The 72,089-nt window shown below is 38.4% G+C and overlaps 2 protein-coding genes and 1 non-coding gene across 3 annotated transcripts; all 3 read left to right on the top strand.

Annotated features, from left to right (window-relative positions):
• The first annotated feature begins 1,207 nt into the window (after positions 1-1,207).
• LOC107801217 (heavy metal-associated isoprenylated plant protein 35-like) lies at positions 1,208-3,532 on the top strand. Its single transcript, XM_016624500.2, has 3 exons — positions 1,208-1,639; positions 2,023-2,098; positions 3,106-3,532. The coding sequence occupies exons 1-3, from the start codon at positions 1,421-1,423 to the stop codon at positions 3,252-3,254; spliced, it is 444 nt and encodes a 147-aa protein (XP_016479986.1). The 5' UTR covers positions 1,208-1,420; the 3' UTR covers positions 3,255-3,532.
• A 15,342-nt stretch (positions 3,533-18,874) lies between these two features.
• LOC107801219 (uncharacterized) lies at positions 18,875-25,469 on the top strand. The gene is made up of 2 exons (XR_012694428.1): positions 18,875-19,427; positions 25,261-25,469. It is a non-coding gene; the product is annotated as an uncharacterized LOC107801219 (transcript).
• A 2,343-nt stretch (positions 25,470-27,812) lies between these two features.
• LOC107801220 (fe-S cluster assembly factor HCF101, chloroplastic) lies at positions 27,813-35,045 on the top strand. Its single transcript, XM_016624505.2, has 16 exons — positions 27,813-28,043; positions 28,125-28,244; positions 29,368-29,510; positions 29,590-29,640; positions 30,080-30,235; positions 30,535-30,678; positions 30,748-30,890; positions 31,360-31,429; positions 31,549-31,644; positions 31,774-31,863; positions 32,237-32,290; positions 32,612-32,735; positions 32,984-33,108; positions 33,323-33,445; positions 34,024-34,092; positions 34,737-35,045. Exons 1-15 carry the CDS (start codon positions 27,971-27,973, stop codon positions 34,090-34,092), a joined length of 1,581 nt encoding a protein of 526 aa, XP_016479991.1. The 5' UTR covers positions 27,813-27,970; the 3' UTR covers positions 34,737-35,045.
• The last annotated feature ends 37,044 nt before the right edge of the window (positions 35,046-72,089 follow it).

Below are 72,089 nucleotides of genomic sequence, written 5' to 3'. Positions count from 1 at the left end.
AATATTATATTTTGTGTTCTACGAGTGAATAACGAATAACCCTCCTAACTAAAAGAGTGAGTAATTTTGAATCAAGCGAGTGAGTGGAAGGCATGACACTCGCGAACGACCAGCGAGTGAAGGATCGGTCCTTTTGCGCCAATACTATTGCTAGACTGGTACTTGGCGGCTTACAAGAAACATATTAAATTTTCTTTCTAATATGGCTCTTCCAAACTATATATTAGTGTACATAAATTTTGTGCGAGCAATGTTGATTTATTATCGGTGAAGGTTTCCACTCCCAAAATCCGCCCCTGGTGACGATTATCTTAAAAAATACAACTTGGTGCACAAAGTATTCTGCATTCACGCAAGGTCCGGTAAAAGATCACACTTCAAAGGGTTTCCTATAGACAATTTACCCTAATATAAGCGTTAATTAGTAGCTTCCATGACTCGAACCTATGACCTGTAGATCACACGAAAACAACTTATTTTATTGTTTTATAACTATATATTAGTGTACATAAATTTTGTGCGAGCAATGTCAATTTATTATCACTACTCATACGAGATCGATATTATAAGTATAAGTTTTTCTCTGAAGAATATTCACATCCCATGAAGCTCGTGGATATTCTTTTTAAAGTCTCCTATTTATTAGCTATTTCTCTCTTATTATTCACTTTGATCTGAATTAATTCACACTTTTTATATGGTCACATGAAATAGATGCTCTCACTGTACCTAACAACTAATATCACATGAAGTCTCTTAAATATGTTGGAGATTTTGTTTCTCTAATTGTACATACTTTTTAGTTCCACATCACATGTCAAATTCCCTACTTAGACAGTTAGACTGCTTTCCTTGTGTCTTCGCCTTTTGCTTTGTCCCAAGAGACCAATGGAGTTTCCAACCATATGTTTAAATTGAATCCAGTATTTTCGACACACAGTATATAAACAAAGAATAGGTTGTCTCCGTGTAATTTATAAGTAAGCTTGTATTAGGGTAGACTATCTGTATTACATCTCTTAAGGTGCGATCTTTTTCCGAATCCTGCGTGAATACGAAATACTTTATACACCGGACTACCCCTTCTTTTAGAATATAACTAAAGAATATAATAAATATATACGTGAAAATTCCTAGAATTCAATAAATATTAAATTTTGTACCCATAATTTTTAAAGTATAACAAGTCCATTATTAGAATTATTAAATATTAAATCCTTCAAATTTAAATTGTGGATCCGTCGCTATTTGTTCCTCCATCTTAACTACTACCTTCTACTTTATCCTCCCTACAAAAATGGTTTAGTAGTCCAGACTCTCTTCTCTTCCTCACTAGCTTCATTGGTCTTTGTTAAACTTTTTCTTTCCCGTAGAAAGAGAAGAGGTGATATATATATGGGCAAAAATTTGTTATTCTAGAATGGGGAAGCTAAGTTTTGGCAAAGTTTTAGACTGTTTTAGTACTCTTTCTTCTTCTGGATCAGGATCTTGTTTTTGCATCAATGATTTTGGAAATCATGATGATTTGTTAGAAAGGAAGCCATTGATGAATAGTTCCCAAGAAGATGAACATTTGGTGAGATCGAAAGATGTCATTAATGTGGGACCTCCAACTCTAGCTTTCCATTTGAAGCCTAAGGTATGTTTTCAAATTCCAAATTAATCTTCATGTTTCTCCAATAAGTGTAAGATCATCCCCCTTTGGTAGTCAAGCTCAACAACGAGTTCAAACTTGAAAGAAGTGGGAAAAAAATTCGAGAAAGGGTGTTCAATATATGTTGTATACCTTTAAAACCTAATATTTTTGACCTATATACACAATGTAATTATTCGATGAAGGGTGGTCAATTGACCATAAATATCGAACAATCTAATTGAAAAAATGTTTGTTGATTTTCTTTTAAGTTAGTTTGGACAACATTTGTGTATATGTTTTGATTGAGATTAAAGGGAATTTTCATTTTAAGAAAGTGAATATGAATGTGAAGCCTTATTATTGAACTTTGTAAAAATATGGTGTAGGTGGTGGTGCTAAGAGTGTCCATACATTGCAATGGTTGTGCAAGGAAAGTTGAGAAACATATCTCCAAAATGGAAGGTATTGTCAAGTCACTTGCTCATAATTGACCTCATAATTGATTTATGGAAAAAAAGGTCATTATCTTAACAGTAATAGCTTCTATGATTTAACTTATTTATTTATGTATACTGATTTGACGATACATATATATTTTTATCCGAGTTTAAACTAAACCACTACAAAAAAAAAATGGAATTAACTACGAACTTTGTCACTAATATGTCGCTAAATTGCTTGTAGCTAACAGAATCTTTTGATAATTTGTTGTCGCTTAATAGAATTAACAATGATTTTTTCTATTTAGCTACAAAATTTCGCAGTCACTAATTCCTATATTTTTAGTAGTGAATGAGTGGCATGGTCGGTGAGAATTTATATATATAGTCAACACCAACTTGCTCGGTGTTGAAACACAATAGTTGAACCGTAGAATGTAGATTATATATCTTGTCTTTAGATTACCAATTTAGGTGTACTATAGACAGCTATTTGTTGCTATACGTCATTTTAATTTGAAGATATAAAGAACTTTCACACTATAGAAAGTAAGCTCTAACTTCTCAGTCACTTCTTATTTATTCTCAATGAACAAATTAAAGTTAATATGGTCAATTTTATTGTTAATTAATGCTAATAGATGGATTCATTAATATGTGTGAAAACATCCAAAAAATCAATTAAAGTGGATCAGAGGGAATATATAAGATGTTGTCCGTAAGGCGAGCCTTAGAGCAGAATGAGAGCCTTGGAGCAACGATAAAGTTGTCTCCGTGTGAGGTATAGGTCATTGGTTCGAGCTGTAAAAGCAACCACTAATAGTTGCATTCATGTAGGCTATTTGTGTCACACTTTTTATGGTGTATGCCTTTCCCGAATCCTATATGAATGCGAAGTGCCTTATACACCGGACTGTTTTTTTTCTTCCAATAAGGTGACATATATAGCAATTTTGTTGTACTTAATGAAGTAAGGTTGTACCTAGTAGTAATTCTAAATGATGTTCTAATCAAATTCATGTCAAACAGGGGTAACAATGTATCAAGTAGACCTTGAAACCAAGAAGGTGGTTGTTATTGGAGATGTATTACCTTTCCAAGTTTTGGAGAGCGTTTCAAAAGTCGTCAAAAATGCCGAGCTTTCAAGTTGGAACACTCCACATGATGACTCGTTATAATGTGGAACCTACCCAAGATGACTTCTTAAAGTCATCGCTATTTTCTTTTTCAAACTTGCTTTGAAATGTTGTGACGTAGTCGAGGATCATTCAGAGATAACCTCTTTATTTTCATGAGATAGGGGTAAAGTCTGCGCACATATTATATCCATTGCATTCACGTAAGGTCCGATGAAAATACATGGTATATGTTGTTTGTCGTGGTATTAATGGAAAAGAAGAAGGAGATGAAATTGTATCTTCAGCTTAAAAATGAAGCATGTGTACATTTGGATTGATTTGTACAGATAAATTGTACTCCAATAAGATGTCATGATAAACTTCACTTGATGAGAAATACTTTTCAAACAAATTTTTTATTCTAAATTCTCTGTTTCAATGTTCGAAGTATAAATAACGAACCAAAAATTAATACATACATTATTTTGCAAATAATATTTCAAGTTGAAGTTGACAAATTACATGTCCAAATTAACCAAACTTTTAAATATTATTTTGCAACTTCAAGTAAATATTGTCCAAATGCATACTAATAATTACAATGTTTATTATATTATGTAATTGAAAAACAAAGTCAGCACACAAAATGACATGAAGTTACATTAGAATATCAAGATAGTAATTCGTCAAATCAACATTATTAGATAAATAAATGACGCTAACATGAAATTATAAGTAACTTTAGTAGGTCAATATTTTTTGTAGGAAGGCGACAAATTATAGCCTGGACAAATGAAGTCTAGGTAAACAATTTTATTATTAAATTACATAGAGATAAACCTTTTAATGAAACTTTTTTTCCCCCTAAAATATCGAGTTTTCTGAGTAAAAGTTTCCTAACATAGCGATTCTGAAGAAAATATCGTTTTAAATCGGGTCTGTTTAACCAAAAAGTGGAATTCGGTTAAAGCCTTAATTTAGAAGAACTCGGATTACTGATAATCAAAGAATGAATAAAGGAAAGTGATTTTGCCAACAATAAGATAAACAGAAGAAAACAAAGTAAACTAATGTATTCAGATAGTATTTCGTGTCCTTACAAATGATCCATTCTCTTTCTTTTATAGCTATCTCCAAGTTATACGTTATGCCTTTGTCATAATAAGGTCATTATAGAGAATTAAAGGCATTAAATGCTATGTTACATAATCATTGGGATTCAACATAGATTCCCTAATGTTTTTAGTATTTAATGCTTATTAAATACTGTATCTATACTCTCTTGTGCTTTCAGATTCATTCTCCTTGATTTTTGGATTAAATAGGTACGAGCATTGAGTCTTCGGAATAACCGCTCGTGTCTCTTCATGTGCCTCTACTCGTATCTGTTGCAACTCGTGCCTCTTTGCCAATCATAACTCTTTGACCAGTCTACGTGACATGGCACGTCATCTTCCAATTACTTTAATATGTAAACTCAATTTTTCCCAATATAGATAGTCCCCCCACTTGCCATTTATTCATCAATTGATTATTTGGGAAGTGAAATTCATTAAAACGGGAATTATTGTCACCACTAATGCTATAGGAGAATCAACGTTTCATTTGTCACTTCCATTTAATGCTCTTCACGCGTGCCACCCCTTTTATTGGTTCTGCAACTTTGCAGCGCTTTTTAGGGCTTTTTCACGGCTTCACTAACCACGAAGCGTCAGTTCTCATTATGACTTTTACATCATTACACCTTTTCCTTTGACGGTTGCTTCGCAGTATAAATATAGTTTTCTTCTTTGTCTTTATTACATAAAGTTCACAAAATATTCATTTCTTGAATCTTTGTTTACTTCTTCCTCGTACTATCATGTCTTCAAACCCTAACCCTAGAAAGGTCACCATAGTTGATAACTTCCCTAATGCCCCCAGTAGGAGCAGAAGAGGAGGTAGGCTTCGTAATTTAGGATTTTCATCTTTGCGTAGTTCTTCTCTTCCATCACCTAGTTCTGGCCCTTCTTCTAGAACTAGAGGTTCTCTTTCACACAGATTTTCTTCTAGAGGTAAGGAATCTTCTGAACCTCTTCGTGAACCTCTAGTAGAGGAGATAATTCCTGCGGAACTATCTTTCTATAATGACAGAGAATCTCTTAGAAATCAAGTATCTTCCTTAGATTGTGCTAATATCTATCCCACTCAAATCACTGAAGGTTTCATTTCTTTAGTTCGTAGAGACTGCCATTGGAGTCATGACTTTCCTATCATTATTCCCAATCCGAATCAAAGAATTACCTCTTAGGATTCAAACCTGCTATTGATCCTGTTATTCTCGAGTTCTGTCGTTTCTTTGATGTTTGCTTAGGTCAAATTAGCCCAATAATATGGAGGGTTGTTGCTTGTTTGAGGCATTTGACCAACATAGCCAGTGTGTCTTTTACTTTCCCACATCTAATTCATCTTTATTCTCCTAGACTCTTTCGCAATGGTGTTTTTACACTAGTAGACAGGAGCAAAAGAGTTCTAGTTAGCCCTGAAGATGACAAAGATCGTGGCTGGTATGCCAGGTTTGTTGCTGCCTCCACTATTGGTTTAGTGGGTGATGAGAACATTCCCTTCCCCGAGAGGTGGAATTTTGCACGTGAGTCTTCTAACTTTCTCGTACATTTTTCTTTAATTTTGTTGATTTTTCTAATTTTATTTTTCTTTTCTAGCAACCATGGGAGTTGTGGAAGATGTTCCCAATTTCCGTGATTGGGTAGGAAAGCTGTTGAGTATTGCACCAATGGATGGTAGATCTTGGAAGACTCTTTCCCAACGTTTTGGTTGGAAAGTAAGAACTCATGGTAAGAGCTTTTATTTTATTTTACATATTGTTTTTTCCTGAACTTATCTCAATCCTTCTTTCTATTAGGATTTGATATTCGAGGAGTTACTGCTGAGGTGGTTGCGGCTTCTCATATCTCTTTGGAAAGGGCTCAAGAAATAATTTTGGGCTCTTCATCGGAAAAAAAAATAGTTGATGACCAAGATTCCGAAGAAGAGGAAGACGAGGGTTTCTTGGTAACAAGGCCACGGGCTCGTAGACGCATTATTTCCGATGATGAAGCAGAAGCGTCCCCCCGCCGTTTTACCGAATCTGTTGAAGCCCTGGTAGTGATCCCTAATAATGTTGATGATGCTCCCGCTACTACTCATGATTCTGTTGATCAGCTTTTTGACCGCGGGTTTGGTAGTGAAAGTTTAGGTCCCGTTTCTGATGAAGCTCCCTTGGCTTCTTTTTCTCCTCCCGTGCATGTGACTCCTACTTTGCCGATTACGGCTGCTTTCGTTCCTCCCCGGGCTGTTTTTACTACTTCTATTGTTCCCCCTTAGTCAATTCCTCCCCCACCTGCTCACCGTGCTGAGGTTGGCTCCTCAAGTAGGAGTGGTGCTATGAGGCAAGTGATTATTGAAGTCCCCGCTGAGGGCAACCTTTTAAGGAAATCAGGTCAAGCAGATGTGTGGCTAAAACCTTTAATTGGTCCTATTGAGAGGGCCAAGCTGGAGAGCCATAGCTCTTTGACTTTGATGAATGACATTGTGCATGCTTCTTTAAAGGTATTCCATTTTTCTAACTTTTACTTTGTCATTTTTCTATCTTTGGGATTCTCATTTCCTTCCATTTCCCCCTTTTTAGTCCAATCTCATCAGCACGGAGATAATGAAAAGGGTTACCCTCAGAGCAGTTAGTGACCATTTCTATTTCATCCATGGGAGGTTTTACCCTTGATGCTTGCTCGCGCCATTTAATAGCATATTCTCTGAAGCTTTCTGAGGGTTTCTTCTTCAAGTTTGACAAAGAATTCCTGTCTGGTGCGATGTCAATATTATACTGAAACTGCCTTACAAAATCTCTGGCAAGATCGTCCCAAATGTATCATCGAGATATGTCCTGATCCATATACCACTCTGAGGCTATGCCCACCAAACTTTCTCCGAAGTATGCCATCAACAATTCTTCTTTGCCGCCAGCCCCACGCAATTGGTTGCAATACTTTTTGAGGTGAGCAATGGGATCGCCATGCCCATCATATTTCTCAAACTTCGGTGTTTTGAACCCTACGGGCAGGTGCACGTGAGGGAACATGCACAGATCAGTATAGGAGACACTCTTCTGCCCGCTTAAGCCTTGCATATTTTTTAAGCTCTGCTCGAGGCTCCTCATTCTTCTCGCCATTTCACCTTGTTCAGGAGCTTCGGGATTTCGGTCTTGCCCAGGTGCAAACTCGCATTGAGGCTGCTGAGGGTGAGCGCTGGTGGTAAACCGAGTCGGTTCCAGCGAGAAGGATGGTGCTTGAAATGTGAATGAGGAAAAGTCAAAATTAGGCCTATGTATAGCGGGTTGTGCCGCAATTGGACAGGGCAGTGCAGTGAATATGTTTGTAGCCACATTTGTCGTTGACATCCGGGGGTAAGAATCGGAGGGTGATCCAGCGGAGTGGGCTGAAATGGTAGGATACTCGAATGGGGTAGTCGGATAACTTATGGGGACGTTGGAAGTCCCACTTGTCCTAGAGAACAGCTCGGGGAATCCAGGGATTACATTCGGTGGCTCTTTTCCATTGTTCCAGTCATCTAACATTTCCAACATGCGAAGCCGCAAGATTTTGTTTTCTTCAGCAGTTGCTGATTCGGAAGTTGGGATGGCCGAGATTGAACTCTCTTCGAAAATAGGAATCGTTGGCAAAGGAATTTCTGAAGACATCTCTACACTTCCCTTTGATCTTGTGAAGTAGGTGTGAATACTTCCTCTTGACTTAGTGACGGGCAGATGAACACTTCCTTTCGACCTCGTAAAGTATGAATGTGAGGCCAGACCTCCACAAAACCAAACCACCTTTCTAAAAACCTGAACTTAGCAACAAGAAAACGGTTAGTTTGAAACAAATAACAAACAGGTAATCTCACGTTGGGGTGTGATGCACCTATACAGTTAAGTGAATTTCTACATGTTTGTATCGATGGCATGCGTCATTCCGGCTTCTCTTTATGCTCCCCTTTATATATATATATATATATATATATATATATATATATATATATATATATATATATATATTATTTGAATGTTGTATGAAGTGACCGGATTCGATGAGGATTGCCTACGTATCATGACGCCGCGTGAATCAGATCATTACGTAGTTCAAAGACAAACAAGTGTAAAAATAAAGAAATATTTTTTTTATTACTAAAACAATCTATTACAAACTAACATTTTTTGAAAAAGGGAGAATAACATAATACAAAATCAACAACTACTGATACACCCTGATGCGAAAAGACAAACAAAAGACGCCAAGATGGAAAATACAGACTCGACCTATAAATACATTAAAGTTTTAAGAATTGGCGCCCGCAGGGCATCGTTCGTCCTCGCCGCGGGCTTAGGTACGAGGTCCCTTTCAAATTGTTCCAGCTCATACATGGTTTGCTTGACATAAATCATCACTGCCGAGAAAAAGGTAACGCGGGTCATATCTTCGCATCGTAGACACCTCCTAATGATGGCATGGGTAATAGTCTTAATCTTATCCCTGGTTTGCCTCTTTTCTATGAGTAGGCGCTCTATTTGATCATTACGAGCCTTCAAAACCCGAGAATCCTGGAGATGTTGATTCTGCCACTGCTGAATTTCTACTTCCATTTGGGTCAGTAAATCATAGCAATGTCTATTTTCAACTTCGAAGGTTCGGGATTGCTCAACCGCTCTGTCCTCAAGGGTGGCCACCTTTCTCTTCAAATTGGCAATGGTTTGCTTGTGATCCCTTTTCAACTGCTGCAGGTACCGGTTGTGCTCTTCTGTTCTTTTTGCCCAGTGTGTCTCGAGTCCTGCTATGGTATTCTCAAAATTCTCTAACTCACTCCGGCACTCACCAATTTCCATTTTTAAACCTTTTATCAGTCGCTCATCCGACCGGCTCCTTTGTTGGTTATCAGCGGCTATCCTTATCTGCCGGATTTGGGCCCTAAGTGTCTCATTTTCCTGGGTCAACCTGTTCTTTTCTCCCAAATCAGTAGCAACTTGCACGTTGTGCTCAAATTTTAGACCTTCAATTTGTTGTTTCAGCTTGCTAATTTCAAACCGATAGCCTTTTTCTTTTGCTAACCAATCTCATTGCTCCTGTGATGACTCGGCAAAATTCAGGATGTGGGGTCTTTTAGCCGGCCTTTTGTGCTCAATTTCTCTTCTGTACCACACAAGGTACCCTGGTGCTACTTCACCTTTGGCCCGATCCTGCACGCAAGTATCTGCTTTTAAACATTGGCATTCATTCCAGATCTGGCGGACTTTTGCTTCAGGAAATTGTCCGTCAAGGCTAATCTCAATTGCTTGAGCACTAAGATCCTCCTCGTGTGGCACTATCTGGCATCTCCCGAGTTGTCTCAAAACTCGATAGGGCGCGTAAGGATGAATGCTCTTAAGTCCCATTAATAGAAAGTGGGTCCTAGCGGCCGGCATATATATGACCTCATCAACAGGCAACCATCCCAATGTCCATTGTATTTGGCTGGCGGTGAGGGTTCGAAAGAATGACGTCCATGCCGTAACTCCCTCGGGTAGACTGACCTCCTTGATTCTTGTATAAAACTCTTCTATGCAAGTCTTCTTCGAGGAACCATAACTCAAAAGCTCGGGACGGTGGCAGAGATGTTCAGTCATCCATATTTGTAGCAGCAAATTACACCCCTCGAAAAAATTCCCTCTGGCTTTGCAGGCTGTGAGAGCTCGAAAGATATCAGATACTACCATAGGCGCGAGAGTGCTTTCATTTTGAGTGAGCAAAGTACTGACGACCCCGGATATTTTCATATCAATGTTTCCGTCTTTCCTTGGAAACACCAAAAGGCCCAAAAATGTTATCATGAAAGCCACTCGTCTATGCTCATCCCACTTCTGACGGTTACCTTTGCTGCATAGCTTGTTAACCGGATTGTTGAATCCTCATACATGACCATATATATTGTATACGAAACGCGGACTACAGAAACTTGCGGCCAAATCTGGGTTATGGACCGTCCGGCCAAATCTAGAAACCGATGCATAGTGACGGCTCTTGGGGAAACCAGGTATTTTTGCCTTAATGGAACTTCAGCATTTCTGATGTACCCGGCTATTTCCTCTAGAGTCGGGGTGAGTTCAAAATCGGAGAAGTGGAAGACATTGCGTGCCGGGTCCCAGTAGGTGACCAAAGCTCTTATGATATCTCCCCAAGGCTGGATTTCCAATAAACCCGTGAGACCTTTCACATATTTCTTGACCTCATCTTGCCCTTCACCACCTAGATCATCCCACCATAGCTGCAACTTGACATGGACTTTAGTCATTATCGAAAAGTGTTCATTTTGCATTGTGCTCATCCTGCACATTTATTAAGGTGATTTAAGCAAAAATTATTTGACTCAAAAATGATTTGACTATATTTTAGAAAGAAAGATCCAATTTTCGAACACGACCTTTCAGCACTTCGGGGATGAATATTTTAAGGCTGTGAGGGTTAACCGATCAAAACTCTAAAGGATGATCGAAAGTGGCCGTTTATGCAAAGTTAGCCTTCCGCCGTCCCTTTCGGGAACATTTGGCTGTTTTTGACAAAAACAACATCACTTGATTTATTTATGACTCTTTTTTTTCGAAATAGTGGCCCTACATTGGGAACACGGTCTCACAGAGCCTCGGGGACGAGGATTCTAAGGCTGTTGGGCAAATTTGTCAAAATTCAAAAAATGACCAAAAGCGGCTGTTTATGCAAAGTCAGCCTTCCGGCGCGTCCCTTTCGGGAACATTCGGCTACATTTGACAAAAGCGGCATCACCTGACTCATTTATGATGAAATTAAAATTTTGACATTTTGGCTATTTCTGAAAAAAGAGAGGTTGGACCCGATGAGGGTTGCCTACGTATCTCACACCCTATGAGAATCAAACCGGCGTAGTTCGGTCAGATAAAACAAACTTCTTTTGAAAAACAAGACTCTTTTTCCATTGGCAAACAAAACCATTTTTCAAAACTCTTTTTTTTCTTCTTTTTTTCAAAAATTCAGCAGAGTTTCGACACTATTTGGACGTTGATTTTTTTTTTCAAAGCAGGCGATTAACTACCTCTATTTCCCTTTCCTCAAGACATTCAAAAGCCGGTCAGCATGCAAGTCCGAAATAAACAAATGCACAAGTAGCAAGTTGGATGCATCAGGATGGTCTTTTGTCATTTTGGTACATCTGTCCTAGACAGACCCAACCCCTGTGTTAAGCCTCCAAAGTCAAATGCACATGATGCAAACAAACGTTCCTACTAGGGATCCGGCATGAAGCTGAGTTATTCTAGGTTCGTAACCTGGGTATTTGTTCTAGACTGTGTACCCGAGCGGACAACTCGAGTCGAGGAGGGGGCTACGTACCGGGGACCTGCGAGATCGTCCGGCTTTGTAACTTGTCCGGCCTCTTTCTTATTTCAGAGTATGACACTAACAGAATAGGGAGTCTCGACCAGCAAACACATCCCTGAAGATGAGAAGAGGAGGGTTTCAGCACAATTTATATACAGTTCATATAATATCAAAGCGGTAAAAGACAACATTTAGCACGTTATGCCCAAACATGTAATAAAGATCAGATAATAAAACCAAATATAACAATTATTCTAAGCTCAAATTCTTGAACCCTGAACCAGAGATTCTGGGTTCGTGTCCCCAGCAGAGTCGCCAGAGCTGTCACACCTCCTTTTTGCGCGCCTACCCCGAAGGATAAATGCGTGAGGGAGTTTTTCCAATTTAAGTGACATTATTCGAAAATGGGATTATTTATTTATTTCAGAGTCGCTACTTGGGAAAGGTTTGGCTTTTGGTGTCCCAAGTCACCGGTTTATCTTGAATCCCAATTCGAGGAAAATATTCGACTTTCCAAATGAAGTCTGCGAACCAGAAATTCTAAGTAAGGAATTTTGTTGACCCGAGGGAAGGTGTTAGGCACCCACGGATCTCGTGGTTCTAGCACGGTCACTTAAATTGTTATAATGGCTAAATATCTGATTTTAATACATGTTATAACCTGTGTGCTTTTATTAAGTTTAAAACCGCTTTATTATTATTTATTTTTTATGGAATTGCAACGTCGTGAAAATGCATTTCGAACCACATCACAATCAATGCGCCCGTGGTTGCTAATACATTCTGACTCCGTTGAGATTTGGATTTGGGTCACATAAATGCGCACCCGAATTTAAGCATATAATTTAATTAAAATCACGCCTAAAAAGTCTAACGCGTTATTATCTTTGAGGAAGGCAGTGAAATTCGCTAAACGGTCCATCCCAAATTCTAAGTATTTATTATGACCGATTATTGAGGGCCCCGCAATTTGCATTTTTTATTTGGTGAGGCGCGCCTCATTTTATTTTAAAGGTCGTCCTATAATGACTATGTTTTCTATTTCGTTTGTCTCTGAAATAAATGAAGAAAAGGTCCTACTTTATTTACATACTTACGAGTTATTATAGTTAAGTTTCGAACATGATTCTTTAAATCTAACATGAACGTAGTAATAGCAGTCCGTTTGACAGTTACGGGCCCAGGCCTAATGTGCATGGCGTGAAACTAAGCCTGGGCCATCCTTATTCCAATTGGGCCTAGTTAACTTATTTTTACATATGTTTTACATTTACAAGGGGGTTGAAATGTGAACCCGTGCTATCTAATTAAACAATGTTCCTATAAGTTTTAAAACAAGCCTTTTGTTCCATGAGGTAACTATTAAATATTTAGAAATAGTCTAAGAGGCCTAACAGGTTTTTTTTTAGATATACTAATTAACAAATAATACTGAAACAACAGAACATGTTTTCTACAACATCAATCCATTTTAACTAAGCGCACGAGGGAGGAAGTTTACAACTAAACTACTACAAAACATTGTTCAGTTATACATAGCCCACATCTACATGATTCTAGTAGAAGACATAAACTATTATATGTGTACCGCTTAATGTTCAATATACAACTAAAAGTATTCAAAACAACTTCAACTCTTCATTTTTTCATTCATGCTTTAAATTTCAGCTTACATTGAACCAGTAGATCAGTTGTGTACCTGATATTGGAAAGCAAAAGAAGAAGAGGAGTGATCAGTGCAGCAACAATAGTGTAAATACACAACAACAACAGGTTCAGCAAAACAGCAAAATCCTAGGAAATCGAAGTATGACCCAAGAGAAACACTCTGAATCAATCGAGATCAGTGACAGAAAATCCGAGCAGCAGAGGCGTGCCAAACCAAATTTCAGAATGGTTTCGAGAACCAAATAAGATTGCAGAGATGACTCCAAACAAACCAATATGCTCAACAGATGAATCCAGCACCCACAAGCCAAACTCAAATGAAATAGAAACAAATCGAATGACTCGCTACTGAGATTCGAATGAGTCCAATGACTCCAAACTTCTAGTACTGGACAGGGTTTCTCCCTCGAAAAAGGAAACTATGTTCTGGTCTTTTAAAAGAGATATAGGAGCTAAACTTCCAATGGGAGATTGAAAATAAATTCAAAGAAGAGAAAGCAGTCAAGCAGTATTTTTCTTTTGCTCTCCAAAAGCTCCCTTAACTTTTTTTTTTTCCTTGAATGTCCTGAGCCCTTCCCCTTTTATAACCCAAATTGACCTCCATTCCAGCCTGTTAAAACCAATTAAAAACTGACCCCCCATGCTTCCTTATTCTAAAATTTTAAAAAGCACTCATTCTATACCCCTTTTCGGATGTAACTCTTTTCAGTTTTTTTTAAAGTCTGAAAGGCCTGTTATTCTCTGCAGACCATTAGTGGATGTTCAAATAATATTTAATTCTAATCAAGCATGGACAAATGAATTGATTAATTCAAACGCATCTGACCACACATGGCTTCCACTAACAGTTTAAAGCAGTGAATTAAATCCAATTCATCAGTTAAAACAGTCCCTAGACTGATCGATATAGGGTACATATTGACTCAATCAGAATTGAAGCAATATGAATCAAATTGTCATCAGGTTATTTTAACATTCAAAACTGCGAAACTAATCGACGACACTTATTTAACAGACTATATATTACAACATATACAATCGATAACAAATAATCGAACTCGAACAGGCGCGGGGGAGATTTCATACTGATAGACACAGTGATTTTACGAAAACTTAACTAATCGACGGAGCCTATTCGACTCGATTGCACAAACTGTAATTACACGCAACAAAACGGGCAGAAGCAAATTCGACTAAATAAAAGGTCCGGGCGAGATGGACAGAATAGTCGACACAATTGAAAACAACTCAAACTGACATTTAAACACATAAACAGACATCAACAGACAAAACATGGAACTGACAAGGAAAAGAAAATACCTTAAGAAATTGAAGGTGAGACGACCCCGTCTTGGACTCTGACTTGGACCTCTTTTGGGGTCGAACGGACTTTAATCGAAGTGTTCTCAACTGAGAACACCTCGATTAAGGTCTATTAATCTGGTGACCGGCAGCGTCGATGCCGCTGGGTTTCAGGCGATGGGGTAAGGTGGCGGCGCTAGGGTTTCATGGGGGAGTCCGTCTGTGAGTTCAAAGAGACGAGAATGGGAGATGGGGGGTCTGTCTTAGGGGGCGTGGGGTAAGGGATTGAGGTTATATAGTTAGGGGAAAATTTGATCTGGGCCGTTAGATCATTCAAGATCAATGTCCTGGATTTATCAACTTAATGGAAACGACGCCGTATGGGTTAAGTGAGACCAATGGGTCTCTGGGTGAGACGGGTCGGGTTAAGGCGTGGGTATGGAGACGTGATCTTGGCCATTGATCAATCTGAGATCAACGGCCCAGATCAAGTGTGATCAAAACGACGCCGTTTGGACGTCTCTGAGATTGGCTGATCTGGACCGGGCAAAAACACACTGCTTTGGGCCTGATTTTGGGTCCAATTTAAATGGCCCCATTCCGATTTGTCCAATTTTAACTCATTTCTTTTCTTCTTTTAATTCATTTTCTAAATACTAATCTACCAAAAATTCTAAAATAAGTTGTAAAACTACAATCATATTAAAAAGACATTAATTGACTCACACAAGATCAAACATTAATTAAACAAAATCACACCATTAAACAATAAAATGACAAAATTACCAAAAAATAATATTTTTGTGATTTTCATTCATTTAAAAACTAAATACGATTTAATTAATTCCTAATAATAGAATACGATCCTAAATTTACCCGCAACATATTTTTGTATTTTTAATTAATAAAAATAAATGATCACAGACAAAAACTACAAATAACTATCAAAAAATGCCACGCAAATTCTCAAAATTATACACAAAGACAATTTGTTTTATTTTTCGATTTCTTTTGGAGTAATTATCGTGGAAGCAAAAATCACATGCTCACACATATCATGATCAATGACAACACCTATTTTCTCTTGTTCTATGATGATTCTGACCTTAATAGTTTAAATATGTTTGTTGATTATTGATAACTGCACCATGTTTTCACTTGCAGTTGCCCCAGTGGCCACGAGTACTTATTAAAATATGGGTTTCACATTAAGTATGCAACTTTTCGTTGATGCCAATAGGGAGAAGATATTGTGCTTTACCCATTATTCTGAATAAGTGATATTTATAACCTAATTAACCTGGTCCTTGATGAGAAGTAAATTTTCTAAGTCTAGTGTTGATGGTTAAGCTGAGTTCTTACAGGTCTTTTAATCAGTAAAAAGCACAGAGTTTATCATCATCAAAAAGGAGGAATTTGTTGGCCCAAGAACAGGTGAAGTTTTGAAGAATGACAAATGAACTCAGGCATGGACCAGGTCCATCATGTGAAGCACAGTCATGATCAACCTATACATGTGAGATGCACGTAAAGGAGATAATTCCTACTAATCAAGCAGCAATATCTCCTGATCTGATAGAAAAAGTTGTATATTGGATAAGGGGAGAAAGCCTCCCTATGTGAAGAGAACACAATCCGGATAAAAGATAGTGTTGGAGTTTGTGTTGTTCAAGGACTCAACTTCGATGGAAGATCAGCAATTGAGTCTCAATCAAACTCTAATTACTAACTCATTAAATAACAGTGATTGTTCTCTTTTACAAGTATTACACTTACGCAGAAGTTAAACTAAATTGAAAGCAAAAGAGCAAGGCGATTTTGCAAGCAATTTATGTGAGATTTGAGTGTGCACTCTTGAAGCTACTTGAACGAGATAGAAGAACCAGTTCTATTGTGTTTTTTCTTATTCTAGTTCAATTGTAGTAGGTGGTTTAAAGTTGTATCTTTCCAGCTTTCATAGAAGCAATTGTATTAGGTACTTTGAGAGTTCAAGTTATAGGCTAACTTGAAGTTGTCGCAACAGTTAGAGGCTAGTTGCTACAACGGGATTAGAGGTAATCCTTAGGTTTACAAAGAGTTTTGTAAATGCTGTTTTGGCTCAGTGATTTAGTGAAGTGTTGGGAAAAATCCTACTGAGTAGTAGGTCGTAGTTTTTTCACCTTTTGAGTCGTGTGTTTTCCACGTAAAAATCTTTGTGTTCTTTATTTTATGTACTTTTAATTCCGCAAACAGTAGTAGTTAGAACACCTAGAAGAACCTGGTTCTTCTAGATCGAAAATTGGGTACCACACAAATCACCCTCTCTCTTGTATGGTATTGACACTTAAAACATCACCTCCAACCTATCGTTGACCCCGCCTCGTGTCTCATCAATCAGAACTATGTCATCAGCAAATAACATACACCATGTCACCTCCCCTTGAATATAATGAGTCAGTGCATCCATCACCAGGGCCAATAGGAATGGGCTGAGTGCAGACCCTTGGTGCAACCCCATAACAATCAGAAAATGCTTTGAATCGCCTCCTACTGTCCTAACCCGAGTCTTAGTTTCATCATACATATCTTTAATCACCATAATGTAGGCAACCAGAATCCTTTCAGCCTCCAAGCAACTCCATAGGACTTCCCTAGGAACCCTGTCGTACGCTTTCTCTAGATCAATAAACACCATGTGGAGATCCTTCTTCCTATCCCTGTACTGTTCCACCATCCTCCTAATAAGGTGGATAGCTTCTGTGGTAGAACGCCTTGGTATGAACCCAAACTGGTTGTCTGAAATAGACACCGATTTCCGCACTCTCGTTTCTACCACTCTCTCCCAAACTTTCTGGTTCTCCTAATGAAAGAACTTGGTTATTCTAAAAATTATCTATTGAAAAAAAAATATTAAAAAATTATTTCACCGGAAAGCTATTGCACAATGAGATTCTCTTTCCCATTCAAAACGTGAGAGATGTATTGTTACCCTATGTATAACAGCCTCGTTTGTTTTGATATTTTTTGGCTTTTATAGTGAGTGACTGTTATTAACCTACAACAACATTTGGCGTATAAATATTTTTTGACTAGTACAGATAAAAATTATTCAAAATTTAATTATTTTTCCTTTTTAAAGTTACATATAAAAGATCAAAAAAAATATTCAAATTGAAAATCTCAAAAGATATGCATGTTTTCCTAATTAAATATTGAATAAAGCTAATACATTTTTAGTAAATTCATAACTGAACGTATACCGATTTAAACTATAAGGTAGACATTTTAAAGCTACATAAAAAAAATAAATTCTTTCAAGATTGATGGAAGAACTTTTATAATTGTAGCTTATTTTATAGAATCCATTCTCTTACTAGCGATATAATGCTTGAATTAACGAAAATTCATGTCCAAAATTTCAGCAAAAAAGTATCTAATAGCCTTTCTTTGAAGACAATCAAAGAGCTTAATAGTTAAATTTTCTATCTAAATATTTTTTGAAAATTGTCCAATGGAAAAGATATTATGTATGACTGTACTAGTCTTTCCTTTGTTTTCAACAAAAGAAATATCGTACTATCTTTAGTTAGCATTTGGACATAAATTTGGTTGAAACTTCAAAAAAAGAGTTTTAAATTAGTGTTGAAAAATATTTTTTGGAAGTTGAAGTTGTATTTGAACATACATTTTACTAAAAAAAGTAAACCAGTTTTTAGAACTAAATAATTTTTCTTCAATTTTTTTTAAAATTAATCAAATTTTATAAACGAATAATATTTTTTTTGAAAAAAGTAAAAAAAAAATCTATATTCAAACGGAACCTTAGGACCTGTTTATCCATAGATTCTTTTTTATTTTTTTCTGGTAATTTTTAAAAAAATGTATTTGTCCATGAAAATTTATAAGTTTTTGAAGATTTTTTGAAAATGGAATTTTTAAAAATCAAAAAGTAGTTTTGACCACTTTTTCAAAAATTGGTCTTTTTTCGTACTCACAAAGCTATACATATTTTTTCAAATAAAATATATGTCCAAATATAATTTTAAATATTATTTTTTAACCTCAAATATTACTTTATTTAAAAATTATAATTTTATTAATCATAGATTTTAATTTTCGAAAATAGAATCATAACATGATAGAAAGTACAATACCAGTGTTTTCCGAAAATAATAAAGGAAAGGAAAAATAAAAAATAAAAAAGTTCTCGTCACATACAAAGGACGTGGCCTTTTCTGAGTCACATCACGAATAAAAAGGTACACGTGAATTCATATTCACGTATTACACTTTATCCACTCCTTTGGTCAAACTCTTAAATCGAAAAAATCTCTATTCCCCCTTCCCCTTTTCTTCCCAACAAATTCCTCCTTTCCCAATACTCAACACACACACACACACACTAAAAATGGCAAAAACCCTCTTATTCTTCACCATTATTCCTCTCCTTTTCACCATATCTTTATCCTCTGCAAACCCGAACCCGACACCGTCGGAGGCCCATAGAGAGCTAATCAAATACGGGTTCCCTATCGGGCTACTCCCCCAAAACGTGAACGGCTATGCCCTAAACAAAACTTCCGGCAACTTCGTTGTTTCTTTAGGTGCCACGTGTAAAATCACACTACCTCCGGACAATTACCTAGCTACGTATTCAAAGAAAATTACAGGCAAAATTGTTGAAAACCGAATTGCTGAGCTTGATGGGATTAGCGTGAGGGCATTTTTTAAGTGGTGGGGTATTACGGGTATTAGATCTAGTGGTGAGAATTTGGTGTTTGAAGTTGGAATGGTTACTGCTAAATACCCTTCTAAGAATTTTGATGAAAGTCCTTGAGTGTGAGGGGAAAAAGCATTCCTCTTCCTAAAGGTATATTATTTAATCTATTTATTTATATATTTATTCTAATAAAAGTTGTTAAGTATCTTTTAGTATATTCTTTCAAATTTTGTCATGGGGTGACGTTGTCTTGTATCAATATGATTGTGGTTTATTACTCACGGTATCTTAGTTTATGTGGTTGGTGTTTAACTAAGCATGTAGTAAAGGAAGAGTTTTGAAATTTTTGGTCTAAAATAAAGGGCCATGAACACATAATAAGAAAGGATATGATTATTGTGCTATATCTGGGGTGTTTGGTATGACTGAAAGTCATTTTTCATTGAAAATATTTGTTAGAAAATATGTTTTGGTATTTGGTTGGTGAGTAGAAAATATTTTTCAAAAAAAAAAAGAGAATAAATATTAAAGATTAATAATAATATCAACACTTTGAAGAGTGTTATGATGAAATTTTCGAGTATTAGAACAACAACAACAACCCAGTGAGTTGCAACGAATGGGGTTTAGAGAAGGTAAGATGGACGCAGCCTTACCTCTCCCCGGAAAGTCAGAAAGGCTATTTCCGATAATGTCTAAGTATTAGTTGAAATAAGTAATATTAAGTTAAAAGTTAAAATTGTTGTAAGGAAAATGACTTGCCCATTATCCACCGAGTTTCGAAGACTGCGGTTGGTCCAAAAGATCGGCCCCAGACGGATTTCTCGGTCATAAAAAAAAGACTTTCATCCAAAAGTGAGGAAAGTCATATTTCTCCTTTTGATGGAAAATATTTTCCTCCAGCGTACCAAACATACCAAACATTAGAAAATGACTTTCACATGAAAAATATTTTTCTGGAAGTCATTTTCCATCATACTAGGGACAACCCTAAAGGAAAAATAGTGAAAAAGGTGGAAGTGTGTTAAGGAGTAGAGCATTTAGCAGCAATTATGGGGTATGAGTATTAGAGGTCTATCTTCGGGAAACATTTTATGGTGTTGAATGGTCTTGTTGGTTGACCCGTCTGCAGAGGATATACCGATTTCCCAGCTCATATCAACATCAATATCCTCGTTGCATTTACCATCAGAACCGATGACTTGATTAAACAAAAATTTTCCGGTTATATTCTTAGTCGACCTTACACCATGCACAAATGTCGAAATAACAAATAACTAACTTATCATTATATCCTTTATATACTAGAGTATCCTAAACTCAACATACAGATGATAAATGATATCTAGCTTTACTGGTGAGTTTCCTAATTATCTAATTTGTCACCTTTTCAAAATCTACAATTATTTGACTAGCTGTTGGTTTGGTTTGGTGGAAGAGTGTGCAACAACGAGGCCCCTATTCTTAGGGATCTTCTCAGGTAAATTTGGGACCTTTTTTTTTGATAAGCTTGATCTTTCTATAGCATTAAAAAGTTAGTAAATGAGATGCAAGAGGTCATCATCTTTAACAAGAATTGAACTCATGACATCTTTTGACTCATATGCCACATTTAAAACACATGTCCACATATCTTTATACAATTCTTGCTCAACATTTCCGAAAAAAGATCTTATGGATTTTAGATCTTCTTTCACCAGCTCGATTTCTTCCTTTATAATACCAACTAAATAAGCATTGGAATTGAGTAAATCATCATTTAAGTTTTTGAGTGATTCATGAAGGAGTTGTCTATCACTCTTGAAAAAGGAGAGTTGAGATGAATCTAGTACTTTCAAGTAAACATGTTTGAGATCTTCCTTCAGGATTTCAATATTTTCCAGTAAGTCGAGAGTTGCACAAATATTTCATTGATACTCTCTTCATTCCTTGATTTCTCTTCCAAGTCGCTAACAAGAATTGATACCTTATTAGGTATCATTGTTGAAATAATTTGTCATGATGAATAAAGTCCTTCTGGAAACATTTTGTGGGTTTTCCTCTCCTATTCATCATCTCTGTATCCTCTGTCAAATCCGAACTCGATATAGATACCTCATTTTCAACTTATGGCTGAGAGAGTAGGACATTATGTTGTCCTTTTAGTTGATCAACTTGATGAAACAAAAACTTGACGAAATGGATGGACTTGATGAAATAGATGAATTAAAGAAATTCGTGAACTTGATGTCCCTCTACTGAATTTCAAGGTAGCTCATCCATTCTTGAAGATTATTCCTGTTAAACTAGGATTATACACATCTGTTCTACAAATTTGAAAGCATCAAAGTTAGCAAATGTCGGACGCTTCATTGAGCAACTCCTACGATCTACAAGCCTTTCCAGACATTCTCTAGAATATCTGATTCTCGAAAGATTTTATTCATCATGACAAATTGTTGGAGCACTTACCAAGGAGATATCAATTCTTGTTCGCGACTTAGAAGAAAAATCAAGGAACGAAAAGAGTACAAATGGAACAAACTGTGCAACTCTTGACTTGCTTTAATATACTGAATTTCTGAAGGGAGATCTCAAACAGGTTTACTTGGAAGCCCAGCCTCATCTCAACTCTACTTCCACATGACTAATGGATCACTCTTCATAAATCTTATACTCAAGCTTAAATAATTTGCTTAATTCTAAAGCTTATTCAATTACTCTGATAAAGAAAGAAATTGGGCCGGTTAAAGAAGACCTAGAATTTGTAAGATCCTTCTTCAGTAATGTTGAGCAAGAATTGTATAAAGATCTATGGACATGTGTTTTACATGTGATATATGAGGCAAAAGATGTCATTAATTCAATTTTTGTTAGAGATAATTGTCTCTTGCATCTTATTTACTGATTTCCCAATGCGATAGGAACGATCGAGCTTATCAAAGAAGAGATCTCTAATTTACTTGAGAATTTTCGGAAAATAGGACCTCATTGTTGTAAAATTTTCCAACAAGCCGAAAAGCAACTCATCATTAATAGTGGACCAAATAATTGTGGGTTTTAAGGGGGAGCATTGGATAATTAAGAAACTCACTAGTGGACCAGCAGTGCGAGATGTCATTTTAGTCATTTAGTACGCCGGGTCTAGGTAAAACTACTCTAGCATCAACGTATTTAATGATAAGTCAGTTACTAGTCATTTATGCATAGTGCACAATCGACCAAGAATGTAATTAGAAAAAATATGTTGCAGAAGTTTTTTAATCAAGTTGCTGGTTCGGACGGAAAATACAATATTGATTGCCAAAATCGTTATATCCTCTGCAACCAGACACCATTGGGACCCCAAAGAGCTAATCAAATAGAGGTTCCACATAGGGCTACTTGCCGAGAATATCAATGGGTATTCTCTAAACACCTGTTCCTGCGACTTTGTGGTTTCTCTGGGTGACAAGTGTCGCGTCACCCTTCCTCCGGATAACTACCTTCCCACCTACTCCAACAAAATCAGTGGTAAAATCGTTGAGAACAGTATTGTTGAGCTTGATGGGATTAGCACGAGAGCTTTCTTTAAGTGGTGGGTTATTACAGATATCAGACCCAGTGGTGAAACAATGGTTGGAATGGTTACGGCTAAATCCTCTTTTAAGAATTTTGATAAAAGCCCCGAGTGTGGAGGGAAAAAACATTCCTCTTCCTAAAGGTAATTTTATCTATTTATTTACTCTAATAAAGTTGTTACGTTTTTGTATATTTTTTGAAATTTTGTCATAGGGTGGTGTTCTCTTACGCCAAATATGATTGTCATTTATTACTTCTAGGTCAATTTTGAAAGCTATTATGCGCTTTTCCTTAAGTTGTGGATTCCTTTGTTTATCCTAAGATTGACGTTTCCTGTATTTGGAAACTCTTTAATTTTAACATCCTCATTTTGCCCTTTATATGGAAATGACATGATTGTTGAAGACCACGGGATTCTAAAGCTAATTTTGGTGTGTTATAATATTGTGTTTGTTTGAAGCAAAAGATATTTAGTTTCTGCGTCATATATTGTTATGTAAAATGAAAGAGATGAAGTATTGGGTTTCAGTTACAGAAGTTTTGGGTACTTTCGACAGGGTAGCTAGCAGTCCGTCCTCGGCTTTTAATGCTAAGTTGGTGCCCATTATCACAAAGCAGTAACCGGTGCAGTGTTTTATTTTGCATCTATTGGCATAGAATCTTGTTATCTGTCTCTCCTCTTCAATAATATGAGACATGCATTGTTTATTTAAGGACTAGTAAATTGCGTATCTGCTTTTAGGGTTCCCCATTTTTAGCTTTATAACCGGCTGATTTGTGCTTTTGGTTCTTATCAGAACCTGCAATCTCTGTTGGAGAAAGGATCAACAACATTAAAAAACAAAAGATATGATTATCGTGCTAAGGAAAAAGAGTGAAAATAGGTAGAAGTGTGTTAAGCAGTAGCATTTAGCAGTTCAGGGGTATGTGAATTGTGATTAATAGATATCTGTCTTCTGGAAACATGTGGTGTTTAGTCATGAGTGGTCTTATTAGTTGACTAGTCTTGATATGCGGGTTACATGCTTTAATCATGTCATGCACTGCATTTCGTACTCTTCGATTTTCCACGAGAATTGGTATTTTAATTTCAAGTTTTCAACTAAGCTGCTCATACTCTGCAGAAATTCCTATTGGTCTTTTGGTTTAGTTTTTTGTACTGTTTCTTGTGGTGTCATAATGAGTAAAGAAGTGAAAAGAGAATAAAGAAGGCATGTGTTTTTTTTCATTTGCCTTTGTTCTGTAGATAAAGAGTGCTATATTACGCACATAAACACTACAAATTTATGGTTGTTTCGGAGTTCCATAAGGATGTAACCTTTTCAGGTTGTATTTATCTTGATAGAAAGGATTTTTAGGGTCTGGTGAGAGGCTGAGAGCTCTTTCTTATGGAACGGCCTATGAAAAAGGTCTTATAGAATTAAATCTTCCTTGAAGTTACTCGCTTAGAGGTATATTTACTTGATACTTAAGACATTTACTAGGAATCATTTTTGAGAAAAATTGTCATATCCCTATTTGTATAGAGGATTGGGTCTCTTTTGTTAAGAACCATGTTTTTGTGTAGGTTCTCTTCTTTTTGGTACATGGCTTGTATATGGGTTTCGCCCTGTTGTTAATAAAATTATTTACCTTATCAAGAAAAAAAAAAAGAAGAGAAAAATTGTCATATTTGGCTTCTTTTGGACCACTTCCCCAAGCAGTTTTGGAGAACTTCTTCCCGTTTGATGTTTCTTTTTCTTCTTTCTAAGAGGTACCCCTTACCCCCCCCCCCCTTTTATGGAAAGTTCTTTCTGCACACTGGTATTTTGTTGAGTTTTATAAAAATTGCTTAGGATCCACATGTTCTTTTGGCACTACATTATAAAAATTGCTTAGGATCCACATGTTCTTTTGGCACTACCGGACTGCTCAAAAGCATTCCATAACACTACTGGACTGCTCAAAAGCTTAAATTCTGTTCTTCAGTATATTGGTTATGCCTTTTTGGCACCTTGACCGCCTTTTGTTCATCTGACTCTCCTGTGTTTCAACCTCCCCTATCACTTGCTATGAGTACAATTATCCTAGCTCTTTGGCAGTGTATTTTCTGTTGATGCGTCGAGCCTTTGTTTTATCATAATAAACTGGTGGGACATGGGACAAACAGTTGGACATGGAGGGATTAAATTCCTGACTTGAATTTTGGGGAACTTGATAATATATGGTTTATTAAAGCAACAAAAATTAAATTCATTGTTATATATATATATTTTTAAAATGGAAAAGTGGTTGATTGACACGGTTCATGTGAAGCGTTTCTAATTCTTTGAAAAGAAACCATTTTAAAAAAAGGTTAGCCAATATAGATAACACAAATGTTATATTGTCCGAGTTTCTACAACAAAGAAAACACGGAAGACTAACACTTTCTATTTACTGGTGTCTTCTTTTCAACCTGCAGGGCTTTTGTCAGCTGCTTCTTTTGATTGGCTTATGAAATAAGCCCAACTGAATTGGGCGTGATGGTGCTTGATATGTTAAAGTTATCTTAGCACATTATGTTATCCGATTGACGATTTTGTGAATTGTGTAAGCAGTTGCTAAGTGTATTGTATATATGATCTATGTTATTATCTGGAATATTACTAATGGCCATTGAAAGATTGTTGCTCTTTTCCTCTGTATTGTACATTTGCTGCTGTGATTTTGACAAGGGAAGATTTATAATGAAAGAAACTCAAACCCCTCTCTCAACTCTTCCCCACCCTTAATAGTAAAAGAAGAGAAAGAAAGGCAAATGACTGGTGTTTATTTAACTCAGTTCACGGGTAAATCATCGATAAGACTCTATTTTCACAGAGCCAGTGGCCATGATTACTTTTACAACAGTTTCTGTGTCTTTTTCCTCTTTCCCCAGCTGGATGGAGTTTATTCTAATGGTCTTGGAATAGTACATACCTTGTTTATATAGATTCCGTAACCCTTATTGTCCGGCCCTTCCTCGGACCCCGCGCATAGCAGGAGCTTAGTGTACCGGACTGCCCTTAATAACTGTGCCTTGTTGATACTGAGAAAGCTAATGGATGGTCTGCAAGGCTGCTACAAAGGCTGGTGAAGCTCCTAATAGTTCAGTTATCATTTCTTGTTTAGTTCTCTATAAAGCTTGCAGCAAAATGAATGCCATTGTCTGGTATTATTAAATACTCTCCAGGTACAACCCTTATAAGGTGAGGGTAAGGTTTGCGTATAGATTCCTATTCAAGGAAGTGTCATCATCTTTACTTGTGATTGTACTGATGGAACTAGGTACAATTTCTTGCTAGAGTTCACTTCCTGCAGCATGTAGATTCCTATTCAAGGAAGTGTCATCATCTTTACTTGTGATTGTACTGATGGAACTAGGTACAATTTCTTGCTAGAGTTCACTTCCTGCAGCATGTAGATTCCTATTCAAAGAAGTGACATCATCTTTACTTGTGATTGTACCGATGGAACTAGGGGTGACAAACGGCAGGTCGGTCGGATATAAGCTGGTCGAAAATGGGTAACTCAAAAAAAATGGATAAATTATTCGAATTGACCCGTATTTGAGACGGATAAAAAATGTGTTATTTCACGGATATCATTATCCATGGCTTCTTGAATATGATTACTTATGGGAGAATTCCTACTCTCCCAAACTTAAGGAACCTTCAATTTGAGGCTTTACAAATGTAAAAGTTAAACACATTAGTTATTCATTTGGTTAACCATTTTCTAAGTGGATAATATGGTTCTTATCCATATTTGACTCGTTTTTAAAAAGTTCGTTATCCAATCCATTTTTTAATGAATAATAGGGGTGGATAACTGTTTTTTTAAACCTTTTGCCACCTCTAGATGGAACTATTCTCTGCATCTTCTGAAGATGTTAAGGGGGTAACAAACCATTATTGAAAGGCCAGGTAGACACACAAAGTATTTACTTGCTTTAGCTTTGAGATCAGAGAGCAGGGGTGTTCAATCAATACTCTAATTGATGATCCAAGAAGCTTGATAGGCCAATTGGTTGATACATTTTCAGACATAGATTCCAACTGAGTTTGAGAAAATTTACATTTCTAGTAGCTTGTTTGACCGTACTTTTAAAATCAGCTTATTTTGAAAAATACTTTTAGTGAGAAACAGTTTATGTTTGACTAATCAATTTGAAAAGTACTTATAAGCATCAATTAATGTTAGGCCAAACTTTTAAAAGGTAATTCTAAGTGTGAGAAATTACTTTTTTTGGTTCTCAAAAATTATTTCTGTTTTTACTCAAAAATATTTTTTTCCTTCTAAAAGCTTGGCCAAACATTACTAACTTTGGAAAAAACCACTTTTGACAAAAAAGAACTGCTACAAACATGCTATAAGAAAAAAAATGGCTCATTTCTCAGACTCGTCCATTGTATTTTTAGGCATCAGGTCGATCAAAATTATCTAGATTTATGATGTCAACAAGAATCTTCGATTTGTTTTTTTTCAAATACTTAAATTTAAAAATTACATTACAGTACTTTAAGTCACAATAATCAATAACTCAAAACTATTTAGAAGTTTTTTAAAAAGATTTTAATTAAAGAAAAACTCTTTTGACTTTGCTCAGTAATGGTGTCATAAGAAGTAGAGCCAGACCAATAAATTTTATACTGATCATTTTTGTAATCCAAACTATGCCTAGCCAATTAAAAAAAAGAAGAAGAGGAGGTAAATAGAGCTTGTATTATAACGATTGATAGTTTGGGTAACGGTTTTATCATCGTCAATGCATAAAACTTAAGCTCTGCGAAAATAAACACTAACATTGAATATAGTATAAAATAAATCTTACAAAAATTATGGTATAAAATAATTTCAAGTTTATTTATTCTGAAGGTAAAAAATTTCAATCAAATATTAAATAAAATAATCTCATATACATATACATACATACATATACATACATACATACATATATTATTATAATATATATTTTTCCACAATGCCAAAGTTTGGGTAACGTGTGAATTGTGGCTAAGGTAAGGCGATTAGATTCTTGATGTAACATGAAAACTTGAGGCTCACATTAATGCTCTCTACCAACGAACTTTCCCTCTTTCTTCATTACTGTAAAGCTAGCAGAAAAATAGAAAAAATTCTCACTAAAAAAAATGACACAGCTTCTTCAGGCTCCATCTTCTCCTACTCTCACATTTCATCACTGTACTTCACAACCCAAATCAGGTCAGTTCAAACTCTTTGGGGTTCATTTCATTCCAAGAATAATTTGGTTTTCTGCTGAAGTTTGTGTTTTGTTCTTTACAGGATTATATGTAGCTGAGAAATCTTTTCTCCAGTCCACTCAAAGACATGTCAGGAGCTTGAATATTTCGTATACCTATTCAAGTTTGAGCTCATTTACAGCTAAAGCTGCTTCAAATGGAGGTAATTTTGATGCCTTATTCAACTGAAAACCTGTAGACTCTACTTATTGTAAAATGCCTATTTGTTAAACACTTGTATTAGGATTGAAAGGGAGCCTTGACATAACTGGCGAAGTTGTTGTCATGTGATTAGGAGAGAGCCTCTTGCAGAACTGCAGGGTAAGGTTGAGTTCAATATGTGGTCTGGCCCTTTCTCGGACCCCACGCATAGTGGAAACTTAGGGCACCGGGCGGTAAGGTTGCGTACAATAGATACTTGTAGTCGCCCCTTCCCCGGACACCGTGCATAGCGGGAGCTTAGTGCATTGGGCTGCCCTTTTACTTGTACTAGGATTGTATAGTTTTGTCTTTTTTGTACTTCTCTAGTTGTGGTGTATGCTTGTATTCTGCTGCTTAGTTTCTGTTAAGTCTTTTTTGGGTACTGTCTGAGTTGAATGTCTCCACATGTTTGCTTCATTAAGTCCAATTTTTGTTCTTCTTATGTACATCAAATAGACAAATACCCGTCCGTAGATTACAAGAAAGAAATGAACTTTTGAAACTTGTAGTTTTAAACATGCCATAACATTTGTGTGACTATAAGCATGGGCGGAGGCACACGCCATCTACGGATTCGGCTGAACAAATAGCTTTTGCTTAAACAATGTATTTGGTGTTTAAAATTCATTAAATATATACAAGTATAAAATTTAGAACCTAGTCACTAACACATGAAATCATCGTTCTAAAATTCAGAACCCATAAGATTGAAATCCTGGCTCCGCATCTGACTATAAGACTTTTTTGAAGCTTTAAATATGCCATAACATTTGTGTAACTTCTTATTTAATGGTAGAATGAAAAGTTTTAAGTTAAATTGTTTCCAAATTTAGAAATAGGTCATTCTTTTTGGAATGGACTAAAAAGAATAGGGTCACTAGAACGGGAAGGAAGGGAGTATTTAGTTCAGGACTTCACATAATGCTTGACCGGTTCTTGTTTTCTGATGCTATGCAAATTCTATTGGGCTGAAACTCTTATTATTTTACTTTCCTACCATACAACATGTTGTAATATTTCGTTCGTCCTACACTGCTGCTGTTCGAGATCATTTCTGTTATACTAACATATATAGTAGCTTGCAGCTTGTGCTTCTACAGTGTCAGGTCAAACAGCCGAGTCTGAAGTACTTAAAGCCCTGTCCCAGATTATCGATCCTGATTTTGGAACTGACATCGTCTCTTGTGGATTCGTGAAGGACCTCTTGGTTGATGAGAGCTTAGGAGAGGTCTTCCAAAAATTACTTTCTCACATTCTTAACATATGTGTGTGAATTATCGTTCTTATTCAATCTATTGGAATTTCAGGTGTCATTCCGGTTAGAGCTTACAACACCAGCATGTCCGATCAAGGACATGGTAAATGAAACACAACTACCATTATTTCATCAAGAATTGATGTGTATCAAGTGGTACATTATTTTGTTTTCTTACTTTTCCTTTTCAACGCATATACTTATCAGTATATCAGGGAACGTGAGATCAAGAGCAAAACAAATTCTTGTTATTTCGTTAATAATTCATTTTTCGGTCATCGTGTGAGCAGTGGAGGAGCCAGGATTTTCATTAGGAGGGAGTCAAAATATAAAGAAGTAAACCCACGAATAGCCAAGGGGTGTCAATATGTAGTATATATTCATTAAGAAAAATTACCTAGCTACACAGTGTAATTTTTCGACGAAGGGACGTCGGTTGACACCCCTTGAATACATGTGGCTCCGCCACTGCATGTGAGTGTGGATTTGCGATTCATGTAACTATGGTTGGACTAGAATTCTGATTTTCAATTTTCTGACAGTTTGAGCAGAAGGCAAACGAGGTGGTTGCTGCACTTCCTTGGGTTAAAAAGGTCAATGTGACAATGTCAGCCCAACCAGCAAAACCTATGTATGCCGGACAGCTTCCCGCCGGGCTACAAACAATCTCCAACATAATTGCTGTTTCTAGTTGCAAGGTGAAGAATTCCACAATCTTTCTTCTTTGATGCTTTACCCTGTTAAACATTTCTTATAGTAAGTATCAAAGGTCTCCCCATCCCCCAAGAGAAAAATACAAAGTAACGATTGAGAGGAGAAGGACAATAGCCTTCCTCTAAAAGCAACATTTTAAGACTTGTTGTTATATTGCAGCATTTAAGTATGTTAGTTGGTGCTTAATCGCTTGAGTATTTTATTATTTTGCTTTGACCTGCTTAGCATAGGCAATCTTTTGTGTCCTTTTTCCTTTATTAATGTTAACCTCTATAAACCACAGGGAGGGGTAGGTAAATCAACTGTAGCGGTCAACCTCGCTTACACTTTGGCTGATATGGGTGCTAGAGTTGGTATATTTGATGCAGATGTATATGGTCCTAGTTTGCCAACAATGGTGTCCCCAGAAAACCGGATACTTGAAATGGTAATTTTCACTTTGTGGACTGAACAATGTTTTGTCTACTGCATATAACCGCTGAGAGATTTTTTGTAGAATGCAGAGAAAAGAACCATTATTCCAACTGAATACATGGGTGTTAAGTTGGTATCTTTTGGATTTGCTGGGCAAGGGCGTGCAATTATGCGAGGTCCTATGGTCTCGGGAGTCATCAACCAACTTTTGACTACTACAGAATGGTATGATATGCTTCTCATCTGACAAGAAGTCAAGAACCATCAACCAATTAACTTAAGACATTTCTTTGAAATTTCTATACCGGAGAAATTCTTCGAAATTTATTGGAATTTCGTACTCCGGAGAAACATTAAAAAGATTTTTTATGTTAAACTCTTCACTCTACATATCATGTTTCAACCTGTAATGCGATCTTTTTTTTAATTGTAACCTGGAACTTTTAAGCAGCCTGTTGACTATATGAAAGTGAATGGCTTAATCTTGATAAAGTCCAATATGGTACCTACACTATATACTATATTGGCATTGATGTGTTGTTGTAAGATTAAAGCTAATTTAGGTAGGTTCACATATAGCATTGAAATTTTGTTTTGGAAAATCACCGTGGATGGTCTTTTCGAGGAAGATATTTATTATTTAATTTGGCGATCTTGTATTACTTCGTTGTCCTAAATATATGTGATTATGCAGGGGAGAATTGGACTACCTTGTTATTGATATGCCCCCTGGAACTGGTGATATTCAACTTACTTTATGTCAGGTTTGCTTATTGACCGTAAAACTAATGTTTCATGTTTGTGAAAGTCTTGGAGGAAGTGATTTTTTTCCTCTTGTAAGTGTTTATCTTATATATTCTTCTTCGACCTATTCAATTGTCAGGTTGTTCCTTTGACTGCTGCAGTTATAGTTACTACACCTCAAAAGCTAGCATTTATAGATGTAGCTAAGGGTGTCCGCATGTTCTCAAAGCTTAAGGTTCGTTCGAATTTTCATGTGTTATCAGCAATGTTTTCTCTTTACTGTGATTAGAATGTAAATTATCTTTATTGAGATGAAAAGATGTGTTGCTGTTTCTAATTGTACATTTCACACTTGAATGTACAGGTGCCTTGCGTTGCCGTAGTTGAGAACATGTGCCACTTCGATGCTGATGGAAAACGTTACTACCCTTTCGGCAGGGGTTCAGGGTCTCAGGTTTGCCCTTGCTCTTAGGTCCTATTGATGTTTTCTTGTCCTTTCTCAAAGTTTAGCAAATTTCGCTTTCCTTTGCTTGAGTAATTCAGATATTTTTAGAATGTTAGTACAATGTCCTCAATTCACACAGATAGTCTAGCAGATGAATTTGGTCTGGATATATTATTCTCAATGCATACTAACCAACCTAACCGTGGAGATTCAAACACCAAATCTGAAATTTTAATACAATCCTCTAATCCAAATCTGCATGCAGAATCTTCAGTGTCGTGAGATCAATTTTGTTTGGGATCGTTATTGAGACATGATCATTAAAACATGCAATTCATCGTTGAAGAGTATGTTTATATAAATTTCATCTGTATCTCTGCAGGTTGTCCAGCAGTTCGGAATCCCCCATCTATTTGATCTCCCTATCCAACCAACTGTAAGTTGCAACATTTTAAACTCTGAACTGGTTCAAATGTTTGAATATTCACATTTACATCACTTATGCCCGCACTAAATATTGTAAACATCTGAACTACCGAAGGCTTTCTTTAGATTTCTCTGTCAATGAGTCAGAATTCCTGCATTATCTTTTCCCTTAAAATAGTGCACATCATCTTTCGTAGATTCACTTCATCGGTCTGTTTTTAAATATAATTAAGCTTTTTCTTCTGAATTATGAGCATTTATTAAGTACTTGTATAGTAGTAAATTGTCACTTGGGGCATTTCTGAACAATACGCTGACTTTGTGTTAAAAGCTATCTGCTTCTGGAGATAGTGGAATGCCTGAAGTGGTGGCTGATCCTCAAGGTGAAGTTTCCAGAACATTCCAAGAGCTAGGCGTGTGCGTAGTACAACAGTGTGCCAAGATTCGTCAACAAGGTACGTTTTGTTTATTTGTTTGTTTCTCTTTTCAATTGCTTATTCAAGCCAAATTCATTGGAAGGAAAAAAACAGATTTCAGTTCTATTCAAGAATTCCTGTTAATTATTCACGCGATACAAGCTTCATTCTAGTGGGAATATATTTAAGAATATTTTTAAAATCTATTGTCAGTACTTCACTTGAACTAGATATAATGGTTACTCATTGTCTCTTTTTTGTTTTGTTTATTGTTTATTTTGTTACAGTATCGACTGCAGTGAGTTATGATAGATCTATCAAGGCGATAAAGGTCAAAGTACCTGATTCCGATGAAGAGTTTTATTTGCACCCTGCAACTGTAAGGAGAAATGATCGATCTGCCCAAAGTGTGGTATGCATTCAAGTCTTTTAAGTTATTTTTCCAGCCTGACAGATACGTCGCATTGCACGATTAATGACATGCTAAGACATTGTTATCAATATCATTGTTGTCCGCCCTGCTTTTTCTTGGACGAATACTCAGCTTGTTCTACTCATTTAATACTACAAATTTCAAGTATTTCATATTTTGAATTTTTTTTTTCTCTTCAACGACTTTGGTATAGGATGAATGGACGGGTGAACAGAAACTGCAATATTCTGATATCCCAGACGACATTGAACCTGAAGAGATCCGGCCTTTAGGAAACTATGCTGTGGAAATAACATGGCCAGACGGATTTAACCAGGTATTATCGACACACCTATTTGACCGTATATGATCGTTCGCGCTCTCAATTAAGTTGCCTTTGCTATCTAAAGGAAACCTAACACCTATGACTGAATTTCAAAACTGCTACAACGAAAACATGCTGTAAAAAGCTTGACCAATTAACTATTTGGACTGATTTGGTTTATGTCTATCGGAAACAGCCTCTCTACCTTCACAAGGTAGGGGTAAGGTTTGCGTACATACTACCCTCCCCAGACCCCATTAGTGGGACTGCACTGGGTATGTTGTTGTTGTTGTTGTTGTTTACTGATTTGGTTTATACAAGTCAAATAAAGTGGAAGTCAGTATTTTAGGACTGTTGTAAAGTGGAGCCAAGATTAAAGATCGCGCTAATCTATGTTGTTCAAACTCTCTGGTTAATTAGTAAGCTAGAGCCAAGTTTTCCTTAGATCTTTTTGATGCATACTTTTTTCAGGACTATCCTCCATTATGAAACACAACAAAGAAAGTCGCCGTGTCTAATTTATGATATACGTGTTTCAGTTGGACTATAGCAGTTTGAAGCAGTTTTTTTGGTTTATTTTTGTGCTGCAGATAGCTCCTTATGACCAGCTGCAAATGATGGAGCGCTTGGTTGAAGTTCCTCAACTTACTCCTGCATAGGTAATGAGAAAGTCGCATTAAATTTCTTAGGACCGAACTCATTGTACTTCTGAAATTACGGGTTCAGAATTTAGTATATGATAAAACACTTAAAGAGTGTTTTCACATGTATATATATATATATCTATGTTTGGCTTTGAATATACTGGTTCAGTTGAACCCTGTGTTCTCGGGGTCTATCGGAAACAGTCTCTCTGCCCTCCCAGGGTAGGGGCGTAAGGCTGCGTACATCTTACCCCGGACCCCACTTGTGAGAATCCACTTAGTTTGTTGTTGTTGTAGTTAAACCCCGTGTTGAAAGGCTCCATCCGCCTGTGCTCCCACGTAGGTGCGGGCTGATGGAGGGGCTGGCTTAAATGCTTCAATCTTTTCCTATTTTCTTAGTTAGCCTAATTAGTTTCATAAATCTTCACATGACTGAAGGGGAGACTTGGAGCAATGTTAAGGTTGTTTCCATGCGACCTATACGTTACGGGTTCAAGCCGTGGAAACAGCCACTAATGCTTGCATTAGGGTAAGCTGTCTACATCACATCCCTTGGGGTGTGGCCCCTTCCCCGGACCCTGTGTGAATGCGAGATTTCTTGTGCACTGGACTGCCTTTTAAATCTTCACATGACTCAAACTTTCATGCTTTATTTCTAGGGATGAATTAGAAGTCCAAAATGAGATACAAATACAGTTGGAAGATTTTTGCTCCTCTACCTGGCTTAAGTCACAAGAAAGTCAACAGCTAGCTGAAGCTACAAGGATCTCAGTGATGTTTCATTTTTTTAACTTTTTGTAGATAGTAATCTTCACTACCATTTGTTCAATATATTATTTTTATAGCAATCTTCACTAGTCTATGCTCATCATGTTGTACATCATGCTACGGTGCTTGTACCGTGCTCGGTCAACAAAAAAAAGGAGATAAATTGAATTATCATAATTCGAGATTTGAGTTCAAATCAACGTAGAGTCGATATGAATAACCTATATATAAGTTGAGTTTATGTTTATAACGTAAATTTTTGTACTATCAGGTCAAATTCAGCAACATGTAATTTTACATACCAGGTCTCGTATAGTAACTAGAAAAATAAAGTATTAACTTGCTATAAATGGTTAAGTTACATTGATGCTACTTTACGTCGTAATTATATATAGCTTGAATTATTATATATTTGACCTCCTGCGTCATCATCTTAGAAGCTCAAAAAAAGAAAACAAACAAAACAAATGAAAGAAGTCAAGAAAAACATGAATTTAACCACAAAATTCATTTTTAAAAAGAGGGAATTAGTCAAAATGTTGGGCTAGTTTTTGACTCTCTAGAATTATTATTATTATTAGGTTCATCTAGAAGCATTAGATATGATGGTGAGAAGTTTTAATAAAGCTTAATGGCCTAAGAGTCATTAGGTAACAACTCACTAGAAAATCTGTGTGAAAACGTGATATTTATAGATTTTATATTTATTTCCAAAGAAGGGGCCCTCTCGGAGCAATAGGAAAGTTATCTCCATACGTGTTCGAGCCGTGAAATTAGCAACTGATGCTTGTATTATGGTAGACTGTCTACATCATAACCTCTTGGGCTGCTGTCTTTCTCTTGACCCTGCGTGAACAGGGGATACTTCATGCACCATGACTTCCGTTTTACCTTTACTTGCAAAGAGGAAAAATTACTGGATTCACAATTAAATATTTATACATATTCATTAAATTTTCTTATACAAATGCATAGCCTAAGCAAAACCTATTAGTTTTGTCCAAACCCGTATCTACTTCTCTAGCTCCGCTTCTAGGTGAAATATAGGTGAAGCCAGATTTTGAAGTTTATGAGTTCTGAATTTACTATCGAATCCATAACTTATTTTAGTTACGCAATTAAATATTTATATATATATTTAATAGATTATCCTTATACAAATATATAGACTAAACAAAATTTACCGGCTTCGTTCAAACCCGGATCTATTTCTCTAGCTCCGCCTCCAGATAAAAACGTGACATTTATGGATTCTATATTTTATTTGCAAAGAGGAAAAGTCAGGAGCATGCAATACAATGAATTATGTAATAAAGACAAAAAATAAAATGTATCTAGTCATCACTTTCACCAAACAATTATATTGAACCGCCCGTCGACATAGACAAGTAGAATTAAAACTAAACGACTGTGACTTATTTTCTTTTCTTTCAGTATTTAATTGGAAAGTGATTGTGATTTTAGCATTCATTTTTTAACATATATAATAGTGTAGAAGTGTGCGGTATAGTTCCTATCATGCTAAATTTAATTCTTTTTCTCGAGCAAACGTGTGAAATTTTTGTTAATGATTGATGCCAATAGTCTTGTGGGATTACACTGGGATGTTATTGTTGTTGTTGTATTGATGCTAATCGTAAATTCTGTCCGTATGAGTTTGCTCACATTTTACGGTTCAAGTTTGGATTTGGATGAAGATGAAGATGAAGAGTTACAATAGGTTGACAAGTGACAACTACCATAAAGTTAGAGAATTAATGATAATTACCTCCAATGTGGGACTTTCTGACGTGAATTCCGATTAGTCGGGCCCCAATATCGCTACCGAATACCGGGTGAGAAATTAAAAAAAGAGAATTTATGAAAAATCCTCACAGATCAATAAAGATTTACATAGTCGATTCCGTCTTAGTTAAGATTAAAACGAAATTATTGCAAAAAGAGCAGTCCGGTGCACAAGGTATTTTGCGTTCACGCGGGATCCAGAAAAGGGTTGCACCCCAAAGAGCATGATATAGATAGGCTAATTTAATGCAAGCATTAGTCGTTGTTTCCACGGCTCGAACTCGTAACCTATAAGTTACACGAAAATAACTTTACCGTTGTTCCAAGGCTTCCCTTTTAAGACGTAATTGTTGTATTGATGCTAATCGAGAACCTCAGCTCTATATGTTCTAGAATTCTTGATAATATGGGATCTTTACACAAATAGCCGGTCATATTTACTATTTACTTTTTCTAGCCATATACATAGATTATACATTGATTATATACAATTATATACATATAATATATAAAGTATACATATATTATGCATATATTATACATTTACTGACTATTTTTAATTTAACCAGCTGGGTGGACGACAATTAGAACTAAAAAAAATATCGAACTTTTTTTTAAGAGACACGTAGTGTATACGTCATATATTCCAATTATATCCCATGTCAAATGAAGATAAGATTTGGGTAGGCCAGATTTGATGCTTTGTTTGACGTTGGCTGTATTGGCCCTGCAAACAACGATAGTATTATTTAGCTAAGATAAAGCCTCTCACACTCTATGAGAGGCCACAAAATTTGGCTTACCTAATGTACTTTACTCTTTTTAATTATTTTGATAACAACATATTCAACGTTGTTGATGAAACATTCCATCAAGTACAACCGGAAAATAATTAATAAATTATCTATAATAGTAATAATAATAATAATTACTCCTTGAACTCTTACGCATTTTATTCAAAGAATAAAAAATTAGTGCTTCTAATACATAATAATAATTAATACTATAAAAAATTCTTTTAGAATATTACTTATTAGAGGGGTCTTCAAAGTCATGCATTCTCTATAAAAAAAAAAGAAGGCAGAATACCTAAAAAAAAATCCTAAACTTGACACGAATTATTAGTTACACTCCTAAACTATTAATAGTCTTAATTACCCCTCAAAACTTGGCCTTTTGAGAGCCATTACCTCCCTGGACGATGATGTGGCAAAGAGTGTGAGTGCACTCTCTTTTAAGCGCGTGGGAGTGAAGAAAAAATGAAAATCAACTTCCAAGTAAGTTATTCTTTAACTTTTAATTCTCATATAGTCATATATAATGATTTATTTGTTACAACTATGTATTTCTTTTTGCTTCATCTTAACATATAATGTGGAGTTTATTCTAACTTTTATTCTTTTTTATTTCTTTTATAGATATAATATCTAGTTGTTCTAACTGTTTCTTTTTTTTTTGGGCCAAATTTGTAAAAGTTTGGTTGAAACTCCATCATTTTAGCCAAATAAAAAACTTTTAGCAAAAATAATGGAGTACTAGTAGTATATTTTCTATTATTTTTTCTTTAGATATAATGTCTATTTATTTTAATTGTGTATTTTTATTTTCGAGTTAAATTAGTTTAAAAAAAAAGCTACAACTCCATTATTTTTTACCAAATAAAAAGGTATAGCCAAAATAATGCAACGGCTATTTATTTCAAATGTGAATTTTTATTTTTTCGGTAATATCTGTAAAAAAAATATATTTTTAGAGCTCCATAATTTAGACCTATATAAAAATTATAGCCAAAATAATAACAATCCAACTATATATTTCTTATATCTTTTTAGATGCCTTGACTATTTATTTCATTTGTATATCTTTATTTTCAGGTCAAATTCAAAAAATAATAACTAAAACTTTATTATTTTTAGCCAAATAAAAAAATTAGTCTAAATAATGTAGTTCTAGCCAAGTTTTATTATAAATATTATTCGAAAAAGATTATCTAAAAAATAACAGACGTAAAAAGGTATAAAATATATTTTATTTTTCAAAAAATGCCACTTGGACAGGAAAATCCACGTGACAGGTGAGTGCATGCCTCTTTCTTAGGATGAGATCGTTCAATGGGGTAACAATTATCAAATAACCAAGTATAGGGCGGTAATTAAGACCACAGATAGTTCAAGAATGTAACCAATAATATGTGCCAAGTTTAGGGTAATGGATGCGCTTTTATGTTAGAGCACTTTATCCCTCCCCCCCTCAATCCCCTATCCGTTTGATGTGAGATTTTCTTTGCAAATCCGAATTAGTTAGATCACACTATAGATATCGAATATCAGGTGACAATAACAACAAATCCAGGGTAAAATATGCATCGAAAAGAAATTACAAATAGACAACGTTTCACTTATGCAACCTCTAACTATCAGATGACCTATATGATCACAAGATCTATTGATTGCAAGTATATAGATCAATTCCTGATTTATTACCAAAATATAGTCACAAATGTACTGTCATGGCGGCTTTCCAGCCATGCCCCATGACCCCTTGGACGTGCCCCTGGCGTCCTAGCAAGCCTCCCAATGCCTAGCGCCACGGACGGTCCCATGGTCTTTGCCGCGCCAAGTGACAAGCGTGCATGTGCCTCTGTCACCCCACCGATATCCCTCGCCAGCGCCCAGCCGCAGGCAGATGCCAACAGCGCCGCGCGCGCAGACAACGCCGTGTGCGCCGACCGTGATGCCAAAGATGCTGCTGCTGACAACGGACCTGCTTCTACCTTAAAGAAAACTAAGTCCTTTTTATTGTAAATATAGAGTAGTTTTATTTCATGTACTTCCATTATATTTCTCTAGCTTAGTCAAGTCTAGTCTTGTAGCTTTGGTTTATTTTTTTTAAGCATTATTAAGGGGGATCAAGCAATCAAACTTTCTAGCAAGCAAATAATTCTCTGTACTGGTGTCTCGCCCCCTCGACACCGTGTTGCTTTCCGTAATAGCTTTCATTAACGCAATCAAGCTTTCTTTCATTCTCAATTCTCATTTCTGTTCTCTCAATTGCTCTTAACATTGGTTTTCCCGTACGACACTGACAATCTAGTCTAGCGTACGGAAGGGACCTCAGTTGGTGGACAATAACTATACTGACATCAATTGCTTAGCCTTACATCGCCCTTCCAAGGAATCTCAGGAAGGCACCGCGTAACAGTTGGTATCAGAGCTTAGGCTCGGCATCGGATGAGGGAACGTATTGCCATTACCACCATTTCTGACCATGGTGAATCATGGGGACCGCATTGCAGTCCTTGAACAGACGGTTGACGGATTACGGCCCATCGTGGATACGGTGCCTGAACTAAGAAATAGCCTAGGGCAAAGGTTGGATGGCCTGGACCGTAGGGTGATCCAGGCCGAAGTTGACATAGAAAACATCAGTCGCGACTCCGAGGGAGACCGGCAACCGACAGCCACAGAGGCAGCCGAAATTTTTGGTAAATTCGAGGGACTCCAACAGGAGCATCCCGAGGATTTAGTGTTAGTTTATATGAGTCCACCAAAGTATAGAGTACATGGTCCTCTATGAGATGATGCGTAGAATGTAGTAAAGACTGAATGTAAAGAAGGCAAGAGATTTTCTACGTGGAAAAATCCCACACAAGAGGATCAAAAAACCATGACCTACTCTTGTAGACTTTTAACTCAACTAACTTGCAATCTCCCTATTACAAGCCACTTTGCAAAATCCCTATTGTAAAGACTTCAAACTAACTTATGATGCAACCACCACAAGCCACTCTATAACTCTCCTAGTTACAAAGGATTTAAACTTATGACTATCCCTAGTCACAATATAAACTCAGAAGTTTACGACTTTGGTTTGTTCCTAAGACAACGCTTCTAAGAAAGCAAACTAGAAATTACAATGACGAACAAATAACAAGATTACAACTCAACTACGGATGTACATAAACTCATTTAGAAACTGATCATTAGTGGAGTTGTCTTCTTGTTCTTGACACATCAGTAACTTCAATGCCGGATGAATACTTTTGTTTCTTGAGACAATATCACTGAATACACAAAGAATAGTGTGTCTTGCACCAGGTTGTTTTATCACAAAAGATAGCATAATAGATAGTGATGTCAACTCTTGGTGTACGCTTCTTCCTAATGAGAAGTGACTGTTGTACTGTCTGTACGTCCATTTTTGGGCAGTTGCATTCCAGCTGGATAGTGGACTTTGTCCTTCTTGTCAAGACACACCAACGGACCAGGTCCTAGTTGTGTTCCTCTTCTGTGACAGTTTCTAGATGGTCACTTTCTTCTGCTATGTTCCAGCTGTGTACTTGACTTGTACTTCTGTCAGAGAACTCTAAGGGAGCAGGTCCCTATTGTGTTCCTCTTTATATCGATTGCGTACAGTCAGTGACTTGTGCTTATGTCGAAGAACCCTAAGGGACCAGGTCATCAGATCCCTGTTGTGTTCCTCCCTGTGGTCGTTCATTCTTTTGATGATTTTTAGACTTCGACCAGTTCACATGAAATGCATATCCTGTGGGCCAGGTTTTCTATCTGGTTCTTCACGACAAGTTTGTTAGATCATCAAAACATAAGAAGCATAAGGCTAAGACATTGAAAACCCATCAATTTTCCCATTTTGATGATGACAAACTTAGGCATGGTCAGTATTTGTTTAGAGAAGAAATAACCAGATGAGATAACAGAACTACACGAAGTTCCCCCTTAATCTATATCTCCCCCTCTTTGTGATTTTCCCTTTGATCGCTTGATAGTTCCCCCTTAATACTCACCTACCCCTCACCTCTCAGCATGCATATATTACCCCTCACTCTCACCTACACACTTCTTTCCCCCTTTTGGCATCATTAAAAAGAAAAGGTATTAAGAAGAGCACAAGTAGGTAATAAACATAAAGAAGTCTAACACAGCTAGCTCATGCCATATATGTGCACACAACATGACCAAAAAGAGAAGCCAGAGGAATACAGTATTGTACAGGGGGAGAAAGGGGAGCTGTTTTAGTAATGTTTACATTGAACTGAGCAAGTCAGGAGCAGTAATAGTTAAGTTCAACATGCTATCACAAAAACAAGCAAACAAAAGTAAAACAGCAGCTACAAGATGTTGGAGCAAAAATAGCTTGACACAAAGAGGATCCTAGGGGACACTAAAAGAAGGAGGCTTGGAGGAAAACACAACAATGGTTTTGAGAACCAGGTCTAGTCTAACATTTGCAGACAGTTGTTCTTCAAGTAATTGAGCCCTAAGTCTCTCATTTTCCCTTATCAGTCATACAACCTCCTCACTTACAGAATCAGTTCCTTTAGCTGCTTGACTGAGCTGAGTTTCCAGTATGGCATTTCGAGCCCTCAGTCATCTTATTTCCTCAGAGGCTACATTTTGAGCGTTGATCAGCTGAGAAATGGTCGAGATGTTTCCACCAACTCTTTCTATATATTCACATTCTTCTAGAGTGGTCTTAGAGAAGGTCTGCTTGCGTGTGCCCACTCTAAGATTCCCCAAGGGGACCTTATAGAATCTGAACACCTGAGTGAGGAGAAAGCCATAAGGTAACCCATGATTTTCACCCTTAAAATTTGCCACCTTTTGCATATGATCTATCATAATTGCTGGAAAATTGATTGGGACAACTCATCAAGCGCTTCCATTAGGATCATATCCGATTTTGTAGCAATAGAGCGCCTCTCAGAACGGGGTAAGAGTACTTTAGTGACCAATTCAAAAAGAAGCTGGTACTCAGGAAGCAATTCCTTCTTATGCACATGTTCCCCCTATTGGATAGCTTGCTCTTTCATGATAGCTCTCTGAAAGTTTACTCCACACATACCCTTAAATGAGGACATACCTTCATACGGAATTCTGAGAACCTTTCCCAGTGTTGAAGCGTTGAGTACAATGTATACTCCGTTTACGAGCGCCCAGATGTGATCCCCCTCAATAGTGAAAAGAGATGCGTAGAAAGTTTGTACTGCATCTTCATATACCAGAGGCATGCTCCCTTCAAACAAGTGTTCCCATTGTTGAAATTTCACAATCTCCAGAATTTGTCTCATGCCTGCCATCTCCGAAATTGCTAGATCAAATGTACGACCCCACAATACTTTCTGAGTTCTTAATCTCTGCTACCAAAGACCACCATCACAGGTCATGGACATTATTGAACCAGGTTGTTTAACAATTTCCCTTTTTCGTTTGCTAGGCCATTCGGCAGACTTTCCTTTCCAGCTTGCTATCCCCACAGTATTGTCCTTAGACATGGCTAGCTCAGTTTGACTCCGTTTAGACTTGCTACTGTACTTCATGGATGACCCTTTCTATTCTTCAATAGTTTCCTCAACTACCATAGATTGTTGTACTAAGGAACTAGGTTTCCTAGAAGCATCTTTGTCTATCCGGTTTACTGACACATTCTTGGTAAAATCCTTTGAATTCATTTTCCTCTTTTCCTTGTCTTGATACTCCCCTTACTTTTCTACAATGAGGATTCAAAACTCTCTTGTTGTAGTGACCTGGTAGTGGGTGATTTGGAGGAAGACTCTAAGAGCTTTGAGTGAACAGGAGGTGCATGAGTGAGTTTGCATGGAAGCGAATCTGGTTCATCAGAAGGCTTTTCTGAGAATATCTCATGAACTAAGGACTCGAGGAGTGTTGTGGTTCTTACACCTCCTAGGAATGGAATTTCTTCCCCCTGGTACTCAGATGAGAGATATGTTCCTTCATTCATCAGACTCTCAGCAGCTATAGCCATAATGTTATGAGTTGCTTCCTTTTCTGGTGACTCCTTGAGAGTCACTGAGTCGAACATAGAGGAGTTCAGATACTTGTCAGGATCATCCTCAGGGGCTTCTGACACTTGAGGAGTAAAACCTCCTGTGTGGTCTTTGATGAGATCGTAGGATTGACTAGACATAGGATTCTCAACATAATGGTAAATAGGGTTTATCAAAAATGAAAAAACTGTAGGAGTGGAGGAGGAGCCAGGAGTGGGTAAGGTGGTAGAAGGCGTGAAATAGTGATGCGTTGGAGATGATTTCAAGGATAATAACGAAGTGGGAGCAGTGTCAATGGTGGGATAATAAGACGATTATTCGATCACCATTAGATGAGTACTTGGTAGACGAGTAGAGAGAAAGAGAGGGAGAGAGATGAGGAGAAGATCCTAGCTATACAAAGGAGATGAAGGTTCATTACTTGCCGTGAGAGAGAAAGAAGGTTTTATTGGAAGAAGGGCTAATGATGAGTGGAGAACGAAATAGGTTCTGAATAGTTCTGAAAATGGCGGTAGGTTTGTGGGGAAGTGTTACCATATAGAGGGGATGAAGGGATTTGAAAGACAAGACATGACATGCAGACGTTGAAAAGTCGGATGATGTGGCAGTTGAGTTATAATTTTTTTTTGTTTAGAGAGGGCATGCAGAATTAAACATATTACTACTAACCTGAGATACGAGAACCTGATGCCAGAGCAATATTTTGAACAAGATTTTAGCAGCTCCTCTTTCGTAGTTCATAACTATACCTTCAGCTTCTATGATCGTCATGCGTGTTTACCTACAACGGTATTGATGTGAGTTAAGCTAGGTCAGAAAACACTTTAGCTACCTTTACCTGAAGGTGTCTTACACAACCAATAGATGGAGGATCAGGTTCTTCATTAGACTTTTGTGACCCCATCTTCACCTTGATTTATCCAAAATATTCTCTACTTGAGGCTTTGATGCAGATATCTGGAGTTTGGTCTTCTGTTCTGCAATGCTTTCCACGGATCAATGCCTTCTTCATATTGACCCTTAGAAGATGATCTCACCCTTCAATGTGCTTGATCCTCTTGCGTTTGAAATTCCTCTCCAGTTGTTGATGAGACCATTTCGTTTTACTTCCTTGTCTCCTAGAAGATGAGGCATGAATCATGATAAGTGAACTGTTCCAGAAGTGTTTTTCTTTTCCATAGGAAAACATGCTTATCTAGCTCTATATTAAAAGAGAGTGATTGACTAGTTACGCAGATAGAAGCCTTTGGTTTTCCAATTTGAGACAGAAGTTTGATTGAAGAGGTAGATGTGGAGGTTAATTTGATTTACCCACAGTTTGTGTTTTACTGCTTGTGTAGTGCCATGAGCTACATCTTTACTCTTCCCTCAACTTCAGTGGTAGTAGGTGACGCACCAGGTTCTTTGTGAGATGTGGAGGATGATGTTACGTTGTCTTTCATCAATCTCCTTCATCTTACTCACTTTATCATCCTCCCTATTTGAAGCCTTAGATATTTCCCAGAGGCAAGGTTGGTTCATCATATTGATCATCGCGGTCTCTTTCTTGGCAGGGGAAAGTATCTTGTTGAATACCCCATGAGCACCCTCTACCATTTAGTGTTCCCTTTGTTGAAGACTTTGTGGCCTTGTTTTGTGGATTGTACCCCAGAAGGATTCCTTCGCTCGTCTTTTTGCATTGAGCTTCCTAAGTTGATCCTTCCTGTTGTCAAGAACAAGGTATTTCCTTCCATTTGGTAGTTTTTGGTGGATTTTGATTCAAGAGGGACCTGGTCCGACATTTGTTCTCAAGGTAGAGGACAATATTCACTGTTTTTGCCCACAATTTCTTGGCAATTCCATAGGCGATGAGCACTGTCCATGCAGCATTTTCAGTTCCTTTCTTTCTTTCTTTCTTTCAGCTACACCATTTTGTTGTGGAGTCCTTGGTGTTGAGAAATTGTGCGCGATCCCTTCTCCCCCTCCTCCTTCATTTTGTGAACTCATGTCCAGGTGACACTTGAGTTTGGCATACCATGGACCAGGTCCGACTGAGTTAATTTATTTGGAGGTGAGAAGTTTGTATATACCAATCCTTTATGCCATGGTTGCGACTTCACTCATCTCATATCACCAGCTTGTGGAGATTCATAATTAGTCGAAGTGGATGTTCTTGTTTCCTTTGTCCACTAAGACCACTTGGCAAGTCATCAGATTGGTTACTGCACTTTTTAGGCCATTCACATAGAGCTCGTTCCCACTTGAGTGCTGAAATAACCTCTCTACATTTTCATTCTCTGAGAATGTACCCTTTACTTCCTTCTCAAGGATACATTCCCTTCCTGCGGGGCTTTTAGTGAGAAAAGATTCATGATGGTTTCAGCTGCATGCTTTAAGCATCCACTGTCCATAGTCCATCGCAGTCCGCTTCCTCTCACTGTTCCCTGCTCATGCACATCAAGGGTTAGATTTAGGAACCCAAACTAGTTTGGGTCCCTTGTTATTATAAAAAGGATGAATGAGGGATTTCCTATTCCATGCAGGAAACATCCGCTTTTTGCGAGTGGTACCTGGTCTTTTGTTAATAGTCACTCCATCAGTAAACGCTTTGTTTTTCTGAGCAGACTGAACCCTGGCCTGGCAATTTTCTTTAAAATACCATTGTTCCCACAGTGGGTACATAGCTAGTTATAAGGTACAATGACATACTTGTTGTGCGGGTTGTAGGGCGTTTTCTCCCTTTGGAACCCGATGCCCTGCTTGTTCCCACTATTGTTGAGATACATGGCAGTGACAACATCTGAAGACCAGGTCCACTTCAGAGATTTATCAAGATCATTTCTTACTTTCTCCAACTCAGCTTGGAGTTGCTGATTCCTCTCGAGTTCACTGCAAAGACTGGTTTTTACAATAGTTAACTCCTTTTCAAGCATGATGTGCGTCGCACTGGCTACTTCCTTCCCTTTGCCAAGACTTACATTCGTATGTTCTCTATTGAGTCCCTCAATGGTTTCCTCTAGATCAGTGCATATTACTAACAGGTCATCCATTTCCTCTTCAGTAGATCCAACTTTTTCTTTTAAGGTTTTTTTCACATTGTTAAGGCCTTCTATTGTTTCCTTTAGATCAACAACTACTACCATCAGATCATCTCTCTCATTTTACACACTAGTTATTCTTTCATTCAAGGCATCCTTCTGTCGACGCCCCCTTTTTCTCTAACCATGGGGTCAGAAATTAGGTATACGACATTGGGAGGACAACTCTATTCCCTTTCGAGAATTGGGTTTAGAAGTTGAAGAGTCACCACCTAATGATTATAGTGCATTAGGACACTTTTTAGAAAAGTTTAAGTTGGAAAACCAGAGTTCGGGTAAGGGCTAGAAATTATCTCGAGAGGAAGGTGTTAGACACCCCTCAAGATCCACTAGTGTGGTTCCGGCCATGTTACAATTGTGACTTTACAAGTAAACAATCAAGACTCAAATAAGGACTTGCATACAACATTGCAATTAGGTTGAAAACTTTCGAAGGTAAGTAGAGTGGGCAGAAATTTATGAATAAAAAGATTTGAATAGTTTTACAAGAAGAGATGAAAGCAAATAAAGGGAGGGGGTCCTAAAATTATAACTAATATGGATCACTTCAATGCAATACCCAGCAATCACTCCTCAGAAGAGGGGTCGCACGGTCATCATATTACCGCATCGGTCATCATATTTATATCTACCCTTCCCACCTCGTTAAGGTGTTAAAGCGCGAAATGGTATCGTTACTTATTGCATGCTATTACTCGTCCCAATCCTATCAGTCCCGAAGGCATATGGGACTACTAATCCTAAAGGGGAGGGAGTTGGGGCTTTTGTGGAGTTTTCAAGAGGATAAAAATCTAGGCGACAAGCAATAACAAACAGCAGTTAAAAGGGAAACAAATAGCAATTAAGGCTCAAGTCGGCCTCCTCATTCAAAGCAGCAGATTATTTAGCATAACTTACAAATACTGGTTTGGTATGTATTAAACTTAACGTAGGAAGGGTGGCTAATTTATCACATATTTTCAGATAAGAAGTCCGAATTAGGCCTGCCTGCTGGTTGTAATTATCAAAACTGATGCAATTATAAAATTTTACCCTAAGGCTTGCCTAGGCGTTAAACAGAACCAATAGGCATGATATCTATTAGTTTCAGAAATAAAGAAGTAAACTGATTGCAGAAAAAGAATTGTCAATTACAGAGACATAAGATCTGCATGCGTTAAACATTATTGCTACTGATTTTAGGCTAATAAGCGAGTTGACGATTCAGGTTCAGTTAACAGCTCCTATAGACATGCTTTCTAGGTGTTACTGATTTGAGCACTGTTATTGCTTATGCAGGAATCCTATTGGCAGGTTGTCTACATGGAATTGATTAGGTATTAAATCCTATAATAGGTTTGCCTAATGACGGATGCAGAATGTAGAAAGTTCTATAGGCATGGTGTCTATATGAAGATGCAGAATTTTAGAATCGGCTTACAGGCATGTCATCTGTTATGAAATTGCAGAAAACCCTATAGACATAGTATCTATATGAGAATGCAGAAAATCCTATAATAAACATGGTATCTATATGAGAATGCAGAAAATCCTATAAACATGATATCTATATGAGAATGCAGAGTTTCAGTGATTTATAAAATGCAGATCTGAAATATGAAATAAACCAACTTCCAAAGATCAGATTCCAAAGCCTTGTCTCATCCGGGGTGTTTCAGAGATCAAAGGAGTTTCAGGAACTCCAGGCAGTGCTTACACCCCAAATATATTGCAGAATTAGATTATAGTGCAGTGTGGAAGGGCCAGCCCTCAAATGTCCAAGTTCAGAGGGAACTCAAGGTCCCAAAGCAAGGCTCAAAAGAGAGGGGCAACTTAAGGTTCTAGGAATATGTGTAGGTGCAATAGAGGGAAATTAGGGAATGCCAAGGCAGGCTGGTGGACATGGCGAGCAATTAGGAGTGCTAGCACACTCCTGACTAGCCTGTCAGCTAAAAATTAGAGAGTTGGGACCTATTGAAGGTCAGGTTTAGCCCTGGACAACAACTTGGATGCTGCCAGGCTATACCTCAACTCAACACACCTAGGGAATGGGGTATGGGAAATTGAAAGAGTCTAGGATCCAAAGGATCCAGTTTTAATCCATGGACAATAATTTTGTGTATTGCCATGTCTTAAACCACAGCTCAAGCACATAAAGGGGTATGGGGAATGTGATTTATTGCAGTATCAGATAGCAAGACATAAGCATACTATCATAGAAGTTGAATTCTACAGAGCAGTAAAGTAGGCATAGACATAAAAACTTGTAAGTAAACATATTGGGGTTGATGCTAGAATCAAAACTAGGACATACTAGTTTCAGGAAAAACAAATGAAAGCAGAAGTCTTGAGAAAGCCAAAGTGCAGAAAGTTTTAGAAGGGGTTGTGAGAATTAAGTGAAGCTCTGAAGTGTATTCCGTTAAGGTGAAAAGAAAAAGAGTCGAGTATTTATAGCCTGGAAAATAGGTAGAGAGTAAGGGAAGAATCATAGTAATTATGGAACTATGTATCAATTATAATCAATCAACATAAGAACTTTCTTTAATTAAGGAGTTCAAACTCAAACGGTAATGGACAACAATCAGTTAAGGAAAGAGAATCAAGTAAACATCTTGTGTAAAGTAGGAAATTAGGGGCAAATACATAGGGGTTTAACTAAGGAAAGAAAATTTTAAAATATACGGTTAGCCCAAATAAGGGAAGAACACAGTAAATCAATTAGTACCTAGTAAATCAAGGAATCAGGGATTCGACATTACTAATGAACCAAGTTAGAAAGAGAGGAAAGATTTTAACTTAAGGAAAATTAGTAGCAATCAATTAGACCTATTAAAAGGGATTCTGAATCAATCACAAATTGGAAAGCCCTTTTACAGAAAGGTTCATCACATATAAAGAGCATACAGATACGTTAAGTATGAAAGAAAAATTGTCATGCCACCGTAAAATCAGTGGAAAATCCAGTAATTGAGTTTAGAAGAGTTTATCAAAAGGTCAGAATCATATGAAACTTCGAAATTGATCTAAAAGAGTTGGGGGTTTTGAAATAAGAACCCCAGTTCGGGCAAACCATAAAGCAAAGATGAGAGGGCCAGCAGTTGAATCGAAACATGTTCAGAGGTTTCTGAAAAGAACTGAAACTTCTAACATGCTTCTCGCAGCAACAGAACTCATGAATAGCATGTAAATACAATAGAAGAGTTCAAAGTAACAGAGTAAAGGAACTAATTCGAAGCATGATGAGAAAAAACTGATAAGAATAGTAGAAGGAAGCATGCTTAAAAAGATCCTTTTAGAAGAGGCTTAAACAAAGTTCAGTAGAAGGAAAAAATAGTAAGAGCACTTAAGAAGATGATAGAAGAATATAGTAGGTGAAACATACCAGAACATGGTAGAAGAAAATAGTAGAACATAGTAGAAAAGTATACAAGGACATAGTGTAGAAAACACAATAGCAGAACATACAAGAACGGAATATAAAAAGCACGGTATAGGAACATACGTGGTAGAAGGAAAACATAAGAACACAGTAGAGGCAAATACATACAAAAGAAAAGGAGAAGAAAGTCAGATAAACACTTACGCATTTTCAGAAAACCCTAGATGGTAAAAGAGGCTTCGGAAAGTAATTTTTGAAAGAAAAGTTAGGGAAATCGTTTGAACACTTAAGTAGAGCATAGATACACAACAGATCGAAAAGAAAAATCGGGAAAAACCTCGACGGGTTGGGGTTTCAGAAGAACCCTAGAAAAAGCTTTGAAAAGGTCACCGATCTAAGTCGGAGAGGTCATAATCAGGCGCAAAACACCATGGTATGCCGGAGATGGCTGGAATCTTTGAATCGGTGAAGGTCTGAGTGAAGACCTTCAAGGTCTGGCCTCGAACCATCGAGCATCAGGCATGCAAGAGCCGGAGGAGGTGAGTATAGGCTGTCCATGGCCTGAGAAGCCATGAACTCCGGTGAAAACACGGTGGAACAAGGTGGGAGGAGGCTAGGGTTCCGAAGAGCCTTGAGAGAGTCTGGGAGAGTTTTGGGATTCAGAGGAGGCGTCATTGTGCAAATGGGGTTAGGGTTAGAGGGGTTAGGGGATTAGAAAAGGAAAGGGTGAATAAGGGTCGTTGATCAAAATGATCAACGACCAGGATTTAAAAGAAAATTCGGACGGGTTTGAAAACGGGTTAAGGGGTCGGGTAAAAATAAGAATTGGGTCATCCGAATTTGAGTTTGAAATTGGGTCACTTTTAGGCTAAAATTGAAATGTAATGGGGCTATAATTGAAATGAACTGAAGCTACATGTTAAATAGCCAGTTTTACCCCTTTTTATTTATAAAAAATAGTAAAATGATTTTAAAAACAAATTAAAAGCACTGAGCTAATTAATAATATATAAACATTAATCTAAAAATTCTGTAAATGATTTTATGGTTATAAAACGCTATTAATCGTAATATAGGCCGTAATTGTAATTTTATTTAATTTAGCTTTAAAATATCAAATGAATTTGTAAAAATATGCAAAAACCACGTTAATTATATTTTGGTGTAACTATGAGGATGAAAATAAATTATTCACCAAAATGATAATTTCGAAAATAATTATTGGATTTTGTACTGTTAAAATAGACAATAAATTGGTTTTGAAAATCTTTAAAAATTTGGGAAAAATACCAAAATGCTTGGGCATGCTTATATATGCATACACATGCTATTTTGAAAGTATTTTGAGTATAAAAATATATAGGGACAAATTGGGTATCAACAGTTGCCCCTCTTTACCCGAGAAGGATGAAAGAGTTGTCGGGTAAAGATAATATGACCAATTTTGACCGGAAGTGGCGATTTGAAAGGAGTTTTGACCGAGCTATGGTTTTTGAGCCGCCTACATATCCCTGGTCTTATAGGAATCAGGTCATATGTAGTTCCGGAACCATTGACGGAATATGCCGATGGAGATTTGAAACGGACGAACGCGGTGTTTAGATTGAGAGAGGTTTTCTGAAAAATCGATAGGCTGCGGGAACCGGAGTCGAGATCGCTCCTGCTGAGACGGCCGTTGCCAGCCGGTGCACCTGCAAGTAAGCAATACGAGCGCATATTGTGCGTAAATTTAAACGTGATGCAAATTCCCATTGGACCATGAATGCTGTCCTCGGACGGTTAGGACGATGTCCTCGAACCATGACGTCCTGGGCCATGAGGCGTATGGTAAAGGATTCGCAGGCTATGAAATTATGTTCTCGGGCTGTGAGAATGGTGCCTCTGAACCATTATGCCTTTGAATAATGATATGCAAAAGATAAAATGGGGTCCTCAGGCCATGGCATGGCGTTCTCGGGCTATGAAAATGGTGCCTCCGAACAATGATGACTTTGGACAATTTGGCGATCTTTCGGCCCATGAAATGCAAAAGGTGGCGATCTTTCAGCCGATGCAAGACGTAAATAAAAGGTGGCGATATTTCAGCCGATGCAAGAAAGATAAGGTGGCGATCTTTCAGCCGATGCAAGAAAATAAAGTGGCGATATTTCAGCCATGCAAGAAAATAAAGTGGCGATATTTCAACCGTGCACGAAAATAAAGTGGCGATATTTCAGCCATGCAAGAAAATAAAGTGGTGATATTTCAGCCGTGCAAGAAAATAAAGTGGCGATATTTCAGCCATGTAGGATGGAGACAGACCTTAGTCTCGGAAGGCAGAAAGGTAGCCTTGTGCAATGCGGGAAACGCAGATGGAGGTAGAGTTTAACCTCGGAAGGCAGAAAGGTAGCCTTATGCAAAATGCAGAAAAATGCAGGATGGAGACAATGCTTAGTTTCGGAAGGCAGAAAGGTAGCCTTATGCAAAATGCAAATGGAGACAGAGCTTAGTCTCGAAAGGCAGAAAGATAGCCTTATGCGATGCAGATGGAGGTAGAGCATAACCACGGAAGGCAGAAAGGTAGCCTTATGCAATGTAGAGAAATGCAGATGGAGGTAGAGCTTAACCTCGGAAGACAGAAAGGTAGCCTTATGCAGTGCAAAAATGTAAAAAGATGATTAGTAGTAAGATCTCTTAGCTCATTACGACAATATGGCTGCTGGGGAGATTGTATACAGATAGCAATTGCGAACAAGTGATGATTTTGAGAAGTTGTATTCTTGAGAGTGCATAAATATACCTAATGATATTGCGAATTAAGTGCCTGCATCCAAAGAAAAATCGTGAGTTCTATAAGGGGAAAGGTTAGTTCGTCTTCCCCGGGCTCTTGACGTTGTGTGTTATTGGGGTAGCGTCGCTAAACAACAGCAATTCGGATAATAGTTATGCATGCTTTAGTAAATATAGCGTAAGTATATGATTGAAAATAGCTTTCTTTAGATGAACCAACGACTGCGACGTGGTTCAAGACATTGCAACCTCTTTTTCTCCGAAATTTTGAGGGTCCTCCTCAAAATTCTGCCCCAGTTTGCTGAGCGGACATTTCTGACGGCTGTGCTGAATGACTAAAAAAAACATCTTTGGAATTTTGAGGGTCCTCCTCAAAATTCTGCCCCGGTTTACTGGGCTAGCGCTTCTGGCGAACTAAAATTAACTTCGGAATTTTGAGGGTCCTCCTCAAAATTCTGCCCCAGTTCCAATAGCGGGGAAGAATTTTTATTAAATTATGACTGTACCCATAGGGCTGCCTACGTATCCCCTCTTAAACGAGAATCAGGTCAGGCGTAGTTCAAATTACATCATAGAGGGAATCATAAGTGGTTACACATAATATCGTTTTACTGCATCTGAATTGATTGGCTTCAGCCAGACTTCTCCATCCATCTCTGCAAGAATAAGGGATCCTCCAGTTATAACCCGGTGAACCATGTACGGACCCTGCCAATTGGGAAAGAACTTCCCCTTGGATTCATCTTGATGTGGGAATATTTTCTTCAACACCAGCTGCCCCGGTGTAAACTTCCTTGGCTTAAACCTTTTGTTGAAGGCTCTGGACATTCTGTTATGATACAACTGACCGTGGCAAACCGTATTCAACCTTTTCCCATCTATAAGGGCTAACTGCTCGTAGCGACCTTTTACCCATTCTGCGTCATCCAATTCTACTTCTTGTATGATCCTTAAGGAGGGAATTTCTACCTCGGCGGGGATGACCGCCTCTGTACCATAAACCAGCATGTAGGGAGTTACTCCGGTCGATGTGCGGACTGTAGTGTGGTATCCCAATAAGGCGAATGATAGCTTCTCATGCCATTGTTTGTGCCCTTCGACCATCTTCCTTAGTATCTTCTTGATATTTTTGTTGGCTGCTTCCACAGCTCCATTTATCTAAGGCCTATAGGCTGTAGAGTTCTTGTGTTTGATCTTGAAAGTTTCACACATTGCTTTCATCAAGTCGCTGTTGAGATTGAACCATTATCGGTGATGATTGACTCCAAAACTCCGAACCGACAAATAATGCGGTCGCGGACGAAACCCGCCACAACCTTCTTAGTGACCGCCTTGTATGATGCTACTTTGACCCATTTGGTAAAATAATCGATTGCCACTAAGATGAACTTGTGACCATTTGATGCGGCAGGCTCGATAGGTCCGATAACATCCATTCCCCAAGCGGCGAATGGACATGGTGAGCTTGTTGCAGTAAGCTCATTTGGAGGTGCCTTTATCATATCTGCATGTATTTGACAGCAATGGCATTTGCGAACATACTGGATACAGTTTGTTTCCATAGTCATCCAAAAATACCCTGCTCGGAGTATCTTCTTTGCTAAGACAAAACCATTCATGTGCGGCCCGCAGGTCCCTGCATGCACTTCGTCCAATAGCCTGGATGCTTCTTTTGCTTCGACACACCTTAGTAAACCCAAATCGGGAGTCCTTCTGTACAGGATTCCTCCTATGAAAAAAGTTGCTGGATAGCCTACGAAGTGTGCGCTTCTGAGTAGCGTTGGCAAGTCCTGGATATTCCCCTGTTGTCAAGTACTCCTTGATGTCATGGAACCATGGTTTTCCATCCGCTTCTTCCTCAATGTGGGCACAATAAGCTGGCTGATCATGAATCTTTAATGGGATGGGATCAATGAAATTTGTATCTGGATACTGGATCATGGACGACAAAGTAGCCAATGCATCAGCAAACTCGTTCTGGACTCTAGGGATGTGCTGAAATTCTATCTTTGTGAACCTTTTCCTCAACTCCTGTATATGATGCAAGTAGGGAAGTATCTTAGAGTTCTTGGTTGCCCACTCTCCTCGAACCTGATGTATGAGCAAGTCTGAATCCCCGATCACTAGCAACTCCTGAACGTTCATGTCAATGGCCATTTTGAGCCCCAAGATGCAGGCTTCATATTCGGCCATATTCTTGGTGCAAGGGAACCTGAGCTTGGCGGATACCGGGTAGTGCTGGCCGATTTCTGATACTAAGACTGCTCCTATGCCAACTCCTTTGAAATTTGCAGCTACGTCGAAAAACAACCTCCAACCATCATAGGATTCTGCAATATCTTTCCCTATGAATGATACCTCTTCATTGGGAAAATACGTTTTTAGGGGCTCGTATTCTTCGTCCACGGGATTCTCGGCGAGATGGTCCGCCAAGGCTTTCCCTTTGATTGTTTTCCGGGTCACGTAAACAATGTCGAATTCACTTAGCAGGATCTGCCACTTGGCGAGCTTGCCAGTGGGCATGGCCTTCTGGAAAATATACTCTAGAGGGTCCATTCTGGATATGAGATAAATAGTGTAAGCACAGAAGTAATACCTTAACTTCTGCGCGACCCAAGTCAGAGCACAGCAATTGCGTTCTAAAAGAGAATATCGGGCCTCGTACGGTGTGAACTTCTTGCAAAGATAGTAGATGGCTTGCTCCTTTCTCCCTGTTTCATCATGTTGTCCTAGAACACAACCGAATGCTCTATCCGATACCACAAGGTAAAGCAATAGGGGTCTTCCCGGCTCAGGCGAAACCAAGACCGATGGCGTTGACAGGTATTCCTTAATTTTGTCAAAAGCTTTCTGACAATCATCAGTCCATTTGGTAGAAGCGTCCTTCTTCAATATTTTGAAGATAGGTTCACAAATGATTGTGGATTGAGCTATGAACCGACTGATATAATTGAGTCTTCCCAGGAAACTCATTACGTCCTTCTTGTTCTTTGCGACAACAATTCTTGGATAGCTTTGACCTTTGATAGATCCAATTCTATTCCTTGACGACTCATGATGAAACCCAATAATTTTCCAGCAGGAACCCCGAATGCACACTTGGCGGGATTCAGTTTCAGATTGTACCTCCTTAGTCTGTTGAAGAACTTTCTTAGGTCTTCCATGTGATCCCTGGCTTTCTTGGATTTGATGATGACATCATCCATATATACCTCGATCTCCTTGTGTATCATGTCATGAAAGATGGTAGTCATAGCTCTCATGTAGGTGGCACCAGCGTTCTTCAAACCGAACGACATCATTTTGTAACAGTACATTCCACATGGCGTGATGAAAGCCGTTTTCTCTGCATCTTCCTCATCCATCCATATCTGATGATACCCAGCGAAACAATCAACAAAAGACTGCAACTCATGCTTGGCACAGTTGTCGATAAGAATGTGTATGTTAGGCAAGGGGAAGTCATCTTTGGGACTGGCCTGATTGAGATCCCGGTAGTCAACACAAACTCTAACTTTCCCATCCTTTTTTGGCACTGGCACGATGTTGGCTAACCATGTCGGATACTCTACTACCCTGAGAACCTTGTCTTTGACTTGCTTGGTAACCTCTTCTTTGATTTTCAAACTCATGTCAGGTTTGAATTTCCTGAGCTTCTGCTTTACCGGCGGGCATGTTGGATCTATTGGCAGTTTGTGAGCTACAATGGATGTGCTGAGACCAGTCATATCATCATATGACCAGGCGAATATGTCTTCATATTCCTTCAGGAACTCCGTGTACTCTTTCTTTTTTATGGTGACAGGTGAATACTGATGCGTGTTTCTTTGACATTCCCTGTATCTCCCAGATTAACGACCTCAGTTTCGTCCAAGTTAGACTTAGGCCTATTTTCAAAATTCTCAACTCCTCTGACGACCTCTTCTGGTATATCATCCTCTTCTGAGTCCGTATCCGTTTGTTGCGTCGTCTCGTTGCAAGTCACAATCGTTGGTTCATCGTCAAGGCAAGTAATAGTAATGCTGTGTAAAATAAAGTGAATGATAGAAAAATAATAAGAGCGAGATATATAATAAACTGAAATGCTTCGATTAAATTCGTAATTGTTTTGAGTATCAGAGCTCTTTTCAGAATTAAAGACAATGCGGAAATAAAATCAGCTAGTAAAAAGTAAAGTGTGATGCATGGTGCTTTTATTTAGCCTTGCTACCCCGAAGCTTTTCGGGCCCTGGTGGTTCTGATTGACCAATTGCTGAGGTGCTCTCCTCGGTTCACAACTTGTATAGAAGGGCCTTCCTCCCCTTCCTCCTCGAAAATAACACAACAGTCCATATCATCATCCTCCAGGAACAGATTCTTCACGGCTGCCAATGCTTCATCTTCCTCCGACCCATATATAATATCTGCCAGCTGGAAAGTCTGCTCTAGGTGAGGTATCGAATGCTCCAGTGGGTAGTAGGGACCGCGCCATGGTGGCGACCAGTGATTGAACTCCTCCCAAGTGTACTCATACCCCAAACCAAATGTAGTGCCATGTTTCTTCAGCTTGATGGGTTTGGCGATTCCCTGGAGGTTTTTGCCGAGTCCCTTTCCAAGTTCGTATCCACACCAATTCAGGATACTTTCAATTTTGTTATCCCACTATTTATCTTTGTCTACAGCGTTGACTCTTTCAATCTGGTGGTATTTTTCTCTGCCTATTCTCCTTCTGCCTCCAATCATCGGGATAGTCTAGCGACTATATATGGGGTTGCTACCATCGCCATGAATGATCACCTCTTGGTAATTCCATTCGAACTTCACTGCCTGATGTAGGGTCGATGCTACAGCTCCAGCGGCATGGATCCATGGTCGTCCCAATAGCAAATTATAGGATGCTGGGACATCTATCACTTGAAAGTCAACGTCGAACCAGGTTGTCCCCATTTGCAACATAGGCTGATCTCTCCGATAGTAGACCTTTGGGACCCATCGAAGGCTTTGACATTGATGGCCCCCTCTTTGATGTCGTGCAGGCTCTTTTCCAATGTTCTGAGAGTTATCAACGGACAGATGTTGAGGCTAGAGCCTCCATCGATCAAGATTCTAGTGACGAAATAATACTCGCATTGCACGGTGATGTGTAGGGCCATGTTGTGATTCAGCCCTTCCAGTGGCAGCTCATCTTCGTGGAAGGTGATTTTGTGGCTTTCCAGTATTTGTCCTACCATATTTGCCATTTCGCCCCCAGTTATGTTGCTGGGCACATAAGCTTCGCTCAATATCTTTATCAAGGCATTTTTGTGTGCGTCAGAGCTCTGTAGAAGAGCTAGGATGGAGATCAGTGCTGGTGTTTTGTTCAACTGTTCAACGACCGAATACTTCTTAACTTGTATTTTCCTCCAAAGATCATCGGGACCAGTTTCAGTAGATCATCCCGAGGCTTGCTTACCGGACTCAGGTAGGTGCTCTAGAGTGTAAACCCTGCCTGTTCTGGTCATACCCTGCGCAACAATTGCTTCTCCCGTCTTGGTATTTTCTTTCCTCCTTGCTTAAGCTGTGTAATCCCATGGTATGGCATCTGAGTGGAACGGTGTTATGTCTGACATTACTACAGGAATGGGTACCCTCGGTGGTAACACAACAACTTCAAAGAGTACAGGTGCCTTTGGAGACCCAAACTCAACCTCAATTGGCCCGGCCACCTTCACAGAAGAAGGTGCTTCAAATTCGAGAGGTATAGACATGTTTACTTCATCGCCCCTGGAGGGCTGGTTCTGGACAACAATCGAGTTAAGTGTGACTGTCGGTTTCTTTAGCTCATCATCCTCAGCAATCAATCCTATCGGTCCCTTGGGGTCCCAGTCATCTTCGATCTCAATCATGTGAATGTCCCCACCTTTGTGATTAGGCAGAGGGTTGTTGCGGACATTGGGAGTAGGCTCCTTTGCTACGATAACCTTATTGTCGATCAGAGTTTGAATCTTGTCCTTCAACGAGCGGAACTCATTAATGGTATGTCCCTTCATGCTGGAGTGGTACGCACAGGTCTTATTAGGGTTGACCCACTGGGAAGGATTTTCTGGAGTTATGGCGGGGATAGGGGAGACGTAACCAACAACTTTAAGTTTCTCATACAGCTGGTCAATTGGTTCAGTGATGGTTGTATATTGTCTGGGAGGTCTGCGGTCAAAATTTGGTCTGAGTCTAGGAAAATTTTGGCGAGTGGGAGGTGATTGGTAGTGAGAGGGTTGGGCGTTATAAGCTTGGTAAATAGGTGCAGGTTGAGAGTATCTGGGTGAAGTGGGTTGATATGCGGGTGGTGGATTTTGGTAAGAGGGTGTGGGTGCTTGGTAATTCGGGATAGATTGATAGGTAAGTGGAGGTGACGGGTAAGTATGGTATTTTAATAGTGATTTGGCTCCATGTGCGACCATCACGGCATTGACATCCTTCTTCTTGGACATGCCACCAGACTATAAAGCCTTATTGGTGGCCTGCAATGCTTCAAGATTAGTAATCATACCATTCTTAATGCCTTCCTCAATTCTTTCTCCCATCTTGATGATATCGGAGAATTTCTGGCCCTCGATCAGCATCAACGTCTCATAATATTGTGGGTCCTGAGCCCGGATGAAGAATCTGTTCATTTGTTCCTCTTATAGGGCCGGCCTGACCTTAGCAGCCTCTGATCTCCAATGAGTAGCATACTCGCGGAATGTCTCGGTAGGCTTCTTCTTCAGATTCTGGATGTAGAATACATCCGGTGCATTCTTTGTATTGAATCAGAACCTATCCATAAAATCTGATGCCATACCTACCCAGCTTGTCCATTTCTTGGGGTCCTGACTGATGTACCAGGATAAAGCATCCCCCTTCAGGCTTCTCATGAAGAGTTTCATACGGATTTTCTCATTCCTTCTAACTCCGACCAACTATCACAATATTTCCTCAAATGGACTCTGGGATCTCCCGTGCCATCAAACATTTCGAACTTGGGAGGTTTGTATCCCTCCGGAAGTTCAAAATCTGGCTGAATGCATAGGTCCTCATAATTCAGCCCCTCTATGCCTTTGTTTCCTTCCATGCCCTGGACTCGGCTGGTCAGCTTCTTAAGTTCTGCTGCCAAGTTTCTGATAAGAGAGTCCTTGTCATCAGACTCAGGTGCACTTGAGATTGGTTGAGTGTGGTGGGGTATGGTATCTACGTAGATGGGAGTGTTGTGAGGGTGGTCGTTTGTGATGTTCAGTGGTTCAGGAATGAGCAGTGGAGTGTGGCATGTGTTGCAGTGTTGAGCATGAGTGGGTTGCATCTGTGGTTGTGGGGTGTTCTGTGGAGGTGCGGGATTTTGAGCATTTGAAAAGTTGACATCAGGAGCGGTGAGAGTGAATGATAAATTTGCCAAGTTCCGAACTTGATCCAGTTCTTCTTGGAACTTCTACAGTTTTTGCTCAAGTTAGGCAGCAGTTTCCTTAGCAACCGAGGTACCCTGAGGAATCTCAATTCTTTCAATTTCCTTTCTGGCACTTGAATCTCCCATTCTACCTTTGTTCTTGTTCCGTGTAGGACTCGGAGGAGGAGGAGGTAGAGGGCCCTTGGATCTCGTACTGTATAATGATGGTGCCAGAATGCACAAACTAACCTTTGGAAAGGGGAATAAAAATAAAGAAAAACAAAAAAGGTAACAAGTTAGTGCGGGTTATGAGAAGGAAATGTTGCAATATTTAAGCACATTGTGCAAGAATATAAATCACATCCTAATTTGGGTGCCTCGTTGTGCCCGAGGTAGGCCTAGCGACAAATTAATTTGGAGAACTTTTAATGCTAAATGCCTCATTTTATTGATAAAAATAAGACGAATCCAAAATGATGCTAAGTAATAGAAAATAAAATGTCACTAGTGGCCATCGGCCTTATTACACCATTAAAAGCAAAATAAAAGACTCCTAACTACTTGGTCCCAGAAGGACCTTCCCCAGATTTGGTATCTTTATCCCCCCCGAACAGCTTCACCAGCTCGCGCAATCCTAATAGCAGATAAGCTTGGGCCAAATGTCCGCCTGCATTCCCTTCAGCGTTTCGACAATCTTCAATCCTCTTGAGGAACTTTCCTTCTAGCTCCACTAAACCCCGCTCCAAATACCCTAGTCGCTTGTTGGCATTGACAACCATATCCTTCCATTCCTTGATCAATTTCTGATGGGCTTCTTGTATTTCCCGATGCTCACTTTCACACTCTCGAATTCTCTTGCACAGTTGATTGTACTTAACCCGTGCTTCAGCTTTCTCGTCGATGATTCTGTGTCTGTGTATGAACCCGGGCTGACCCATACCATTGTGATTATCTTACAATCAACCCGAATAGTGCGGCACGCAACCAGCGTGATACCTGTCTGGCTCAATAGATTCTTTCCCCAAAATGAGCTTGCAATGCCACATGTGTTGAGCTTGGCATTTGTAAGGGCTATCATCGTCCTGGAAATCAGCCCTAAAGTGACTCATTTTGTCGACCCTTGGTATGATTTGCTTCCTTCCAGCCTGCCTCATGGCTCGGAGGGGAACGTAGGGATAAGTTCCTCTTAGACCAATGAGTATGAGAAAAGGTGCGTCTCGAGATCGAACAATGAATTCTTCTGTAGGGAACCATTCGACCATCAACTGTACCTGGTCTTCTTTTAGATTCTCAAATAGCTCCACCCATCTTCCAGCGTCCTCTGGCCGAGCGAACATGTTAGGCATATAATTCATACGCCTTGGCTAGTGGAAGGCAATGTGATCATCCCAGTCTCTGCGTAAGATCTCTTGTCGGTATTCTCCTTTCTGGAGGTGCTCCATGAGCCAGAGCTGAAGTAATAAATTGCATCCCTCAAAGTGACTGGCTTTTTGCTGACAGTTGTCCACAACCCGGTATATCTCAGCAACAATCATGGGCACTATACTGAAAGGTTGTCCGCCAATTCCTTCCATCAGAGTCTTGGTTACTATGGCCAGTCTGGTGTGGATCCTAGCCTTCTTCATAGGGAACACTATCATCCCTAGGAAACAAAACATGAATACGAAGACCCTTCTGTGAATATGCCCCAGTGAGGTGAGGGCAAATTTATCTGAGTAGGTGCGGTATGACTTGCTATGGCCGTACCTCTCGTACAGATAGTCGAATGGGATGTAGGAGTCTTTCAAACAGGTCAAGTCTGGGTTCTTCTTCAGTCCCATCATCTTAAGGAAACCCCTACCCTTGCGATTCTCTGGCTTAAGCAAACCCGGAGTCTCCCAAGGAATACCACCTAAGCCTCCTATTTCTTCGAGCAAAGGAGTCATTTCAAGGTCCCCGAAGCGTAACACGGACCGGTCACTATCCCAGAACAGAGTTGCAACCTCTATGATTTTGTTGTCAGGCTGGATTTCTAGAAGAGAAGGCAGATTCCCTAAGTATTTGTGGACGAGTGTTTGATCACTGGAGTGGAGATCTTCCCACCAATTCAGCAGTCTTGGATGAATGTTGGTTACCATGCCAAATCTGGGGACTTCGTGCCTCATTTTCTGCAAAACAAAGTGTTAGACCCCTACCCCGCCAGACTCGACTATTTAAACCAATAATTAGCATAAAAAGCATTTAGTTCTCCAAATAAATGCACAGAACGTGTAGGTGTCCATTTGGGTTTCAGGGAAGCCCGATGGACTTTGGACAAGGCTATCTTAATGAGTCATTATGTGGACAACATAACTGACTCGGCTAGGTTTGACCATGATGCATGCACAGTTAGACAGAGTAAGGTTTCTATCGGGGTATTAGACAGGTACCCTTGAGCGGAAAACTCAAGAGGGAAAGGCATGGAACAGTCGACTGCACTGCTGATCGACTGGTGTTACCGTAAATATGCCCTTGCCGAATTTAAAGGGTAATAATATTAGAAGAGCGCAACCACTCATTATAAGCATTGCTATGGTATTTGTTTGACACGAGTGGAATATGATGTTGAAGATGCAGTTTACAAGAATGAAACAAATTGACATATATTTTCATGTTCATAAGATAAACGATTACAATAATTGCAGTAATTACAACAGTATTGAAATAAAGCAGTAAAGGAAAGCAGCTAAAGGAAAGAAAAGACATGAAGAGCCAAGTCAGTTTCGTAGTGAAAGAATAAAATACAGTAAATAAAGCAATTAATGAGATAGTAAAGTCACAAGCAACATGCAATGGTAAAAGCCTAAAGAAGATCCCTAGCAGAGTCGCCATGTTGTCGACGCCCCTTTTTTCTCTAACCGTGGGGTCAAAAATTGGGTATACGACATTGGAAGGACAACTCTATTCCCTTTCGAGAATTGGGTTTAGAAGTTGAAGAGTCGCCACCTAATGATTATAGTGCATTAGGACACTTTTTAGAAGAGTTTGAGTTGGAAAACCAGAGTTCGGGTAAGGGCTAGAAATTATCTCGAGAGGTGTTAGGCACCCCTCAAGATCCACTAGTGTGGTTCCCGGCCATGTTACAATTGTGACTTTACAAGTAAACAATCAAGACTCAAATAAGGACTTGCATACAACATTGTAATTAGGTTGAAAACTTTTGAAGGTAAGTAGAGAAGGCAGAAATTTATGAAAAAAAAAGATTTGAATAGTTTTACAAGAAGAGATGAAAGCAAATAAAGGGAGGGGGTCCTAAGTTTATAATTAATATGGATCACTTCAATGCAATACCCATCAATCACTCCTCAGAAGAGGGGTCGCACGTGATATTAGCGCATCGGTCATCATATCCATATCTACCCTTCCCACCCCGTTAAGGTGTTAAAGCGCGAAATGGTATCGTTACTTATTGCATGCTATTACCCGTCCCAATCCTATCAGTCTCGGAGGCATATGGGACTACTAATCCTAAAGGGGAGGGAGTTGGGGCTTTTGCGGAGTTTTCAAAAGGATAAAAATCTAGGCGACAAGCAATAACAAACAGCAATTAAAAGGGAAACAAATAGCAATTAAGGCTCAAGTCGACCTCCTCATTCAAAGCAGCAGATTATTTAGCATGACTTACAAATACTGGTTTGGTCTGTATTAAACTTAACGTAGTAAGGGTGGCTAATTTATCACATATTTTCAGATAAGAAGTCCGAATTAGGCCTGCCTGCTGGTTGTAATTATCAAAACTGATGCAATTATAAAATTTTACCCTAAGGCTTGCCTAGGCGTTAAACAGAACCAATAGGCATGATATCTATTAGTTTCAGAAATAAAAAAGTAAACTTATTGCAGAAAATGAATTGTCAATTACAGGGACATAAGATCTGCAGGCGTTAAACATTATTGCTACTAATATTAGGCTTATAAGCGAGTTGACGATTCAGGTTCAGTTAACAGCTCCTATAGACATGCTTTCTAGGTGTTACTGATTTGAGCACTGTTATTGCTTATGCAGGAATCCTATTGGCAAGTTGTCTACATGCAATTGATTAGGTATTTAAATCCTATAATAGGTTTGCCTAATGACGGATGCAGAATGCAGAAAGTTCTATAGGCATGGTGTCTATATGAAGATGCAGAATTTTAGAATCGGCTTATAGGCATGGCATCTGTTATGAAATTGCAGAAAACCCTATAGACATAGTATCTATATGAGAATGCAGAAAATCTTATAAACATGGTATCTATATGAGAATGCATAAAATCCTATAAACATGGTATCTATATGAGAATGTAGAGTTTTAGTGATTTATAAAATGCAGAACTTTAGAAAAATGGTAATCCCTATGAACATGGTACCTACATGAGTGTAGAATTTCGGAAGTATAGTAATTCCCTATGAACATGGTATCTACCCCTTGCATGCATAGTCCCCTACCCTTTTCCACTAGCCGACCCCAAATGTTTATTACAAGATTATAACATACCAGAATGAATAAGAAAAATATATCAGAAATTAAAAATTCCAACCAAGGAGAGCCTAATTCAGACCCCAGGTCTGAAATATGAAATAAACCAACTTCCAAAGATCAGATTCCAAAGCCTTCTCTCATCCGGGGTGTTTCAGAGATCCAAGGAGTTTCAGGAATTCCAGGCAGTGCTTACACACCAAATATATTGCAGAATTAGATTATAGTGCAGTGTGGAAGGGCCAGCCCTCAAATGTCCAAGTTCAGAGGGAACTCAAGGTCCCAAAGCAAGGCTCAAAAGAGAGGGCAGAACTTAAGGTTCTAGGAATAAGTGTAGGTGCAACAGAGGGGAATTAGGGAATGCCAAGGCAGGCTGGTGGTCATGCCCAACAATTAGGAGTGCTGGCACACCCCTGACCATCCTGTCAGCTAAAAATTAGCGAGTTAGGACCTATTGAAGGTCAGGTTTAGCCATGGACAGCAACTTGGATGCTGCCAGGCTATACCTCAACTCAACACACCTAAGGGAATGGGGTATGGGAAATTGAAAGAGTCTAGGATCCAAAGGATCCAGTTTTAATCCATGGACAATAACTTTGTGTATTGCCATGTCTTAAACCACAGCTCAAGCACATAAAGGGGTATGGGGAATGGGATTCATTGCAGTATCAGATAGCAAGATATAAGTATACTATCATAGAAGTTGAATTCTACAGAGTAGTAAAGTAGGCATAAACATAAAAACTTGTAAGTAAACATATTGGGGTTGATGCTAGAATCAAAACTAGGACATACTAGTTTCAGGAAAAACAAATGAAAGCAGAAGTCTTGAGAAAGCCAAAGTGCAGAAAGTTTTAGAAGGGGTTGTGAGAATTAAGTGAAGCTCTGAAGTGTATTCCGTTAAGGTGAAAAGAAAAAGAGTCGAGTATTTATAGCCTGGAAAATAGGTAGAGAGTAAGGGAAAAATCATAGTAATTATGGAACTATGTATCAATTATAATCAATCAACATAAGAACTTCCTTTAATTAAGGAGTTCAAACTCAAACGGTAATGGACAACAATCAGTTAAGGAAAGAGAATCAAGTAAACATCTTGTGTAAAGTAGGAAATTAGGGGCAAATACATAGGGGTTTAACTAAGGAAAGAAAATTTTAAAATATATGGTTAGCCCAAATAAGGCAAGAACACAGTAAATCAATTAGTACCTAGTAAATCAAGGAATCGGGGATTCGACATTACCAATGAACCAAGTCAGAAAGAGAGGAAAGATTTTAACTTAAGGAAAATCAGTAGCAATCAATTAGACCTATTAAAAGGGATTCTGAATCAATCACAAATTGGAAAGCCCTTTTACAGAAAGGTTCATCACATAAAAAGAGCATACAGATACGTTAAGTATGAAAGAAAAATTGTCATGCCATCGTAAAATCAGTGGAAAATCCAGTAACAGAGTTTAGAAGAGTTTATCAAAAGGTCAGAATCATATGAAACTTCGAAATAAAAGAGTTGGGGGTTTTGAAATAAGAACCCCAGTTCGGGCAAACCATAAAGCAAAGATGAAAGGGCCAACAGTTGAATCGAAACATGTTCAGAGGTTTCTGAAAAGAACTGAAACTTCTAACATGCTTCTCGCAGCAACAGAACTCATGAATAGCATGTAAATACAATAGAAGAGTTCAAAGCAACAGAGTAAAGGAACTAATTCGAAGCATGATGAGAAAAAACTGATAAGAACAGTAGAAGGAAGCATGCTTAAAAAGATCCTTTTAGAAGAGGCTTAAACAAAGTTCAGTAGAAGGAAAAAATAGTAAGAGCACTTAAGAACATGATAGAAGAATACAGTAGGTGAAACATACCAGAACATGGTAGAAGAAAATAGTAGAACATAGTAGAAAAGCATACAAGGACATAGTGTAGAAAACACAATAGCAGAACATACAAGAACGGAATATAAAAAGCACGGTATAGGAACATACGTGGTAGAAGGAAAACATAAGAACACAGTAGAGGCAAATACATACAAAATATCACACCTCCTTTTTCCGCGCCCGAGGGGGCGCAGGGGAGTTTTTTCCAATTAAAGGACAATCGAAACGGGATTGGTTTATTTATTTTAGAGTCGCCACTTGGGATATTTAGGGTGTCCCAAGTCACCAATTTTAATCCCGAATCGAGGAAAAGAATGACTCTATATTATGGTCTGCGTACCAGAAATCCGGATAAGGAATTCTGTTAACCCGGGAGAAGGTGTTAGGCATTCCTGAGTTCCGTGGTTCTAGCATGGTCGCTCAATTGTTATATTCGGCTTGATTATCTGATTTTATACAAGTATGAACTTATGTGCCAATTTTATCTTTTAACCGCTTTTATCATTCACTGTTATTTTTATAGGACTTGCAACGTCGTGAAAACATATCTCGAACCACGTTACATCAATGCACCCGTGGTTATTGATATATCTCGACTCGGTTGAGATTTGGATTTGGGTCACATAAATGTGCACCCGAATTAAGAAAAATAAATTATTTAAGACGCGCCTAAAGCAACTAACGTATGGTTGTTTTGGGGAAGGCCGTAAAATTTGCTAAACGGCATGTCCCGAATTCTAAGTATTTTTAATATATATGCTGTGAGGGCCCCGCAATTTGTCCCTTTTATTCGGCGAGGCTCGTCTCATTTTATTCTTTATTATTATTATTATTAGTATTTTTTTATTATGTTTTTTAAAAGGATGCCATTTTTATGTCTTTAACAATACTAAAACTTACGGCCTCTTTACAACTAAAATCCCATGACTTGTTAGAAGTTTAATAAAAGGAGTTTAGTGAATGAGTGTTTCGGTAGTAGTAACAGCATGCGCTAATACTATTTTTTCGAATGACCTAACCGAAGGAAAGGACGAACAGATTAATGTCAAACTTATGTCATAGTACGACTAGTCCAACTTAATTAAACGACATCAAATAAACAAGAATAACATAACATGAAAATGAACAAAAATGCAGACAATGAAACATAGGCAGAAAATTTCCATACCAATTTTTATATTGCATCTCAAACATTCAACGTAAAGTTTATTTATCTAATACATCGAGGTTTACTAACCTTTGCACCTCGACAAACTCAGAATGACAAACACGATTCCGACGGAACTCAAGCCGGACCTCTCTGAACGAAGAACAACGACGGAACCTCGGACAGCATCTCGACGTACCGGACCTCGACGAACCAAAGTCGACCTCGACGGAAAACAGAAAACTCGGCAAGGCGGGATCGCGGCAACCCACAACTGCTCGCGAACCGCAGCTACGACTGCTTGGAGGTTGACGACGTTGGACTGAAAATGGCGGACTGGTTCTGGAGGTTGACGACGGGGGGAAACTGTTGGTCGTGGTGTTGGGTGGTGACGGGAGGCAGTGGTCGACGGAGGGAGCTCGCAACGGCAACAATGGCGGATTCAAGGAGGAGGAAGGCGATGGTCGTCACTGTCGCGACTGGTTTTAGTTACGACGGGGTGAGGGACTGACTTGTCGTGTTTTCCGGCGTTCGTTTGGACAGTGGTGGTTATGGGCGATGGAGGAGTTGGTCCGTGAGGGTGTCGGAAGGGATGGAGGGAACTCGTTTGGTCCCGTTTTTGTTGGTTTTGCAGTAGGGTTTGTTAGGCGTTGAGGAGGATGACGGGGTGGTGTTTGGTGATGGTTTTGTGGTGGTCGCGAGGTCATTAATGGTGTTTGGGCGATAGTCTTTGGGCGGTGGTGAGACGAGCAGTGGTTTGGCTGGTAGTCCTCGCTGCGACAGTAGGGTTTGGACGTAGGGTCGGTAACAATGGTGGTTTGTTGATGGTGGTGATGGAGGAGGAGGGTGGTCCGTTCATGGAGCAGTAGGTTTTTTCCTTGCTACTTCTTTCAAAGAGAAAGAAGAAGATGAACAGTAACCTCTTCAGAATTTTCCAAAAAAAGTCCCCAAAGTCCTTTTCGTTGGTCCCCCTGAAGTGAAAGTCTTCTCTCCTTTTTCAACAAAAATTTCTTGCTTTTTTTTTTAAATTCTTTTTCCTACTTTTCACGTGCCATTCCCCTTTTCAAAAACTTTTGCTTTAAAAAAATTTTCACTCCTCTTTTCCCTCACCTTCTGTCCGCTCCACTCCTTTCATAATCTTTCTTTTCCTTTTAAAATTTCCCCTCCCCTTTGCCCTTGTCCCCCGTGCATTTTTGTGTCTTGTTCAAAAAATTGGGCCCCACGTGTGTAGGGGTCCAAGACTTGTGTCCCCATGCGTGGTGGGCTCGGATTATTACGGGCTAGGTCCGAAAATTAGGCCTAAAAATGGGTAGTTTAAACCCAAATATTATTCTTTTGCCCGGACCCGAGAAATAGGAAAACGTTGCTTAACTAGTCCTATGTAAGCAAAATAACTACAAAAATAAGACTAGTATTCAAACAAAACTATATATTTTTTAAATATTTTTTCAAGATTTAAAGTAGCTACAAAATATTAATAAAACTATTTTTGTAATTTTCGTTTTAAATATTAAGATAAAATATGAGGTAATATTTTTTTTGTATTTTTCAAAGTTAAAATGACTATAGGATATTAATAAAACTACTTTTTTTTTGTAATTTTCGTTCTTTAATAAAGGTAAAAATATGAAGTAATATTTTTGTATTTTTTCAAAATTATAATGACTGCAAACATTAATAGAACTATATTTTTTTTATAATTTTCGAATTTATATAAAGTACCAAAATAAAGTATAATTTTTTGTATTTTTCAAGTTTATGAGAGATACATAAACTAAAATTTATATATATATTTTTGAAATTTTCTTTTGCAACGAAATAAAGTAAAAATAGTTAAAATAGCTATATTGGACCCAATTTCACATATTCATGCTAAAAATGTGAAAATTCTCGGGAGGGTCAAAAATCACGTGCTTACAGCTGCCCCTCTTTGACTGGAAACACGAAGAGTTTTCCGACAAAGAACGACTAGACGTGTTTTTGACCCGACCATTACTTGGACGGACTACACTTAAGGAAAGGGAGGGAATGTGACCGAGCCCTGGTATCTGAGCTGCCTACATATCCTTGGTTATACAGGAATCAGGCCACGTGTAGTTCGGGAATGAGAGAGATAGTGAAGTGTACCGAGGTGGAGAGCCGATCGAGGTGCCGTTCCATCGAGGTTCCGGTCCGCGGTCCTGTCATTACAAAAAAATGAAAACTGAAAAAGACTAACTAAGCCTATCAGCTACTAGTTACAAGGTTTCCTATCTCTTAAGTCTTCTGAAACTTGGTCTTGAGTCTTGAATGGTGCTTCATACAGACTTTGGATTTGAATCTTGATACTTGCTAGTTGTAGGCGCTAGTTCTTGAACAGACCACATTTGTTCTCCACTTCCGTATTTTTCTCCCTTTTTGTTTTTCTTCTTTTTCTTCTCTTTTTTTTTTGTTTTTGTTTTTGTGACTAGCTTTTGTTGACCCTCTCAGACTGTTGACTCGCATTCTTGGGGCGAGCTTCTTGTTGCTTCTATCTTGGATTGAGTGCTGGGGACTTCTATCGTAGCCTTCTTCCTTCCAATGGGTTGCGGCTTGACTTTGAACGATGTTCCGCTGTTCTACAGGCGGACCCCTAACTTCTTCAATCTTCGGCGTACAACAACCTCCGCTCTATAGGCAGGCTCCTGACAACCAAAACAAACAACACAAATGAAATTTCCTAACCCAGTTTGCACTGGGAAAGTTTGCAAGTCATTAGCAAAATTGTAACTCATTGATACTACTGATGCAGTGCTGAGAGTGAACTAAACACTAGACTAGGATGTATTCCCTTGTTATACAGGTGGGCGCCTAATTTCAATGCTTGAAATGTAAGGACTGAAATGTATTCCTCTGTTCTATGGGCGGGCTCCCAATTTCAACACTTGAAAGTAAAACTGAAATATATTCCTCTCGTTATACAGGTGGGCGCCTGGATTTAGGAAAATGACTTTTTTTTCTTTCTTTTTTTCTCTTTTTTTCAAAAATGTTTTTTTTTAGCATCTTAGGAGAAAGATTCATCGGACTAAGATTTTGATCCTAGGAGAAGGTTCGTCAGACTAGGTCTCTATCTTAGGAGAAAAATTCATCGGACTAAGATTTTGGTCCTAGGAGAAGGTTCATCAGACTAGGTCTTTTTTTTTGGTATCTTAGGAGAAAGATTCGTCAGACTAAGATTTTTTGTTTTTGGGTATCTTAGGAGAAAGATTCATCAGACTAAGATTTTGATCCTAGGAGAAGGTTCGTCAGACTAGGTCTCTATCTTAGGAGAAAAACTTGTCAGACTAAGATTTTGATCATAGGAGAAGGTTCATCAGACTAGGTTTTTTCTTTTTGGTATCTCAGGAGAAAGATTCATCAGACTAAGATTTTGATCCTAGGAGAAGGTTCGTCAGACTAGGTCTCTATCTTAGGAGAAAAATTCATCGGACTAAGATTTTGATCCTAGGAGAAGGTTCATCAGACTAGGTCATTTTTGTTTTTGGTATCTCAGGAGAAAGATTCATCAGACTGAGATTTTGATCCTAGGAGAAGGTTCGTCAGACTAGGTTTTTTTTCTTTTTGGTTGTTTTTTTTTCCTGTTTTTATCTTTAACAACCACTTAGGAGGAAATGCATCTCCTACGGGTGAAACTAAAATGAACTTAGGAGGAAATGCGTCTCCTAGGGGGTAAAACTTAAACTTAGGAGGAACTGCGTCTCCTATGGGTAAAACTTAAACTTAGGAGGAAATGCGTCTCCTATGGGTAAAATAAACTTAGGAAGTGCGTCTCCTATTGATGAAATTAACTTAGGAAGTGCGTCTCCTATGGGTAGAACTGAAACAAACTTAGGAGGAAATGCATCTCCTATGGGTGAAACTAAAACCAACTTAGGAGGAAATGCATCTCCTACGGGTGAAACTAAAACCAACTTAGGAGGAAATGCGTCTCCTATGGGTGAAACTAAACAAACCTAGGAGGAAATGCATCTCCTATGGGTAAAACTAAACAAACCTAGGAGGAAATGCATCTCCTATGGGTAAAGACGTGGAATGTATTCCCTTATTATACAGGTGGGCGCCTAATGGTAAAGACAGAAAATGTATTCCCTTGTTATACAGGTGGGCGCCTAAAATATGAAATGCACAGACAAAAGTATTCCTCTCGTTATTCAGGTGGGCGCCTGGTGAGAATTTTAAAGACTGAAAGTATTCCTCTCGTTATACAGGTGGGCGCCTGGTGGTAAAGATATGAAAAATGATATGCCCGCATTATACTGGTGGGTGACCTAGAATAGAAATGAAAAGACAGAAATGTATTCCCGCATTATACTGGTGGGTGACCCAGAACAACAATGAAAAGACAAAAAATGTATTCCCGCATTATACTGGTGGGTGACCTAGAACAGAAATGAAAAGACAAAATGTATTCCTCTCGTTATTCAGGTGGGCGCCTGGTTTCAACAATAACTTTGAAAATAAGATCCTATTTGAGGGTGGATGAACCCAACAGATCCTATTTGAGGGCGGATGAACCCGACAGATCCTATTTGAGGGCGGATGAACCCGACAGATCCTATTTGAGGG

Source organism: Nicotiana tabacum, chromosome 8 (assembly GCF_000715075.1).
Source record: "Nicotiana tabacum cultivar K326 chromosome 8, ASM71507v2, whole genome shotgun sequence".
Taxonomy (NCBI): Eukaryota; Viridiplantae; Streptophyta; class Magnoliopsida; order Solanales; family Solanaceae; genus Nicotiana; species Nicotiana tabacum.
Note: the sequence above shows the minus strand (reverse complement) of the source record. Positions and strands in the feature narration are given on the sequence as shown.

Bases quoted from the DNA above. Each gene is read 5' to 3' on its own strand.
- LOC107801220 (XM_016624505.2), top strand. From the start codon at position 27,971: ATGACACAGCTTCTTCAGGCTCCATCTTCTCCTACTCTCACATTTCAT. The intron at 29,641-30,079 runs GTAAATGAAACA...ATTTTCTGACAG, and splicing joins CATGTCCGATCAAGGACATG to TTTGAGCAGAAGGCAAACGA. The intron at 31,864-32,236 runs GTTTGCCCTTGC...GTATCTCTGCAG, and splicing joins GCAGGGGTTCAGGGTCTCAG to GTTGTCCAGCAGTTCGGAAT.
- LOC107801217 (XM_016624500.2), top strand. From the start codon at position 1,421: ATGGGGAAGCTAAGTTTTGGCAAAGTTTTAGACTGTTTTAGTACTCTT. The intron at 1,640-2,022 runs GTATGTTTTCAA...AATATGGTGTAG, and splicing joins CTTTCCATTTGAAGCCTAAG to GTGGTGGTGCTAAGAGTGTC. The intron at 2,099-3,105 runs GTATTGTCAAGT...CATGTCAAACAG, and splicing joins ACATATCTCCAAAATGGAAG to GGGTAACAATGTATCAAGTA.